At 43.9% G+C, this 72,089-nt stretch overlaps 1 protein-coding gene across 1 annotated transcript; it reads right to left on the minus strand.

Moving 5' to 3' along the window:
• Positions 1-540: 540 nt before the first annotated feature.
• CMTM6 (CKLF like MARVEL transmembrane domain containing 6) lies at positions 541-46,905 on the minus strand. The gene is made up of 4 exons (XM_088462768.1): positions 46,468-46,905; positions 11,432-11,608; positions 7,297-7,395; positions 541-2,828 (listed from the first exon to the last, which is right to left on the minus strand). Exons 1-4 carry the CDS (start codon positions 46,585-46,587, stop codon positions 2,664-2,666), a joined length of 561 nt encoding a protein of 186 aa, XP_088318894.1. The 5' UTR covers positions 46,588-46,905; the 3' UTR covers positions 541-2,663.
• Between the last annotated feature and the right edge of the window lie 25,184 nt (positions 46,906-72,089).

The following is a 72,089-nucleotide window of genomic DNA, read 5'->3' on the forward strand; positions in this document are numbered from 1 at the left end:
CAAAAATCGACCCAACATCGAAAATCGACCAAAAAAAAAAACAACCTAAATAGACTTTCAGTAAACCTACCCCTAAATCATACATTTACAGATTATTTTTGACATTGTTTAAAAAAATTTAAAAAATCATCTGTTAGTAAATATATGATTTAGAACCTGAAGTACAAAATCAACCTGGGCTTCAAAAGAGAGCAGAGGCCGTAAACCACATCGTACCTATAAGCACCTATGCAGCATAGAACCTAGGTCACTTGCTGCACAGACATAGGCACACCCAATTACATGGCATCCACTTTGCTACATTTACAGGGATATTACATGGAACACACACACACAGGGCAGAACCATGACACAGACCAAGTCTTTTTGTGTTGATTAACCATTTCAAACCAATATGTCTTGTCATGCTACTACCCAAATTACAGACGTTTAAAATTGCCCCATGATTTAACTAGTATTTGGTATGAACATGGTCAGAGATGAACAAAGCTTTCATACAAAATATATAGCACGGCTTCTCATAATGAATGAGACAAGATATTACACTCCTAACCTTTATTCGGTTATTCATGATTACATGTCAATATATTTTGCTTACAGTGTATAATTACAGTGATTAAAAACTTAAAAAAAAATATTCAATGGTAAAAATAAAATTATTGATAGTAAGACATTGCATAGTAAAGGGGAGAGAAGGTAGAGAACTATATAAACAGTGTCCTTGTATTTAGATTAATCACATCTTAAAGAGGGGCACAGTTAAACATTTCATACGACATTAAACACGATGGAATATTCTAAAAAGTACAAACAAGAACTGAAGAAGTCATTCAATTCCTGGAATTTCCATTACTAAAAAGTAGATGAAATATTTACTTAAACTAATTTTGTTTTTATTTACACCATTACAAAACAGTGACCTGCAAAAGAGAGGACAGACTTTTATATGTTTGTATAATTATAAACAAATATTTAACGATTAGTTCCCTTTACTGTATTTACTTTAGGGTAATAGGGTTAAGATTGTATTTTCCAACTGTTCTCATGTGACACACCTGCTGATCTATTGGCATTTTTTCTTGGCAAACCTTTGCTAAAATATTTGAATGATGCAAGAATAACAAAATACTAAAGACAAATCTCAGGTATTTTCTTTAATGCCTAATAAAACATATGTTCTTATGAACCCCAGTCTATGGGGGAGATTTATCGAATCTTGGAGAGAGAGAGTGGAGAAGATGCTCATAGCAACCCAGCTTCTGTTTTTCTAGCACAGCCTCTAAAATTACAATTAGAAGCCGATTGGTTGGCATGGGCAACTTCACAAGATTTGATAAATCTCCCCCGATAACTTTAACTACGATTTTAAAGCCATAAACAAACATTCCCTCTGGCATGTGATACATACAGCCTAGCAGATGATTGCTTTATGAAGTTATTTATTGGGTAGAGTAAGCCTTCCAGAGAAAAACACCATATTTACAGTTCTGTTTATTAATAAAGCTGTGATGGTCTGCATACTTATTAACCCTCCATCACCACCTAATCCCTAAAGTGTGCTCACCAGATCCCTTTCCTCCCCTGAGCCCTGGGTTTTGCACCATTCCCATTTTAATCCAGCATCATAGTGATATTTAGCAAGTGCTCACATTAATATGAAGGGTTACTGACACCATAGGAATACACCTCTGCATAAGAACACAACCTAACAGCGCTAATACTTCCAATAGTTCAAAAGCATTCACAGCCCTCTCTCATTTACATGCAAGAGAGGGAGATCAGTTATGCTGCGTACACACGGTACGACAGCAACGGTCAGAGAACGAGCAGACGATCCTTGTCTGATCGTTCTGCATGTGCTGGATCGAGCATCCAGCATATACCCCACTACTATAATGACCCGATCGCAGGTCCCTATAGTAAACAGGCTAACCTGGTCGATATCAACCAGGTCTGCCTGCTTGCACAGATAGTAGTTTGTCGTGGACACACCTCGTACATCGTATGGTCGTTAGCAGGGCCCGGAAACTGTCAGATTTGAACGATAACGATAGGCTCATTATCGTACTGTGTGTACAGACCATTACACGGATTTCTAAACTAATGTACAGTAGGTGGTAAAAAATTGGATACAAATGGTGATCTAAAATACATTGCTGAAAAGGTAAATTACTCTCACTGTAGTCTAAATGTATGACAGACTAATAAAAACAGAATTAAATTTTTTTCCAACAGCTTTTTATAATGACAATAATTGTAGATTAAATTGTGAATAAATAATTAAAAGGTTTTACCTACGCATGGAAAATGGTGAAGCATGATATTAATATGTCTGGCAATATGAAAAGAAGAATTTCGCAGGTAGGTCCATTAGTGGAATACATAATCCAGTTTAGCATATGCTTAATTCATGTGTGATGCAAACTTCTCTTGACGAACTCATTCAACATTAAAAAGGTATTATACCCTCCAAACAACTGGATAGTATTTACATAAAAAATATAACATTAGTTAAGATAATGATTCGTGCAACAGATCTTCCTGTGCCATCAGCCATAGCATCAATTAGGCCCAATTCCCACTATTAATAATGAATTATGAACTGAAAGTTGTGGTTTTCTGGCTGTATTAAAATGCACATTGGTTATATAAGTAGAGGAAGGTTATGCAGTTTCTTGTCCAGCAGCTTGAACTGGAGCATTTAAAGGTTGCACCTCAGGGCCGGCAGCTACTCCATTTGCTTGGACTTCAGTTTTCGCTATGTAGCCATGTTTCCACATGAAAAAAACTTCTATTAAAAACGCAATAGCTGCAATAAACCCAAAAATCTGACAAAAAAAAAAAAAAAAGAGAAACTATTATGTCAAACATGAAAATATAAACAGGCTTATTTAATAATATGGTGTAAATAGTCCAAAAATACATCAGCATATAGCAACTAATATTTTTGATCCTAAATACACAGATTGACCCCTATAACACCATACAGTTACCATATTTTTACAGGTTCAAGTATTGTGATGAAAGACAGTCCACCCACTCCACAAAAAATCTTTTGGAGAATGTCAATCACAAGTGCTCCTGTTGCGGCTTGGATGCCATAAACTTAAGGTATGTTGTATGTTGTATGTTGTGTGCTAGAATCACAAACATCATCCTAGAGTCTGTTTTGGGGTCTCTTGTCAGATCAGCAATATGGCCATCACCAAAAGTTTTGAGAATGACAAGTATTGGTTTTCACAAAGTCTGCTGCTCCGTTTTTTATTATGGAAATTTGCATATACTCCAGAATGTCATAAAGAGTGATCAAATGAATTGCAATTAATTGCAAAGTCCCTCTTTGCCATGAAAATGAACCTTAATCCCAAAAACATTTCCACTGCATTTCAGCCCTAAAGGACCAGCTGACATCATGTCAGTGATTCTCTCATTAACGCAGGTGAAAGTGTTGACGAGGACAAGGCTGGAGATCATTCTGTCATGCTGATTGACTTAGAACAACAGACTGGAAGCTTTAAAATGAGGGTGGAGCTTGAAATCATTGTTCTTCCTCTGTTAACCAAGGTTACCTGCAAGGAAACACGTGCAGTCATCATTGCTTTGCACAAAAAGGGCTTCACAGGCAAGGCTATTGCTGCTAGTCAGATTGCACCTAATTCAAACCATTTATTGGATCATCAAGAACTTCAAGGAGAGATGTTCAATAGTTGTGAAGAAGGCTTCAGGGCGCCCAAGAACGTCCAGTAAGTGCCAGGACAGTCTCCTAAAGTTGATTTAGCTGCAGGATCGGGGCACCACAAGTACAGAGCTTGCTCAGGAATAGCAGCAGGCAGGTGTGAGTGCATCTTCACGCACAGTGAGGCGAAGAACGGCAGCAAAGAGCCAGTTCTCTCCAGGAAAAACATCAGGGACAGTCTGATATTCTGCAAAAGGTACAGGGATTGGACTGCTGAGAACTGGGATAAAGTTATTTTCTCTGATGAATGCCCTTTCAGATTGTTTGGGGTATCTATAAAAACGCTTGTCCGGAGAAGGAAAGGTGAGCGCTACCATCAGTCCTGTGTCATGCCAACAGTAAAGCATACTGAGACCATTTATGTGTGGGGTTGCTTCTCAGCCAAGGGAGTGGGATCACTCACAATTTTGCCTAAGAACACAGCCATGAATAAAGAATGGTACCAAAACATCCTCCAAGATCAACTTCTCCCAACCATCCAAGAACAGTTTGGTGATGAACAATGCCTTTTCTAGCATGATGGAGCACCTTGCCATAAGGCAAAAGTGATAACTAAGTGGCTCGGGGACCAAAACATGGAAATGTTGAGTCCATGGCCAGCAAACTCCCCAGACCTTAATCCCATTGAGAACTTGTGGTCAATCCTCAAGAGGTGGGTGGACAAAAAAACCCTACAAATTCTGACAAACTCCAAGCATTGATTAGGCAAGTATGGGCGGCCAGCAGTCAGTATGTGGCCTAGAAATTGATTGACAGCATGCCAGGGAAAATTGCAGAGGTCTTGAAAAAGAAGGGTCAACACTGCAAATACTGACTCTTTGCATAAACTTAATGTAATTGTCAATAAAAGCCTTCAACACTTATGAAATGCTTGTAATTTTACTTCAGTATACCATAGTAACATCCGACAAAAAAGGCCTAAAACCACTGAAGCAACAAACTTTGTGAAAACCAACACTTTTGTCTTTCTCAAAACTTTTGGTCATGGCTGTACATTCTATTGGGAATTACTTTATTTGGGACTCCACCACAAAATCAAAAATGGTATGATAACCCATGAGGAACCAGAACAATACTATATTGATTAGCTTGGGTCCCAGTTAAAAGAAAATTAAGCATCTCTACTATATGCAATGAATTTCTATGGACAGGATATCTCACTCTTAATGAGGGATGACCCATGTATCAATACTTGCATTAGCATGCTGCAAAGAATAGGAATTCCCAGTAGGGAATCCAATGTATCTAGAACCTGTGTCCAAAAGGAGTAAAAGTGGTAGCAAGTCCAGCGGTGGTGAAGGTTGCATTCTGTTGGCACTTATATCTGTAATAAGTGCTTAGTTCATGAGAATGCTTGCAATTGGGGTGGGGGTCACATTACCTATATCAAGGTTGTCCAAACTCAGCCCTCAAAGCACCTTAACTTGACAGGTTAGAAAGATATCCATGCTTATGCACAGGTGGTATATTTAAACTGACTGAGATGCTAATTAAGGGCCTGATTCAGAGATGTACGCTAACGCAATCACAACTGAAATTTCGCACGGAAATGCAGCTGCAAAAATATGCTAATGTTTCCAAAGCCTCCCCGAGCATAGGGACGCCCACTGCTGCCTTCTCATATCTGTCCGACGTCACGCACCAACGTAAACATCTGTAACACTGACACAGAATAGGCAGCCATGCAGCAACTTTGACCTGTCCCAAACACAGCGTCTCTGAGATCGCAGTGGCTAATTTATGCACGCCCATGAAACGGCGTTTAAATAGTCAGACACCCTTGCATTTGCCTAGCCACCCCCGTTACCTCCCTCTCACTTTGCGTTTGAATCCTCTTGTGCAGGGTGCATTGCGGCTTACACACATGCGCAATGGCAAACAATTGCTCAATCAGCATAAATATCGGCATTGCGTACATCTCTGAATGAGGCCCCAAGTCACCTGTGCTTAAATATGAATATCCTTAAAACCTGGGCTGGGTGAATTGAGAACTGAGTTTGGGGACCACTGCCCTGAATAATAGTAACTACTGAAAGAAAGTATTCCAGACACTGACAAATACCATGGAGGAATCAGCCAGTGATTTATATTCTCAAAAAGGAGCCTAATTAAATACCCTTGGGCGAAAAAGCCTTAGGCTACCTCCCATTTTCACCCGTGAAAGCTTATGAGGTGTAACTGAATTCCCCCCTTAGGGCCATATTCAATTAGCGGTGAAAACGTCCGTTTTTCGACGAAAAAAACGGCGAAAATTTATCCAAAAAACAGGTGACAATGGAGAAAAGAAAAACTGGAGAAAAGTTCTCTCCATCCTAGACCAGGAGAAAAAAAAATCCAAAATCCCTATTTTTGGCTAAAAATGTGGGGATTTCTTTCAGAACCCTTTGGGCCTTCTTTCAGAGCCCCAAAATGATAAATTACTGAAAAAGAAAATTTGTAAATTGCGTACTTTGGCAAAAAAACGACAGCGCAAATTTTGGGTGAAAAAAACAAAAGTTGAACATGGTGTTCACTTACAGTATTGGGTCTGATTTTTTGGGGGGTGGTACGGCAGGTGGTTTTTAAAATTGCATTTTTACGATAACGAAAATCTACCTACACCAATTTTAACGTACCCCCACCACAAAATTTGCGCGTTTGTTTTTTGCCAAAGTGCGCAACTTACAATTTTTTTCCCCCCGGTAATTTATCATTACGGGTTGTGTCCAAAGGGTTCTGAAAGAAATCCCCACATTCTTAGCCAAAAATAGAGATTTTGCATTTTTTTTCTCCTGGTCTGGGATGGAGAAAACTTTTCTCAAGTTTTTTTTCCCCATTTTCGCTTGTTTGATGTTTTTGTTTAAAAAACAGGCTGTTTTTGCCAATGGCGGAAAAAAACTTCCATTTTCGCCGCTAATTGAATACTTCCCTTATTGTGAGAGAGTAGAAATGCGGAGTGAATACCATGGCAGCTTGTGTAACATATCTGGCTTTATTTCACTCATGCTTGGAAAGTGAATACATAGAGATGCGAGACTGCAGACCTTCACACATTTGACACTTCCAACTGTAGAGAGGGGAGCAGGGATTCTTCAATATGCAGAGCTCGGGGACCTCGGCCAGGCCTTGCAATATGGCTGACCCAGAGCCAAATTACTTGGATGGCACATGCACCTGGCACCCATCGACCATTATTTTCAGACGCAGTCAAGTAGTGGAGGATGAGTGGGAGGGTCCTGTAAGCTATGAGCGAGGACAATATATTGTGCGCTTCATTCTGCATTTCTCTTTATGTATGCCTATGAGCGTGACCCTCTGCATGTGCAAGAGTCTGCAAGTGAGACGGAGCCTGCAACTGCATGTGTGCCTTTCCATGTGTGTATATGGTGGTCAGAAATACATTTAAGGTGCTGGAATTGAACAAATGGAGTTGGCGGGAGTGCGTAAATTGGGGAGGCATGAATTAAATTAGGGTATAAAGTGATTGGGGATAGACATGACTGATGATTTGAGGGTCATGGACTGATTGTGCCCTCAGTAATACATGAGTGAATAAATGAGTGCAGAAGAGAACAACTTACCCCAGATACTATTACAAGTCCATCTGAGTCCATTGTAGCCACAAATGTAATGGAAGCAATGAAAAAAAATGCTCCAACAACTGCTGTGATCCAGAAATCCTGTAAGAGAAAGGTTTACAAATCATATAAAAAACTTTCCTCTATGTGGCGCTCCATGATCTGTAAGAATGCAGTTTAGTACTGTACATAAAACAGTAAACCTAGAGTAGCACTCTATCAAGAAGGCACCGTGATACAGCTTATAATAATAATAACAAACTCAGGGGTAGATGTCTGAAGCTGCGTTATTTTTCTTGACGAGCTAAAAGCGTGTCCAGCTACCGGCCGCATGTATTAATGTTGCTGCTTTCTAAATGGTAGAGCGTTTAATCACCTGTCTGATGTTTACCATTTGACTGCGCATGCGCTGCTTGTTTGATTCCCAGCAGCCTCTGAGCTTGTGTGTGGGCGTGCACACGCAGTTAACTGGGAGACACCAGGACATGAGACATGTGTGTGGTTGTGTGGCTGCTTCTCTCCTCCCATGAGTGCTGTCCCTGCTGTGGTGGTAGGGCCATGACAGCCACACCTGTCAAAATCGAAAGCTGCAGCTGTCGGGAAACGATCAGTGCCACTGACCGTTCATACATAGCGTGCTGATATGCTAGGCAATCTTGTAGATAGCAGCAGCAATAATGACTGGGGAGCATAGCGCCCCTGTCATTTACCACACATCATTAATGAATAAAATAAATGGGGGAGAAGTGGTGTCAGCAGCATATAATGTGCGCCGATACCACTAATCCCCCTAATGCACTTTTATACATCTCCTCCCAAGTTCATATTCACTCATATCGTTTCCTTACCCATTACAACTAAGGGCCATATACAATTAGGAGCGAAAAGTCCTTGCCGAACTACATGAACAATAACAGCTACTATATAAATAAATAAAAACTATTCACTCCTTTTGAAATTTTTCACATTTTATTGCATCATGGAATCTTTATCACTTTATTTAAATAAAATATCCTCTGATGTCAAATTAAAAAAACCTGCATGACTTTGATAATTTACTAAGCACGTAAGAAAAGGATTTTAATTGTCTTTTTTTCCCCCCCTTTGTAAATAAGGATTCAAAATCTTGTTGTAATACTTGGTAGAAGAACCTTCAGCAGCAATTACAGCTGTAAATCTATTCCACTTGTTAATATTTAGTTATCTCGCGCTCTCTGCTGAGTGGGCTGTATTGGGAATATCTCTAGGCAATATTAGATTGCTGGGAGGGAGTAAAATGTTGCTGTTACCAGTGTTGGCAGTGGTACGCAAGTGTATACTACATATGTGGGTACAAAAGGATCCTCCATCTTTGTCTCCAGTCAAGACCAAGTTATTCTATGCCTTCTGAATGGACTGGTTGGAGACTACTGTACATAAGGAGTCTCGGATGGTGTCGCTTTTTTCAGTTATGGGATGGTAATATTGATTATTTGCAACAAGACTTCAAATTTTTTGTCGTTGTTTTGGTACAACTTTTTGGTATGAAACTAGACAGTTACTGGGGGATCCACTGGTTGTGTTGCAACCTGACACTTGACACTTTATTCAACCGTACCTTTTGGTTTTTCATGTGCGTTTATAGTACCTTCTTTTATCTTTTTATTCTGCCTACTATAATATTATGTTCTGTTTAAGACTGATGTATGCTGGCCAGTATGTTTGATTGTTTGTTCTTTTTTGCTCCAAGGGAATAATAAAAAAATATATCTATGCTAATTCTTTCCAGCTTAGAATTTCCATTATCAAAACCTTCTTTAGGAATTTGAAGTTAAGACAAAATCTAGAAGATACAAAAACATCTCTAGTAGAACTGCTCATGAACTGGTCATATCACTGAAAAGGCACCGCAAAAAGGTTTAGCGACACTGTAATAATAATCCATAGATCCTAAACAGCATTGCATATACAACAATAATCTGCATGGAAGAGTTGACAGATTAGCCAGAAGGTTCCTTCTAATGCTGGGCATACACGGCAAGATAAAATGTCTGTCAGACCGACAGACATTTTATCTGGCCGGCTGCCAGCCGCAGATGTCCGCGGCATACACTGTGAGAGAAATCTCACAGTGTATAGCCCGACATCTGCGCTCCGCCCCCGGGGGAGGAGACATTTCCCTGTTCCTTCCGTAGGAAGGAACACAGGAAATGTCTGTGTCGGCCGCGCTGGGCATACACTGCCCGATGCGGCCGACAGTTAACGGGTAAATATCGCATCGGACGGGCATGCTGGACAATCCAGCATGCCCGACCGAGCAATATTTAACCCTCGGTCACCCTCCCCCACGCTACAATTATCGCGGCGATCCGCCGATATCGGGCGGATCGTCCCGATAATTGCAGCGTGTATGGCCAGCATAAGTGCTGAGGACTGATGAAACAATTTATACTTGTTATATAAATATATTGACACCAGTTGAAAAATAAATGCAATCTACCCATGTGACATTTCAAAGATTCAGTTATATTACTAAAGCAGGAACTTTGCAAAAGTTACCAAATCCCTGGAATGGCAAATGGGTGGCTCTCACTACCTCCCCTTGGAGAGTACATGTACACCATACTTTTTGGTCCTACTCTCAACGGTGAACCCATGAACTGGCAGAAGGAATAACACTGTCCTCTCCGGGTCTGCATGGCATCCTGGCTCCCCATACATTTCCAAAACAACGAAAGCCAACACATCACCCCAGCACCACGCTATGCACGTCCCATTCAGCTTTTAGTGTTGCCTGTATGCTTAACAATTACACCAACATTTTACTTTATAGTCACAGCCACAAAGAATTCAGACCTTACACAGAATGTAACACCTTACCAAATGTTCAGCATGAGAGTGGACCTGAGAGTTGTGCAGTAACTTATCACATGAAACATTCAGTGGAAGGAGGAATGAATTTAAATGTCAACAAATCCTAGCAGTGGATATTCTACAGTCAGTGAAGATATTTAAATTGAAGAGAGAGGATGGATATTTCAGCGAGACAATGATTCAACACATACCTCTGAATCAACCATGAAGTACATACAGGAACAAAAGTTACCATTTTAGAATGGTCTCACATTCCCCAATCTTTAATCTCACACATTTAGGGCCTGATTCAGAGATTGAAGCTGCTGCTCTTGCGTCTGTTGCCGAAGTCGCAGCTGCGAGTATATGCACAAATGCTAATATTAGCCCTGCCCCTGGTATCAGCTTCAGTCTCTGGCACCAGCAACACTTGCACCAGCCCTTTGGCAGGTGCAGTTTCACTGTCTGACTCTGGTCTCCTATGGCTGTGTGCCGTTCTCACTGACACACCTGCAACACTCCCATAACACGCCCAGGAGAAGACGACTTTTTTGCGCTCGCTTTTAGCCACCTCCCCATTTCTGATACAGTCTTTCCTGATCGCAACAGCACCTTTGTGTGTACACTCTGCCACGCATGTGCCATAGGGGTTCACAGTAATGTTTGCTGATGCTTAAAATCACTCAACTACATGAACATCAGCATTGCATGCGACTCAGAATCAGGCCCTTAGTAAATAGAACACCTTAGAATATTCCTGAGGTAAAAGTAGTTCTACGAGGAGTGGGAAAATATTCCTAAAGCTAGACTACAAGGAATGACTGAAAGCTGTGATTCTATGAATGCCAAGTACTGACTGACAGGATAATTAGATAACTCCTAATTCTTTACTTATATTAATTTGTCAAATGAGCAGCAGCTTCCCCTTATATACATAATGACAGCACAGATTGCTCCTTTATTGTACTGACTGACAGGGCATCCAAGCTTTTATATAGTATATATTCAGTTTTATTTTTTTCATACTTAAATTCAGCCAACAGTAATTCTGCATACAAATGTGCAGCAATGGTCATGTTGCCGTTTGGGCACTGCAGAAGTTGTGTACCTTTTTTTCACTTGGGAGATTCAATGAAATAGGCAAGAAATACAACTACACAATGCCACCATTTGGTTGACACAAAGATCTGGATATGGACAATCTTAATTCTTCCTTGAACTCCATCAAACACTACATTTTTATTTTTGAGTGTCATTTATTAAATTATTGTTGACTTTGCTAACCTCAATAAACAGGTATACTTACAATTTTCTTGAAGCTTGGAATATTGATTTTATCCTTTAAAGGTGTGCAATATATGACTAGCATGAGGATGGAGAGCAAAACAGCACTGCAACTGACAAACTCAAAGAAGTACAGCCCTCCACAGGTGTTACATGTACTAATCACCTCCTCACATGTGAACGCCACCAAGGAGAACACCTAGGAAAGAAAAGTATACATTGCGTTATACTGTGCATAAATGAATTGTTTTAATGTTATTTTGTTAATTCTTTTTATTAAGTTTCAAGAAAGGAAGAAAAAAATAATAATCAAGAATTCAGTTACTGTGCATAACATTGCCAGTAATATAAAATGCAAGTCTTACACAGAGCTGCTATCAATCTATCAAAAATGGAATACTATCAGGGGTGACAATCATACCAAGACAGAGCCTCATATAAAAGTTCAACGAAGCCTAAGAAAAATAATAGAAACCAAAAAAACTAATCTGTTTACCTGGTGAACGCCAGGACCATCCCATATAGCATTCGTAAAACCATGAAGAGAATGCGGATATAAGGAGAAAGAGCATGATGAATTGGTGGTGAGGTATGGCTATATAAAATTAATAAGCTAATAAGCTTTGGCTTTAAAAAATTACGTAATGTTTGACCAAGTAATAAAGACTGTACTGCCTCCAAAGTTTTGCCCTTTACTATTTCATTGTTTATTTTTTTCCTTACTTTTCACAACAATGGGGTGGCCCTAATGCCTCAGATCCTCAAACACCCCTCATTGCCAGCACTAGTATGTCTAATATTGTTAAGCTTTGCAATAGGAAAATGGACAATACTCTGCAGAATAAAACTGTGGCTAAAATACACAAATACTTACAGGGGTATTCAATATGAAACGTTAACTTCACTGTCGAAGTTAACGTTTCATATCAGAGTTTTTACCCGCGTTAAAGTATCGGGCGCGCTCCCGCTTATCCCCGTATTCAATATAAAGTTAACGAAAACGGGAACCTCCGAAGTTGGATTTGCGTAAAGTTACGAATTTTTCCATAAAAAATTTGTAAGACCCCCCTAAAGTTGTAAAGACATGGGGGATCACTATGGGTACCTCCGTTTTAGCCTTTAAATGAAAGTCGGGGATTTAAATAGCTGCAGCAGGTGTTTTTTTCCCGACATTGAAGAAGTGTTGCAGAAGAGCACTTAGGTTATTTTTTTCATTTTTTTAAGTGGTCCCATCAAATTTCGGGTACATGCAAATGGGTACTAGCATATTTTTAAGTCCCCAAAGTAAGTTTTTAAAAATTCTGCATTTGTGCACCTGCCGCTATAATTCTATTCTTCAAAACACCTGCCGCATACTTGCAGAATAGCCCTGAACCTATTTCCCTATTGTTAAGCAATTTTTTCCCCCTTTTTTTTTTTTTCACCCCAATTTTTAAATTAATTTTTTGGGGTGTCCCTATTTTTTTTTTAAACCCAAATTTATTTTTTGAAGGGTGTCCCGATTTTTTGTAGGAAATTTTTTTTTTTAACATTTCCTTTTAAGGGGACATTCCCAAAACTACAGGCTATTTTTTATAAGCCTACACCCCCAAACCCCTATTCTGCATTTTTTTTCCACTTGCTATAGTGCTTAGAAAAATTATCCCTGTTTTTAAAAAAATTACCCTTGAGCCCATTTAAGGAAAAAAACGGGAATTTTCGGGAAATATGCCTGGGACCCCCCTAAAGATGTCCAGACATGGGGGATCACTATAGGTTACCCCGTTTTTGCCTGCAAAAGAAAGTCGGGTTTTTAAATAGCTTTGCAAGGTGTTTTTTCCTGCCGCGGCTATTAGAAACCCCGACTTCCTTCAGGAGTTAAAAATGGGGGTACCCATGGTGATCCCCCATGTCTAGACATCTTTAGGGGGTCCCTAGAATATTTCCCGAAAATTCCCATTTTAGTTAACCTGAAAAAAAATTTGTAAAAAAAAAAAAAAAAAATGACTTAAGGTCCCCCCCCCAAAAGCCAAACCAGCCCCAGGCTTGCCAGCCAGTGTTAGTTTCTAAAAATACGGGGAACAAAATGTGTTGGGTTCCACCGTATTTTAGAAACCAACACCAGGCTGCAGGGACTAAGTGCTGGTTTTAAATATAGGGGGCAAAAACGACGTGGGGTACCCCCTATATTTAAGACCAGCACCAGACCCAACCGACCGGGGTGTAATGCCACAGCCCGGAAACCCAATCACCGGGGCTCCAGGTCCAAAGCATTACACCCCAAGTCGGTCAGCGCAAGCCGGTGATCTCTGGGGAATCGGGGACCCCCCAAAAAAGGGTCCCCCCTCTCCCGAGCACCACAGGCTTACGCTGAAGCCTGGGGCTCTTCCCCATACCCCTTGCTTGGTGGGTATGGGGGTAATAGGGGGGCCAAATAATGTAACACTATTGTACTTTACAGTGGAACTACAAGTGCCAGCATGCCTGCCATTTTGCACTTGTGGAACTACAAGTGCCAGCAGACATGCGGCACCTGTAATTTCACTGTAAAATAAATAGTTAAAAAAAAGACAAAAACACACACACCGTGCCCAGTATAAGTTTATTACATACACCTACCCATTCACACATACTTACCTATACCAGAAGTTTCTGTCCCCTTGTCCAGTAGAGATCCATGGTACCTGGCCCTGTAAGGAAGATTTCATACTCACCTACATCCAGCGCTGGTCTCCGCAGTAATCCATGGGATTAAAAAAAAAAAAAAAACACGAGTTACCCGATCCACACTACAAGCTATCTGTATGTGTGTTGTCACACATACAGATAGCTCCCGAATGGCCGCTGCCAGGACTTCACGGGGCATTGCAGTCCCATCAGCCAATCAACGGCAGCGCTCACTGTAGAGCGCCCGCTGATTGGCTCCGGCAACTGACAGTTCCCACGTGGGCCGATTCACCCACGTGGGAACTGTCAGTTGCCGGAGCCAATCAGCGGGCGCTCTACAGTGAGCGCTGCCGCTGATGGGACTGCAATGCCCCGTGAAGTCCCAGCAGCGGCCATTCGGGAGCTATCTGTATGTGTGACAACACACATACAGATAGCTTGTAGCGTGGATCGGGTAACTCGTTTTTTTTGTTTTTTAATCCCATGGATTACTGCGGAGACCAGCGCTGGATGTAGGGAGTATGAAATCGTTCTTGCAGGGCCAGGTACCATGGATCTCTACTGGACAAGGGGACAGAAACTTCTGGTATAGGTAAGTATGTGTGAATGGGTAGGTGTATGTAATAAACTTATACTGGGCACGGTGTCTGTGTTTTGTCTTTTTTTAACTATTTATTTTACAGTGAAATTACAGGTGCCGCATGTCTGCTGGCACTTGTAATTCCACAAGTGCAAAATGGCAGGCATGCTGGCACTTGTAGTTCCACTGTAAAGTACAATAGTGTTACATTATTTGGCCCCCTTATTACCCCCATACCCACCAAGCAAGGGGTATGGGGAAGAGCCCCAGGCTTCAGCGTAAGCCTGTGGTGCTCGGGAGAGGGGGGACCCTTTTTTGGGGGGTCCCCGACTCCCCCGAGATCACTGGCTTGGGGTGTAATGCTTTGGACCTGGAGCCCCGGTGATTTGGTCTCCGGGCTGTGGCATTACACCCCAGTCGGTTGGGTCTGGTGCTGGTCTTAAATATAGGGGGTACCCCACGTAATTTTTGCCCCCTATATTTAAAACCAGCACTAGTCCTTGCAGCCTGGTGTTGGTTTCTAAAATACGGTGGAACCCTACACATTTTGTGCCCCGTATTTTTAGAAACCAACACTGGCTGGCAAGCGTGGGGCTGGTTTGGCTTTTGGGGGGGGACCTTATGTCATTTTTTTTCAAAATTTTTACAGGTTAACAAAAACGGGAATTTTCGGGAAATATTCTAGGGACCCCCCTAATGATGTCTAGACATGGGGGATCACTATGGGTACCCCCATTTTTAACTCCTGAAGGAAGTCGGCATTTCTAATAGCCGCGGCAAGTGCATAAATGCGACTTTGAAGAAAGTGGTGTAGAAGAGCATTTAGAATTTTTTTGGGGGAAAAATAACTATGCCCAGCAAATTTGGGGTACTTGAAAATGGGGGTCAGCATATTTGCTAAACAGACTTGAAAAAATTGTGAAAAACCCACTTGCGCAAGGAGCTGCAATGAAAAAACACCTGGGGCATACTTGGGGACCCCCCCAGAGTCAAGTTCGCTATTTTTTTACTTTGTTCCCCAACATTTTTTTTACGGCCCCCAAATTCAAAGTGCTTTTTTTGGGGTGTCCCGATTTTTTTTTTTTGACACATCGTTTCAAGGGGTAATTCTGAAGGGTGCAGGCTATTTTTTTTAAGCCTGCACCCCTAAACTCCAATTCTGCACTTTTTTTCGACACCTATTCAATGGTGAAAACTTATCCCCGTATTTTATCTTCGACTTTTCAAAACTGCGATAAGTCTTTGATATTGAATAAGGTGTAAAAGTAAAACCTCCGATAATGACGTCATAGCTCCGATATTAACGCAAAAATGGACTTATCGCTCCCATATTGAATACCCCTGTAAATCACACTCACAAAATTTTAATGCAATCTAATCTAAAGTCCCAATGTTGATTATGGGCCTGATTCAGACCCACTCGCGAGCGGCTGTCCGCTCGCAAGTGGGTCGATGTTCTGGACTGAGCATGCGCACGACGGAGAGAGCTCCGTCATGCGCATGCGCCAGACGCGACGAGCGAAGGAAAGTCCTTCGCTCGTAGTGTCTGATCAAAGGGGGCGTGCTGTCGATGTTGATTGACAGCACGCCCCCTTTGGTAGGTGTGCCGGGGGCGTGCCTCCCTGATGGGGGCGTTCCCACGGGAACGCCTCCCGTCAGAAGCCGGCCCACTGACATCACTAGTGATGTCAGTGGGAGTGATTTTGGCTCTGATAGAGCCAAAATCACTCCGGAGCTTGCGGTTGAAAACCTCAACCGCAGGCTCCGGCTCGCAGTTTCGATGGTCGCGATGGTCAAGACCATCGCGGCCATCAAAATGCACGCTCGTATAGCCTGTGGGTGGTGACCCACAGCTATACGAGCGTCCAGGAGGACGCTCCATTTTCATGGAGGCCGGCCCTCAGTCAGAGCGTGCGCTCTGCTCAGAGCGTACGGCTCTGAATGAGGGCCTATGTTCTGTAGATCTCTCGACACATTCGCTGCTGAAGGTTCTCAGTCCTGTGCGGAGCCCATTTTTCAATGTTTGTGCTCATCACATTTCAACATCAATATTTTTGTACCACAAAAATGTATCTTGTTTTTTTTCCAATAGACATTGCATTTTCAGAAAATAGCATTAGCCTTTTTGTTGTGTCCAACATATCAAATAAAATTTTACTAAAATGGGCAAAAAGTTATTTTTATTGGAAGTTCAAGAAATCAAATTTTTCGCCAGAAGCGTGTTACAGTTTGTAGGAATAATAGCCCAACAAGGCCTACCACATTTTAAACTAGAAAGCCTACTGCATTAAATAAAGGGACCCCTTGTTTATTAACCACAAGATGGGGGAAATCTGGGATAGATAGATAGATAGATAGATAGATAGATAGATAGATAGATAGATAGATAGATAGATAGATAGATAGATAGATATCTCTATCCCCATGTGTTGAAAATTTTTACATTTTGGTGTACTCTTTAAGTCATTGTCTAGTGATCACCAGACAATAGCACATCTCGCTCTCCACTATCCCGCATGTCTCCTGCCTGGGTTTCATCTTTGTGGTCACCCTTTTATTCATTGTCCACATCCACTCCCTTACCCAAGACTATTGCTTTAGCCTCCGAACATCACAAGGTTTAAAGGGTGACGCTACTAAAACGCTTATCCACTCTAGTATTTTCTAATGTCTTGACTTCTGCAACCTATTTCAATCGGGCCTCTTTCACCAATGACTCCTCATTTTAATCTATCCTCATGCTTTCTAGCTTGCTGATCTGTTCAATGGCTCCCCTTTAATTACAAAATCCAAATTATACTCCTCAATTCGATCTGCCATTGACTGGTGCCTCAACTCTTCACTGATATCCACATCACACACCCAACTCCAAGCCTTTTCCCGTGCTGACCCACAACTACTGAATACACTCCCTTGTCCAATCACACTCTCCACAAGTTTTCTTTAAATGCCACCTGTCGATCAAAGCTACCAGTCTTCCACCTAAATCAACCCTTGCTGGACCAACCTCTCTGTTCCTACATTCTCACTCTTTCAGCCTTTCTTTTGTCAGCTTCTCCTTCTCATTAGATTGTAGTCTCGAATGAGCAGGAACCTTAAGCTTGTCTTCTCGATTGCTCCCATCTGCACCCTTGAAATCTTCCTTCCTGCACTTCTTGTATACCTTGCTTATGTAGTCTCCTAATTTCTTAGTATACAGATCTTTGGCTTTTTGGCCTCTATGACTTTGTAAGATGCTAAGCACCCCAGTGTACAGTGCTTCATATTTTTCTGGTGCCCTATAAATTATAAATAACTTGTATCACAAAGATCCCTGAAAAGTATTTTAAAGTGATCTGTTAAAGGTAACTTTTGGACCTATAGGTTGGCTGTAGGAGAACAACGGTATTATTGCTAGATGGGGAGCTGTATTCAGGTATGCTCGATATGATGGTCTGTAGTCTGCAGGTAGGGTCACTTTAATAAAAAAAAAACACATGAATTACACAGGTTCTGTGGCTAGCTGACTTCAAGTATATTTACTTAAATGTGGATTTCTAGAAATGGATATGTTGCCCATAGTAACCAGATTGTAGCTATTGTCTTCTAGAAGGGAATCGCTATGTAATGCCACCGGCTCTAATGTCGGCGGACTAAATACCGACAGTGGAAGGCCGAACAATGAAGATCCTGTCTAGGGCTCGTTAGTAACCCAACCCTCCCCTCTCGCCCCCCTAACCCTAACCTTCCCCCAGTGGTGCCTAACCCTAAACTCCCCTTTTCCCCTAGCCTAAACCTAACCCTCCCCCCATTCCACCCTGTGGCTAGCAGCTACAAAACCCCGGCTTACCTTCGTTCGGGATGCCGTGTGTCAGGATTTCGGCATCAGGCTAAAGACAGGCATCAGGATTTAGAAACCTATCTTTAGTCCCACGTCGAGCTTCCAGTGTCGGGATTCCAACGGGCGGCATTCCGGACGGCGGTATGTTAACCGCATCCCTTCCTAGATAAATGTTAAGTAGAATCTGATTCTAAAAACCCGCACTTTAGTAAATATACCCCCAAGTCTCTAAAATATAAAACACTTTCATGTAACAAAAACTTCCCGATCTAGAAGTAATATGCACAAACATGATTGCCCAGAGTATTTTTGAACTTGTATCATTTAGTTCCTCGTACATTTCAAGTACTTGTGAATTCTCAGCTTCTCCCCTAGTACACACAATGATCTCTTACAAGTAACAATACAATTTACAAGATTAACTATGAAATCCTTTATCTTAGTGAACTGAGCATCCAATATCAGATACAGTTAAAACAAGAGATATGGTAAGAACTTACCTTTGTTATCTCTGTTTCTACGAAGTCCATAGGGTCCACAGGGTTGACCTTGGGGTATAGGTTGGGAACCAAATCCGGGCACCACGCAATTAAAGCTTTTAGCTCCCAGGATGCACTGGGTCCACTCTCCCTATAACCCCACCCCCAAGCCAGAGGCACCTCAGTTTGTAAGTAGCCAAAGGCCGGAGGAGGAGAGAAAAAGAGAGAGAAAACTGGAACACTCAATAACCATACTCACAGAAATGGGAGACGGAAAACCGGTGACCAGCCACACAGCCCATATGAAGCCAGGTGCGTCAGGACGGGCGCCCTGTGGACCCTATGGACTTCGTAGAAACAGAGATAACAAAGGTAAGTTCTTACCATATCTCTTGTTTTCTACTTCAGGGTCCATAGGGGGTCCACAGGGTTGACCTTGGGGATGTCCCAAAGCAGTTCAACCAAGGGTGGGGACGCTCCTGTGCTGAGAGGAGAATCCGTCGCCAAAAAGGAAGCATCCTGAGAGGCAAAGGAAACCAATGCCTAGAACCTTAAAAAAGTGTGGACAGAAGACCACGTGGCCACCTAGTAAGGCAAAACAGCCGAGGCGCCACAGCGAGCCGCCCACGAGGGTTACATGGCCCGAGAAAAAACAAGCATCAACAACAGAAAGGCCTACCCATGGGTAGGCCCCTGAGGAAGACCTACGAGGCCATCCACCAACATTTGGTTATAGGCCGGTCATCCTTTCCTGTGATAACCAGAAATCTCAGACCACCAATAAGGAGTCCGATTTCCGTAAGGAACCTGAATGGATCACATAAATCCAAAGGGGCCGGACCACAGTCAATGAGGCCACACCAGCCGAGAGGACTGGGGACAGAATGGCCGTACCATAAGTTCCAGAATAAAATGGAACCTGAAAACCACTAAGAAGAAACACAGGGCGAGAGCAACTCACACCCTGACATGATGCCCTCCAGAAGAGGGAGCCACCTGAGAACGCTCCCAATTCAGACATTTTCCTGGTTGATATAAACACCCTGAGAGAAAGAGAGAGCCTAAGCAATAGACCATGTAATGGTTATCACAACCAGCGGTTCCATTGACTGTCCCCGGAGGGAACGAAGAACCACTACTAACTCCCAAGGAGTCCCTAGGGAGGACAAATGGAAGCATAATCCAGAAAACACTCCAAAGGATGAACTGAATACCAGAGTGGAGCAATTCCATATCTTAACCATACTGACAGTGTAGAGATCCGCACTGTCAGGAAGACCAGGCCAAGTGTGAAACCCAAGCCAGCCAGAAGGAATGCCAGAATATCTGGAAATCCTGGACACCGGAGGATTGTATCGACAGGTACAATACCATAAGATTTATGGTTGCCACAGTTTGTGGTAGGTCCCAGCAAAAGCTGATGCATGTGCTCTAATCATTCCAACGATGACAAAGCCAGGGAAGCCGCAAGACCACTGTAGGGACACAGTCAAAGACAAACGACCCAGGTCCAAGGCAAAACCAAGGACCCTGAGACAACAGGTCCGGGCAGCGAAGCATCAGGAATGGAGTATCGATGGAGAGACTTCGAAAATCCAAGTACCCCTGACATCTGGGGCAATCAGGAGCCACCAGCAGGAAAGCATCTCCGTCTCAACTGAAACACTTCCAAAGACCTCGAGGAAGAAGGGAGACCGGAGAACAGAGGTACACAAAGTGAAAGGACCACTTCATCGACAAAGAGTCGCTGAAGGTTGCTTCAGAATCCCCAGAGCTGGACTGTAACACCATAGTGTGATAAAGTCAGAAGGCCCTGAGGGTCACCTCAGGGGGGCCCCCCCTGCTCACCAGGAGATGAAACCTCTCTTGGGGAAGAGACTAGTCCCCGGGATGCACGTCGTGACGGCTGAGGACTCCCGCTTCCCAATGGAGAGCTCCTGAAATGAACGCTGCCGAGATGGTCGGGAGGAGACCCTCGGACTATGTCCGAATATGTGACATACCTGTCATTGCCACCCAACGAACAGTGTTGCTAAAAAGGAATCCACTGTCCTGACCCTGTCGGACTGAACCTTTTCAGGTTCACCGGGAAACAAGAGTTATGCCAGAGTAAGTTAATTGACAGGGTGGAATCGACAGACGTCCAACTGCACTGAAAAGGATGCGAACCAGACACTGTCCATAGCAAAGAATACCCTGGACGAGATGGCCATAGCCACCCGGACAGGGACCGACTTGCCTCCGGAGAGAGCATCATCGTTTGAACAGTGATCCGACAGAAAAAACTCGTTCCATCTGGAGATGAGCCAATTATGGAAAGGTCTGGAATGGAACTGAGCCCATTCCACCATGCATCCCAGAGTGTAAAGACATATGTCGACTGCGCAGACAACCACGTACTCCTAATGGAAGAGTGGAGATTCCATCTTACGCCAGAAGAATTCTCAGATTCTGAGAATCCAGCAGGGATCCTAGATGAAGAATACCCAGAGAGGGATGCAGGGAGGACTTTTTCCCCATTGATTAAACGTCTGCACCCTGAAGCCACAGTCATCCTGACCTGGCTGTAAAGTACCCCGGTGATCCCGCTAAGAGTAGGAGGCCGTCCAGGTACAGGAGCATTGGGATATACTGAACAGGAGAACTGTCAGAAAATCCAAAACACTGGTAAACCCCTGTGGGGCTGAGGACAGTCCCAACAGGCAGAGCTCGAAAAATTGTAAGTGTTGCTGTGATACAGCAAACCTCAGCCCATGCTGAGGAAAGGTCTCTGTAAGTACCCGTAGGCACGCGTCCTGTATATGATACCATAAAGTCCCCAGGTTCCAAACATCGTATGATGGAGCATAGGGATTTCCTCCTGAGCCCAGGTAGCTTTAGGAACTGGTTCAGGGAATTGAGACAGAGAATAGGCCAAAGAGGACCATTCAGCCACCGCACCAGAAAGAAAGCAGAACAACCAGTCCCTCACTGAGATAGTGGGGATGGCCTAATTAGCTCCGCTTACCGCAACAACTGCATAGCTTTCTGGATCTGTAAGGCCCTTGTAAAGAGGCCGCCTGAGCAAAGAGAGGGCGTACCCTCCTACCCACGTAGCCACGGCAACTTGACACTAGTACCGGGCGAACTGAGAAAATCGGTATCTCCCAGTTGTAGGCCTGTCCCGTCAGGCTGAAGAGATATCCGTAGGTTCAGAAGCAGGATCGGCTGGCAGTCCAGGCCTGCTCGGTACTGGATATGTCGGCCCTTGTAGATGCCGACAGTCTACGAAGAAACAGACCTTTAGGCTGACCCAGAGGACAAAAAGACTTTACAGACTTAGTCTGAGGCCTTGTAGAGGGCATAGCTGAAAGCGGTAAACTTGTCGTTAGTAATACTGCCAATGTTACTACAATCTTGTCAAGGTCAGGACCAACCAAGATCAACCCTAAAGATGGTATCTGCACCTCTGCATTCCCAGAGCGCAGCCATAGGGTATTACGGAGGATACAGTCGCAGCCGGAACTCTGAAAGTTAGGAGACTGGTATCCAATATAGGCATTTCCACCTATGACAACTGCATATATTACGAGAGCGACCAAATACATTTGAACCCCCGACGTGTTGGAGGGGAAAAAATTTTACAAATGCATCAGCCCAATATGCAATAGTATTAACCAACCATGCTATAGCCATGGTAGGATGGGTAACAACCCCTGAAAGCAAGTATACCGATTTCAGGCAGAGTTACCACCTACGGACCACGCAGGAATGGGAGGCGTAGTAACGTCTGTAATCAGACGAGTAACACGCCCATCCACCCCAGGAGGGGCTCGTGATGACCCTCAGGGAATTTGGGACAGGAGGCCAAACACTGTTGTAACACCTCCTATCTGGCCACAGCCAGAGTCCCGCTATGCGATCCACCCGCTAGTCAGCAACAGGGAACCCGAAGGCATGTAAGACTGAGGGTGTATGATACAGGTGCAGGTCAACATTCACTCTAACCAGAATGGACCTGCTACCAGCCCTAAAGCAGGGATAATAATACCTGAAATAGGCTTCCACCCGTAAGAGGGAAAGAGCCCAAAACAGTATCCAGTACATGCAGAGCCAACTGGGAAGTAACCACAGGGCGTCAACCACGCCAATTTGCGTTTCGTAGAAAACGACACCACCCAGGGTGGCTGTTGTGGTAATCCCTGCAAGGGGCATGACAGACTATTGTGGCACCAGGGGGAATTCATATACTGCGAAAACCCCCTGCAGGGAGCGATAGTCTGTGTCACAGGGGAAGAGTGCAAGAAACTGCGAGATACCCTGAGATGAAAAGGGCAGTATGGTGGAGTAACCCCAAGTGAGGTACAACAATGGGGCCCACCCGGCAATCCGCAATTGAGAGGATCCCGAGAGAACAAACCGCCCAAGGGGGTCGTGAAAGGGGCCGGCACCAGATGACGCCACATACAGAACCCTTTATGAGTCAAATCCTCCGCACTAACACCTGCAGCACATGGCTTGCAGGATAGGAAAAATGGGTGTAGTATAATGCTCTATCTCCTGGTCAGACATATCTGACCAACCCTCTTGGCGGAAATATTAAGCAGCGCTATACTGGTCCTGACTGATGCCAAAAATTAGCTGCAGGGACCCATTTTCAGCGTATGCAACACACAGTTCCATCTAAAATATGGCAACGTGCAGCACGCAACAGTATGTGACAAACCTCACAAATATTAACAAGTATATAAATGTGAGGTCACAGAACCACCCCAAGTACAGCTGTATTAGGGCAGATAAAGAAAAGGGATAGATATACACTGACAGGTGAGAGAATTAAATACAGACAGTCAGCACTAGCATAAGTCACATACCATGCAGATATATACATATATACATAAACATGTCATATAATATACTGCACTATTACACTGCATTCAACTTACCCAGATTCAGTGTCTGGGAAGGCTACAGCGCTGTGTACACTGACCTGATGGTGAGGTACGCAGGGGGACTGGACTCACTGCCATCTCCGGAGCTCTGCTGCTGCACCACAAGAAAATGGCCGCTGGAGACCTCAGAAGAAGCGTGGCCCGCGGAGGAAGCAGCTCAGCGACGCCAGACTATAATACTGAAAGGCGCGCTGAGCTGAGGGGAGGAGCCGCTGTAACAGGGAAAGCTTCCTCCCCTGGCCGGCTATTAACCTCCCGGGACGCCGGCTCCCAGCGCCGATCAGTAAGTCCCTAGTGGTCTAGTGGACACACGGGGTATGGGGGGCCCGCCGCCACTGCCGGCGCCTCCGGTCTGTCCCCAGAGACCGGAGGCACAGGACTGCATATTAAATGCGCGGATCACCGCAAGCGGTGATCCGCGACCTTACCTGCTCCCCGTGGATCCGGCAGCGGTCCTGGGCGCCCGCAGAGTCCGGCTAGTACAGACTCTGGGGTCCCGCTGAGATCCCCAGATCTGTACTGGCGTCTCAGCGCCGGCGGGGTGACGGAGCGGCAGCTTAGACGTCCTATGGACAGTCCGACGCTGCCGCTCTGAAAGTCCAAAGTAAAAATAAAAAAACTCTGTACTTAGAAAAAATAAAGCTTAGGGGCTGCTAATCAGCTCCCCACTGCACTAAACGGTGACCCGACTCCGGCCGGGCACAACTTAAACTGAGGTGCCTCTGGCTTGGGGGTGGGGTTATAGGGAGAGTGGACCCAGTGCATCCTGGGAGCTAAAAGCTTTAACTGCGTGGTGCCCGGATTTGGTTCCCAACCTATACCCCAAGGTCAACCCTGTGGACCCCCTATGGACCCTGAAGTAGAAAAAATGTTCTCAGAAGCAGACTTATTGTGGAGTACAGGGGTTGCTTAAATTATGAATTTTCAATATAACAAAATGTCAGCGATCCACGGGAATGTGAATTGGCACCACGCTATGTGCTTTAATAATACGCAGCATCTAAAACAATAAATCTCACTTTACAAATATATTCCTATAAATGTTTTTTTGCTAGAATTACATTTTAAAAAATACAAAGAGCAGATTGTTAGAAATGGCAGTGACTGGGAATGGAACAGGAGGAACATTTGAGCAATGACGACTGGAAGAGGATGTGCACACGGAAAGGGAAGTGTGACATCAACCCTTCAGTTCAAGGCTGTGATAGCTAGAATGGACATGTTTAAGTGATAAATTAATCAGTCATATTACATTTAGCAGATCACAGCACAAATGCGGTTTTAGATATAAGTCACTTGTTTTCAATGTAGCTACAAATAAGTTTCAGAAAAAGAGCTGGGATTTGAAGAAATCTTAAACAGCAACAGATATGGGAGTGGCTCGTCCTCCCCAGACAATCCATGCAGTAAAGCTCTCAATCACTCAGCCAGCTGGTTAGACAAGAACTGTAAAGGAGTGCGTATCCTTGCCAAAACATCCCCCAGATGTTGGGAGTCTCCTATAAGTCTATGGCTGAAGTTCCCTTCCTACGACTTACTTTACTATTGTAGAGAGGAAACTGGAATAGGACACAGAATATCAACATGTCTGTGTAATTTATACATAAACCTCATCAAAACATCAACCCTTGAACATGTTTTATTTATAATCTTCTAATTTGTTTTTACATCCTAGTAAGTGCAAGCTTTTAATTCATCAATTTGCCAGCTGTTCATATAAATATACAATATACTTGCAATAAATCTTGTCAATCATTTATAGCTAAAATACTAGCAACCCGCCCCAGCTACGCACAGGAGCAATTTCATCTCGCCACAGCCCCTTGCATCTCATAACATTCTACGCCATGTCACCACAGTCCCCTGCACCTCACCACAACCCCCTGCATCTCCTAACAACCTACGCCATGTCACCCCAGTCCCCTGCATCTCACTCCTGTCCCCTAGATCTCACAACAACCTACGCCATGTCACCACAGTCCCCTGCACCTCACCACAGCCCCTTGCATCTCCTAACAACCTACGCCATGTCACCTCCGTCCCCTGCATCTCACTCCTGTCCCCTAGATCTCATAACATCCTACCCCATGTCATCCCAGGCCCCTGCACCTCACCACAACCCCCTGCATCTCCTAACATCCTATGCCATGTCACCTCAGTCCCCTGCATCTCACTCCTGTCCCCTAGATCTCATAACATCCTACGCCATGTCACCTCAGTCCCTTGCATCTCACTCCTGTCCCCTAGATCTCATAACATCCTACGCCATGTCATCCCAGGCCCCTGCACCTCACCACAACCCCCTGCATCTCCTAACAACCTACGCCATGTCACCCCAGTCCCCTGTACCTCACCACAACCCCCTGCATCTCCTAACAACCTACGCCATGTCACCCCAGTCCCCTGCATCTCACTCCTGTCCCCTAGATCTCATAACATCCTACCCCATGTCATCCCAGGCCCCTGCACCTCACCACAACCCCCTGCATCTCCTAACAACCTATGCCATGTCACCCCAGTCCCCTGCATCTCACTCCTGTCCCCTGCATCTCTCAAATGTCACCACAAGCCCCACTACTGCTGCCTTGCAGCTGGCTGGGGCCCAGCCACTGGTATGTGCTGGGAAGGGCAGTAGGATCATGGATCCTGCTTAATTGATAATGAAATAACGAGGGAATAGCCCACACCTGTCCATGAAATAGCTTTAGAGTTGATAGTCCCATTACTTTTGGCCCCTTAAAAAGTGGGAGGCACATATAGAAACCGTTGTAATTCCTACACCGTTCACCTGATTTGGATGTAATTACCCTCAATTTAAATCTGAAAGTCTGCAGTTAAAGCACATCTTGTTTGTTTCATTTCAAAGCCATTGTGGTGTTGAATAGAGGCCAAAATATGAAAATTCTGTCAATGTCCCAATATTTATGCACCTGACAGTAGATACACAGCACGAATCTCCTGATATTAAAATCTGTCAGATTTTAATATCAGGAGATAGTGGTGAATCTTTGTCCATTAAACATCAACTCAATTGTAATTCCTGCTATGTAATTTACCAAATAATTTGCCCTCGCGGGCTTACTTATATTGGTAAAACAGAAAGTAAATTCAAGGAATGCATGGCGGCACATTATTTGGCTATACGTAATGCCTTAAGCTCTGGTGTTAGTGAACAATCGGTCGCTCTGCATTTTATGGAAAAAAAGCATCCTTTATTGAGTATCCGGTACAGGATGATTGATCGCATCCCTCCTCTGCCACGGGGTGGGGATTGTGCTTTGAAATTATTACAGTGCGAAGCACGATGGATTGCTCGCTTAGATGTACTGTACCCAAGAGGCTTAAATGAAAACTTATCTTATGGTAGTTTTATAGGATTCTAATGCTCTATATTTTACAGCATCATAATGACCTCGTTTGATTACATGTCCCTAGACCGGATTGCTAAACTATAGGAATTGATATATGTACACTCATTTGCTATTGTGACTAGTTTGTGAATTTTGGGATAACAGTCTGCCTCAGTGCTGTCTATCTATATGCTTTATATTATTGTTTATACATTGTAGCACGATAGGATGCGCCTAACACACGCCAAATGCGCTGCTGGGCGGGAGAGCGTTCCCGGCTCCGGAGATACGGCTTCACTTGTGGTGCAGTCTTGTATATAAAAAAGGTATGTAATTTTGGGGTCTCTTATTCTTGACAAAAGTTTTCTATAAACTGAAACGCTAATCTGCTTAAAGCCGTGATCTAAAGCCGCATATCCGCTACACGATTAATGAACGATTGAAAGATGACATTGTTATCGTTCATTATATTGTGCAGTGGACATTGAGCCCACACTGAACGATATTATCTTTCAGTGTGGCCACCCTCCCTCATCCCCGAACCTGCACAACCTGATATCGTCAGGTTGGACAGCAGGTTCGGGCAATGAGCGACGGCGTCAACAACCAGCGGGAGCTCGCACCGCTGGTGATTGACGGCATATCCACTGCACGATATTGCAGACGATGAACGATAACGATATAGTTCAAATTGTCAAATTTATCGTGTAGTGGATATTTGGAGCAAAGGCAATTCAGAAAGTATTATTAATGCAGGAACGTGTAGGCTCCAATATATGTGTTTGTAAAACAAGCGATTCCGGACTTATATATGGATATCCTAATTGCCAGGATGTTTTCAGCTGATATGGTCTATGGTGTCCCAAAGGTGCAGCTTACACAGGTGGCCACCTTGTACTATACGGAGATCTAGCTGTGTGCTAAGCTCCATCAGCTGACAGATAGCTACCTGCAGCAGCCAGCAACGGAGAAATAGCACAGGTAAACGGCACTGACGCGATTTACCTCCTCAAATGAGGCGCTATCAAAGAGTGCAGTTATTGATGGCTGAAATATTTGTATAGGTTGTGTGGTATAGGTCATTCCTGTAATTAATTACCTCACACTTGTAGAATGAGGGTGTACTAATGTTTAAGCTAATGAACCGAGGTATGCCACTAGTGAAAACCACAGAATATAAAATAAACCTGTACATATAGCACGTCTTAGTTAAAAAAATAAAAATAAAAAAATCATACAAATACAGTTGATTTATGAAAAATAAAAATATTCTAATTCCGGATTCAAACCTCCAACCATTAATTTAATGTTGCCATTTTGACCGCTAGCCCATAGCAAAAATATCCTGACATAATACTGTAGGATGTTTTTATTATTTCAAGAGATGTAGAACAGATGAACTTTAGCAAATAGACATGATAGAGATTGTGGCAATATAAATTTAGATCCAAGAACATAAGCTATACATTAGACAATGAAAATCTAGAGGCTGGAAATTGGAACAAAACCGATACAGAGATAGGGAATGTAGTTTTAAATCACAGCCGTTGGTATCCCGGCATTCAGAATGCCAGAGCCGGAATGCCGACACCAGTCAGAATCCCAGCGCCAGCATGCTGACTGTAAGTAGTGGGGTTAGGGTTAGGCTGCGGGGAGGGAGGGTAAAGGCTAGGGAAAGGAGAGTATACTTACCTCCCTCTGTCGGGAATGTTACCCTATGGGAATGACAGCATCGGTATTGATTGCCAGGATTCCGAGCACCAGCATCCCGTGCCCAACCCACAGATAGTATGGACATTACTCAATTTAAACATTTTAAATGGTCTGATTATATAAAGTATATACGGGAAATCTATATTAAGGCCCATATTCAATTAGGTGCGAAAAGTCCCAGACTTTTCGCCATCATCGCTGGCTTTGCATGCGAAAAAGTATCTTGCGCGTCACCGCTTATCCCCGTATTCAATTAAAAATCGGAGAAAACGGGACCCAGCGAAAAGTGGTGTTGCGAGTGCGTCCACTGCCACATAGGCCTACCTGATGGTCAGACGGATCCAGAGTCCAGTAGTCTGCTTTGAAGCCGGGGGCTTGTAGGGGGCGATACCCGCCATTCACATCAGATCACATAAGCCTTCCAGATACGGTGGTAGTGTCTGGAAGGAACTTTCTTCCGGAGCATAGTAGGGATCACAGTAGATGGGATACCCTTTCATCTTAAGATTGCCCTTTCAACAGCCACGCTGTCAAACGTAGCCGCCTTAAATCTGGTTAGAGAAAAGGACCCTGCTGCAGGAGATCCTCTCGCAGCGGTAGAGGCCACGGATCATTTATCAGAAGTAGACGCAGGTTGGAATACCAAGCTCTCTGGAGCCACTAACAGAACCCTGGCCCTTTCCCTCTTGATGTGTTGCAGAAGCCGAGGCAGAAGAGGAATTGGCGGAAACAGATAAGACAAAACTGAACCGCCAGGGTGTTGCGAGTGCGTCCACTGCCAAGGTCTCCGGGTCTTTTATCTGACAGCAGTACAGAGGCAGTTGATGATTGTGTCTGGACGCCATGAGGTCGACTTGTGGAAGGCCACACCTCTGAACGAGTCGTTAAAACGCCTGGGGATGGAGTGCCCACTCCCAGAGATGTACGTCCTGACGACTGAGGTTGTCAGCCTCCCAATTGTCCATGGGAAATGGGCCTCAGACTGCACACCTTGAACATACAGTCAGATGCATAAATATTTCAAAACCACCACAATGGTTTTGAAATGAAATAAACAAGATGTGCTTTATCTACAGACTTTCAGATTTAATTTGAGGGTAATTACATCCAAATCAGGTGAACGGTATAGGAATTACAACGGTTTCTATATGTGCCTCCCACTTTTTAAGGGGCCAAAAGTAATGGGACTATCAACTCAAAAGCTATTTCATGGACAGTTGTGGGCTATTCCCTCGTTATTTCATTATCAATTAAGCAGGTAAAAGGTCTGGAGTTGATTCTAGGTGTGACATTTGCATTTGGAATCAGTTGCTGTCGACTCTCAATATGAGATCCAAAGAGCTGTTACTATCAGTGAAGCAAGCCATCATTAGGCTGAAAAATCTAAACAAACTCATCAAAGAGATAGCAAAAACATTAGGTGTGGCCAAATCAACTGTTTGGAACATTCTTAAAAAGAAAGAACGCACCGGAGAGCTCAGCAACACCAAAAGACCCGGAAGACCACGGAAAAATACTGTGGTGGATGACAGAGGAATTATTTCCCTGGTGAAGAAAAACCCCTTCACAACAGTTGGCCAAATCAAGAACACTCTCCAGGAGGTAGGTGTATATGTGTCAAAGTCAATAATCAAGAGAAGGCTTCACAAGAGTGAATATAGAGGGTTCACCACAAGATGTAAACCATTGGTGAGCCACAAAAACAGGAAGACCAGATTAGAGTTTGCCAAACAACATCTAAAAAAGCCATTACAGTTCTGGAACAACATCCTATGGACAGATGAGACAAAGATCAACTTGTACCAGAGTGATGGGAAGAGAAGAGTATGGAGAAGGAAAGGAACTGCTCATGATCCAAAACATACCACCTCATCAGTGAAGCATGGTGGTGGTAGTGTCATGGCGTGGGCATGTATGGCTGCCAATGGAACTGGTTCCCTTGTATTTATTGATGATGTCACTGCTGACGAAAGCAACAGAATGAATTCTGAAGTGTTTTGGGCAATATTATATGCTCATATTCAGTCAAATGCTTCAGAACTCATTGGACGGCGCTTCCTAGTGCAGATGGACAATGACCCGAAGCATACTGCAAAAACAACCAAAGAGTTTTTTAAGGCTAAAACGTGGAATGTTATGCAATGGACAAGTCAATCTCCTGACCTGAATCCGATTGAGCATGCATTTCACTTGATGAAGACAAAACTGAAGGGAAAGTGCCCCAAGAACAAGCAGGAACTGTAGACATTTGCAGTAGAGGCCTGGCAGAACATCACCAGGGATGAAACCCAGCGTCTGGTGATGTCTATGCGTTCCAGACTTCAGGCTGTAATTGCCTGCAAAGGATTTGCAACAAAGTAATAAAAAGTGAAAGTTAGATTTAGGATTGTTCAGTTTGTACCATTACTTTTGGCCCCTTAAAAAGTGGGAGGCACATATAGAAACTGTTGTAATTCCTACACCGTTCACCTGATTTGGATGTAAGTACTCTCAAATGAAATCTGAAAGTCTGCAGTTAAAGCACATCTTGTTTGTTTCATTTCAAAGCCATTGTGCTGGTGAACAGAGGCCAAAATATGAAAATTCTGTCAATGTCCCAATATTTATGCACCTGACTGTATATATACACAAAATTGGAGGTGCTACCTGTGGAGACAATTGATATATGCACAAAAAGAAGAAATACAGGTGCTCAACTCCAAATTAACTGATTGTATATAAATAAATACATTTTTGCAGTGAATAACATTTTTTTATCATAATCTTGGCCAAGGTTATGGGCCTACCCACCACATTCAGGTAACCTCTGTCGGGTAGGTCCCTAACATACTAGGTTTCAAAATCCAGAGCGCAGGACATTGTCTCCATTGTCTCCACAGGTAGCACCTCCAATTATGTACATATATGTTCAAGGTGTGCAGTCTGAGGCCCATTTCCCATATAAACTCAATCAGTGCATTGCTTTGTACACCTGGAAAGCCTGAGACACTTTCCACTCAGACTAGCACCCTTACTACATTGGTTCAGAGCATGGAGTCTGGCATAGTAATATGCACACCAGTCAGAGGCACAATATAGGTAAGTCCTGCAAATATTTAGACTGTGTAGTGCAGCTATGGTTCATTTTTGGGATGTGGGTCCCCCTGGATTGCTTTGGTTGATCTGTTCCAGGGCACCGCATTATAACACATTTTTCCTTTATAACACATTTTAACCCTTCACTGTTTGTTTATTATACATGTACCTCACTTTTTTATTTTCATTCCTTATATGCAGCAGTAGCTGCTCTTAACTATCTCTTTTACACTGGTTTACCAATAAGGTGTATTCGGGTGCTATTTAGGGATGTTGTTCTAAAAAGCAGCTGCTGTTAAATGGGAGGAGTCAACTCCACATACAGATAGATATCAAAAAAGAAAGCAAGCAGCGCTAATAATGGCAAAATGCACAACAATATAGCTCACAATTAAATAATATTTATTACAAATAAATGTATAAAAGTTTTTAAAAATCAATAAAATACATGATACAAGAACCAATGATAAATACACTTGTTCCTAAGTGGTTGGTAGGACTAAAATAATACTACTCACTAGGACAAAATGGCATGCAGGAGCATATTCCATATACTAGGTCTCCCAATTCCACACCGCTGGAGGAACAGTCCTGTATTCAATAGTGGTTGTTATCCCAATATTAATGGGGGGTTGTAAATTCCTCACCAGTAAGCGTTGTCTTGTTGGTAGAGTCCTTTATGATTGGCAGATGAAAAAGTGTCCCAAATTATGGAGTAGTGATGGTGAATTTGAAGTCCAGTCCTGGTTCAAGCGTGATAGTAGGTTCTTGATAGGTCGTTGATAGGTTTAAAATCCACAACTAACGCGTTTCGCTGCTATTCCAATGCAGCTTTATCAAAGGTGACTTTCACTCTGGCTTGACTGGGTTTAAACACCCTCCTAAGTGAACCATTCTATGTGCATCTGATGTTAGCCATCTAATTGTATACATCATATCTATAAACATCTAAAAACAACAATATTTTGACTCAAAGGCAGACTTATCTATAATCCATTTATTTCAACAAGCACTAAGTGCAAAAAAGAATTGTTTTGATAACATATATTCAATATATACACGATCATGTGATCGCTTAATAACGCCCCTCATATATTTAAAGTAACTCACCTGTGGTCGCGACTGACGTCACTCCACTGGGCGGCTAAATTTAAAACACACATCTCCATAATCCCTGTATATGGGCTTGGATTCGAGAGGGGATCACACTCCGAACCTCTTGCCCTCCAACAAGTGAGATTAATTCAGCCACCAGAGAAGAGATATCAGAGTTCTGGGGGCCAGCTCCACTCGTTGGTGAAGGAATAGATGGGATCCCGAACACTGGGAGAAGAGTCCCAGTTGAAAAGGCCTGGAGTGGATGCGACTGTATGGAATGGCTTTGAAGGTCGCAACCATCTTCCCGAGGAGGTGCATCGATACTCGTTGATGTTGTAAGATCAGCCACACCATCTCCTGAATGGAAGTTGCCTTTTCCTGAGGAAGGAAGACCTTCTGACTTACCGTGTCCAGAATCATCCCCAGAAATTGAAACCTCTGTGTTGGCTGCAGATAGGACTTGGGAAAGTTCAGGATCCACCAGTGTCACATGAGGAGCCTGTGAGTCACCAGTATGCTTTGTAATAATTGGTTCCTGGAAGGAGCTTTCAGGAGGAGATCGTCCAGGTAAGGGGCAATCGTGACTCCTTGAGTCCGAAAGAGAGCCATCATCACCGCCATTACCTTGGTGAATACCCTGGAAACCGAAGATAGGCCGAAGGGTAAGGCCTGGAATTGAAAATGTGAGTCCCGAATTGCGAAATGTAGGAACGTTTGGTGAAGCGGCCAGATGGGAAATTGTAGGTAGGCATCTTTTATGTCCCAAGACACCAGAAACTTGTTTTCCTCAAGCCCCGCAATGACAGATTGAATCAGGCCCTCAATCCCTATCTGAGAGTTTTCAGAGCCGCTCACACGATGTGTATGCAAATTGCGTAGACAGTGCTATCTCACAGCAATGCATTAGCACGCCCGGTATTTCTTAGAGAGCGATCACATAGTGTATGCAGACACCCACCAGCCTGATTTAAGACGTCCGCTTGTGCACGTCATGTCAAGGAAGTGTATGCAACCATCGGTACATCAGGTAACATCGAATGCTATTGCGGCACTTGAGGTTGACCATACCCTACCGCAAGCACTGCCAGCATTTCAGTGTAAAAACAAGCCAGGTGACGTGTACTATGATGCTGTCTTTTAATTATGCACACCTCTAAAACTCCGTTGAGATGCTCAGGCACGCCTGCGTTTGCACCTCCACTGCCCCTGTTTTTAATGGCCAGCCCGTTACCACCTACAAATGGCTTCCCCTGTCACTCACTCTGCTGGGCTGTCTATGCGTAGCGAGCAAATGCATTGTGAACTTTCGCTAAGGTATGCACATGCGCACTGCGATGCATGCACACAATGCATACACACTGCATACCATCGGCAGCAGCGAGAGCATGCATCTTAGCGAGCGGGTCTGAATGAGCTCCTGAGATCTTTCAGGTTCAGAATAGATCTGATCAATCCATCCGGCTTCGGAACCACGAACAAGCTGGAGTAGAACCCTTGTTTTAATTGATGTGTGGGGACCTGTACCAACACTCGAGCATTCAGAAGTTTGTCTACAGCTTCTTGTATCACAACCAGTCTGTCGTTGGAAACTGACAAACCTGTGGTGAAAAACAGAGGAGGTGATTGGATATGGAAATAGAGTTTGTACCCCTGAGTAGTGAGGTCCCGAACCCAGGCGTCTGGACAAGATTGTTCCCACACTGCCCTGAAATCTCGAAGACGAGCTCCCACCCTGGAGTCCCCCAGGTGAGATGGAGACCCGTAATGCACTGGTTTCGGTGGAGGGCTTATTGTCCTGGTGTGTAGAGGTTGCTGCAGCTCTACCCCTACCTCTGGAGCCACGAGAAGTGGTAGGTCTTCCTCTGGAACGGCCTCTGAATCTTCCTGGGGCACAAAAGGACGGTCCTGAATAAGGCTTATGGGAAACCGAAGCAGCTGAGGGGAGATGAGTAGATATACCCCCCGTAGCCTGGGATATCCACTTGTCAAGTTCGGGTCTGAACAGGACGTCACCAGTGAATGGAAGTGCTTCCACCTCCCTCTTGATTCTGCATCAGCCTGCCACTGTAGCAGCCAAAGAGCTCTGCGGGACGATATTGCTAGAGTGGATGACCTAGAAGTGAGATTGCATACCTCTTTTTAAGCCTCGCCAAGATAAGCAGCCAACTCCCCAATCTGTTCTGCTAAAGAAATAAGATCCTCAGCTGGGAGTCTCCTGTCCGTAATCCGATGGATAGTTTTAGCCCAGGCTTCAATCACCTAATTGACCCAGCAGGCCACTTGAAGAAAGCAGACATAAAATGGGATTTCTTTGGACTTTGCAAAAGTATTAGACGATTTGATTATTTTGCAGTTTTAGGTAACAAATTATTTATTATTTACCAGTTATGTATATAGGGCACACATATTCCGCAGCGTTTTACAGAGAATATTTGGCTGAACAGAATGGTGTAGTCAGTGGATAATGAAGCATGCTTACCCAACATGCTGGGTTTTGTCAGATGATATTTTTTGGCCAAATGCTGAATGTTATGTCTTTGATTTTGTTTGAAAGAGCATGAAATACAGCAGTGTTCTTACTGAGCAGTTCATTTTACTTTCATGCGTCATGATTAAATCAAATTGAATCGAGCCTCAAAGAAATGGTTTGAGGAACATGATAAAGCGTTCAAGGTGTTGACTTGGCCCCCAAATTCCCCAGATCTCAATCCGATTGAGCATCTGTGGGATGTGCTGGAAAAACAAGTCAGATTCATGGAGGCCAACCTCGCACCTTACAGGATTTAATGAAAATGCTGCTAAAGTCTTGGTGCCAAATACCACAGGGCACCTTCAGGGGACTTATAGAGTCCATGCCTCAATGGGTCAGAGCTGTTTTGGCGGCACAAGAGAAACCTACACAATATTAGGCAGGTAGTTGTAATGTTATGGCTGTATTGTATATTACATTCAGAAAATGGAAGATATTGGAGAGACAGTAATTCAGGTAACCAGGCTGTTCAAAAGCAGAACTGAAGTTACATCACACAGGGATGCTTATCACTGATATAGCACATATGTGATGTGGGTAATAGAACTGAAGCAACAGGATATAAAGACAATGCTGGTACTGAGGATGCACTGGTAATAGGACTGAAGCAGCAAGAAACAGGACTAGCAAGGCACTGGTATAGTGAATCTGTACAGGACTGAACAAGCTAAATTACTCACTAATAACATATATGTCAGCGGGTCAGAGCAGAATAAATACCAGTTAATGGAAAGGAGTCAGATCATGGATAGAAGCCAGTTGAAGCCAGTGGATCAAGGAGATAGCAAAGTAAATAAACAAATGGAGGTCAGGAGTTTCAGAAGTCAGCAAGGTCAGCGCCAGTCCAAAGGTCAGTTTTCCAGGAAAAGTCAGGTAATTCAGCAACAGGCACAGAAAGTTCAGTTATACCCCTTTCTCATGGCAAACCCGGCTCTATCCAGGGATTTTAAACATGGGTCCAACCCAGCTGTGACCCAGGTCAGACCCCTTTCACACTGCACCTTCGACCTGGGTTATTCCCGTTCACACTGAACCAGGGTCAGCCCTGTAAAACCCTATGAATATCATTAAAAATTGACTTTTTCAGGCTCACAAAGAAAAGATCACAGAAGGGAACAAAAGGGAGGAATGGGAATGCTCCCAGCATTGCAGGAATCATGGCTGATGGGTTACCACTGTGCAGCCCTGAGTTCATGAGTGTTTGTGCTTTACTGCTGTTAGATTTAACCAGTGAGAGCATGATGCAGCTTCTCACAGCATAGTGTACAGTTCACTTCATCACTCCAATTAGTCATCACTGTAATGACAGTAGTGGTATTAACCCCTTTCAGACTGCCAGAATGCTGCCTCTGCTGTTGTCTGCAGGGTGCTGCATGTGTGTCTGGCTGCTGACATCATCAAGTGAGACCAATCAGCTATGCTTGCTGAGTCCCGGGTTGGACTGCACACTGCACTACGGCCTGGGTTGGTTAAGTGTTCAACCCTGGTTGATTGCAGGGTTGAAATGCCGGGTTCGACCCAGGAATTTTTCTGGTGGCGCATTCACACTGCACCTCAACCCGGCAATATCCGGTTACTTTTGCAATGTGAAAGGGGTATTATAAATGTCCCTTTTTTAGGGTACATATTGCAGGGGAAGAAAATGTGAGCCTTTTCCTGTTCCTACTTATTGTCAGCTGATTCTATATTTGCCATCGGTATGATTAATATATTCTACAAAGGGGTTGAATCTCATACTTCTATAAGCCAGCAGTATGCCTCACATATATAATCAGTAGAATGCATACAAAATTCACCAGTTATTGTCCCTGTAACCAGTGGTTAATTCAATATAGGTATTTACAACTTTTCCCCAATACTCCCTTATCCAGAGAAGAAATATTTTATTTTAATTTTTAAAATGTGTTAATATGGAGTGACCGAGTATTGAGGAGACAATTGTAGAGTGAAGAGACAAGTTTATGGAAAGGGTCTGCCTGGAGCACACCAAGTACATATTGAACTTTGATCAGGGAACACAATTCAGTTTTTCCCTGAAAACCACTAATTGAGTTAAACAATATTTCTCAAAGTAGCTCCCAGAGGGGCCCATTTAAAATTGTATTATTTGCAGCTTAATCCCCAGAAAACCCATTTTTGAGGGTTAACTGCAAATATATTACGTTTTCCCCATATGTATCCAAGAAGGAACGCAACAGCTATCTCCGAGACCTGCTGCGATCCCTCCATTCCCACCGTCAGCCGCATCCCCCATAGGTTTCCATGAGGGATGCTATGCTGCCATATTTACAGATTGAACACCCCTCCCCCCACAGCCAACGCCATCTGAAGATCGCGGTAGCCCATTGTAGCCTATGGGCTACACATTGCGGATTCAGCTAGCAAAAGGTTCCCCCGGAACCCTCCTCAGAAATGGGCGCTGTCAGTGGAACCGCGCGTGTGCAGCAGCCCCGGCAGCACTCGAGCACATCGCAGGGACAAGCTCTTTTTGGAGCCCCTGTCCCTGCAGGTGCTCTATAATACATCCAGATGATGTAAATCACATTCTGTAATGCGATCATGGCGCTAATATCGCACCCAGATTGCATTGCAAATGCGTTTAATAATAAATGGACCCTAGAGTCATTTGACGCCAAGTCAGTTAGTGAAGTAATATCTGGCAGTCATTCAACTACAAGGAGATTTATTAAATATAACTCAACAATATAATATTCCTATCCTGAAAATTAGTTATTTGACAAGTTACTTTACAATAAGTATATGTCTATTTTATAATAATGCCACAAAACTAGGATAAATCTAGAGTCTGCTATACAGTACTTGAAAACATAGCAAAAAAAACTAAACAAAATCACAACAGTAAGGTCACACAACTGTCACGCTGATTCTCTTAACTGCCACACCCAACTGCAACATAGCCAAGAGCCTCCTGAGAAGAGTACACACCCTTCCCATTACCAACATGCTCTTTTTATAACTAAATAAATGTTAAAAAAAAACTAGCAGCCCCCTTAACACAGCTCTCTCCATTTTCCTACTTGCATCTGTTTACACTCATTCTCCAGATTCTGTGACTATGAAAGAAATATGTATAAATTGGTGATCAGGCACAGAAAAAGGGTTCAGTTAGAACCTAATGGTCCTGACCTTGTCTCATCAACCAACTGAATAGCTTGAGCATCACTCTAGGCCCATTTTAGAATCTGTTTATTACTTCCTGGCATTAATGTGCAAAAATGTCTAATGGTGCATACACACAGTAATGGGGCCCATCCATCAGCGATGGATTGCCGCAATCCCGCGATGCGGCAACCCGGCATCGCGAAAATCCAACATATAGGATTTTCGCGATTTGACGATCGCAATCAAAAAATGATCGCGATCATCAAATCACCGACATTTAAAATGGACGGATAGCAGAACATCGATGGTGGGAGGTCGGCGTTTCCACCCGGAAATGCCGGCACTTCCCATCGCATCGCCGGATCGCAAAATCCGGGGTCTGATGTATGGCCACCTTAAGATTTGTCAGTTCATCGATAACGAAGAACAATTTTTACAACGATTTGAACGATTTCATCAACGATTGAACGATTTCTGACAGTATTAAAATTAATGAAATCGTCCACATCTGTCTGCAAAATACAGTCGATGTCAGATATCGTTATGTGACATGCGGGCACACGCATCGTTGGCCGATGCATGCCCTACATGTCAAAGATATGAACGATTTAGCGATTTTTACAATTGTTTTCGTTCATATCTGATAAGAAATCTGACCGTGTGTATGCACCATAAAGCTGCATATAGACTACACCACAGGTTCTCAAACTCGGTCCTCAGTACCCCAAGCAGTGCATGTTTTCCAGGTCTCCTCACAGAATCACAAGTGAAATAATTAGCTCCAGCTGTGGATCTTTTAAAATGAATCAGTGAGTAATGACTACACCTGCGCACCTGTTGGGTGTCCTGGAAAATGTGAACTGTGTGGGGTCTTGAGGACAGAGTTTGAGAATCACTGTACTAGACCAGTGGATCTCAAACCCGGATCACGCCATTTACACTGCAGGGTTTCATGGGTTATTCCCGTGTTAAACCCTGCAAGTTACCTGGGTTGGATTGTCAGTTCACGGGAATCCAACTGTCCTCTTTTACACCAAGGAGCTACCCGGGTTAACCCTGCAATAACCGTTTTAGCTCTGGTGTAAAAGGGGTAGTGAAACCACAATATAACCACACATGCAAACATTTGCATCCAGCTTACAGAACTATGAGTGGTACTAAATGGAGCAGAGATCTAACTGTTAGTACACATGGTTTGTACACAGGGGCTTTTTTGAAAACAGACCATTCACCAAAGTGCTGTTCATATCAATGAGTCAGACATCTTGCACTAAACACTCAGAAAATAATCAGGTTAAGCATCTCTACTTTGTATTATATACTTGGATTGACGCATTTAATAGTAGAATATTCATTTAAAGCAACTATTCCATAGTAAGAAAACATTCAACTGCTGCAATATGAGAGAAAAAGACATGCAGCCAATTGGCTCCAACTGAGTTCTGTACAGCTAGTATCTTACAAGTTTCCAAACTGATATTACTGAATGTGTCATACTTTAACTATTTAACTATGCCATACCTACATTACTCCATATTTTTCCTTATGAATTTGATATATGCATCCAAGTGTGGAGGTGCCTTGAGGAGGTTTTTACAATCGTGTTATACCAGTGACAATGCATGTCTAACGCAATCACACTTAGGGGTTTATGCCCGATATTTAAAAGGGCAATGGGCCTGATTCAGACCCGGTCGCAAGTGCTGAGCACTCGCAACCGGGTTGATGGTGGCCCACAGCGCATGCACACGACGGAGCCGGCTCCGTCGTGCGCATGCGCGAGACCCGGCTAGCGACTTGCGATCCGTCGCTCCGGGTCTCGCACCAAAGGGGCCGAGCTGTCGATGTTGAGTGACAGCTCGCCTCCTTTGGTGGGTGGGCCGTGGGGGTGGCTGCCCAAACGGAGGCGTTCCCATGAGAACGCCTGCCTTTTGGGGAGAGTGGAGAGATTCCGGCTCTGTTAGAGCCGAAATCTCTCTGGGGCTTGCGGCCACGAGACCCTACCACAAGGGTCTCGTCGCAAGCCCGATGGTCGTGATGGTCTTGACCATCGCGACCATCAACCTGGCCACTCCATAAAAAAAAAAAAAAAAAAGGACGCCCTGATTCAGAGCGTCCGGCTCTGAATCAGGGCCAATGTTTTCACTAGCCAGACATGGCTAGTAAAAACATTGCCCTTTTCAATATCAGGCATTAACACGATCAGAAGCGCCAGATTTTACAACCTGATGCTTCATAAATAAACTCCTTAAGGTGGGTACACACTTTACAGATATATCTGCAGATGATGGTTGTTCATACATACTGAACGACCATCATCTGCATGCTGCAGCCTAATTGCGGGACTCTTTGAAAAAATAAAAACAGAAAAAAAAAACAATCGGGTCGAGGCGTTGCATGCTGGGGAGGAGTGCGCTGTGTGCCCCTCAGCCCGGCGCACAGCCAATGGGGGCGTGATCAGTGTGATCGCTCCTCCCCTTTGGCATAGGAGACTCTCCGGCTGCTGCTTAACAGCCTCGGACAGTCTCCCATTGCAGCCCTGCACACAGCAGCGTGTGCTGAGCTGCTGTGACCTAAGAGGGATGGGGAGCGGTGCCGGACCCGGGTAATTAGTACCCGCTCGCGGCTCTCCCCACCCTCTCAGCGCCCCGGTGTACATGAGATCGGCTGATCGCCCGTACACACTTGCCGATGGACAGATATGTCTGCAGACATATCTGTTCATCGGCTGTGCAGTACAGCCAATGCGATATGTCTGTGAACGACGTCGTTCACAGACATATCGTTTATACACACTGGTCGACGTGGGTACGATATATTGGCCGATCAATTGATCGGCCAATGTGTACCCAGCATTAGAGTAATGCTGCCCATCCACTTGTAGATACGGGGCTGACGGCACGATTATGACATCATAATCGTGCCATCGTCCCCCTAGGGGTGAAGTGCATACACTGAACGTTCAGACGTTCAGTGTATGCAGATCAATCATCCTCAAACATGGCAACCTGACGGCGGTCGTCAGGTTGACCGTCCTGTTCGGGCGATGATAGATGTTGAAAACAACCAGCGGACCATCGCTGGTCGTTTGTAACATTTTACTGCCCGATTTGAGGGCGAATACTGAGCAATTTAGCGATAACGGCGGTCGTTATCGCTAAAATGCTAGGTTTAATCGCCTAGTGGATGGGCAGCATTAGACTGTAACTACTAATGCCTCTCACAGCTCCTAAGCTATGTCAAATTATCCAAGATTGACAACTGTTGTTTCTCCAAGCGTGTGTGTTTTCATAGTTAAAATCAAATGACTTTAAAGAAAAAATTTTTTTTTATTAATTTAAAAGCAGGCAGCTGCAATCCAAAGACTTCTACTAAAGTTCTATGCATTCCAGAGGGTGAATCAAAGTAGAACAAATTGCATTTTACAGCCTTATTAAAGAATACTCACATTTAAGAAAAAAAACTATTTCACTTTTCTGCATGTAGCATAAATAATAAAAATAAGTACAAATTTCAAACCTATTCTGTGGAATATTGGCCATGTAAGTTAGCACATTTCACCAAGGAAATCTGCCACTGTTTCCAGTCATCCCCCATCCACACCACATTGCAGAATGAATTGACTGTTGTTGTCTCTGTTCCGTTCATAGACTATAAACTCCGCATTTATAAATACAGTGCGACATGACATTTTACAGAATTGTGTAGTAAAAGCGGAAATCTAAGCAAATCGCCAGAACGTCATTAAATGTTTCCATGATTTTGCACATCTCTTCTATGTATACAAAGGGACTAATGAAAACGAATTCATGACTATGTTGTAACTAGCTGAAAATATGTTGAAGCTGAAAGAGATAATACAATATCTTCAAGTATCTGATATGAAAGTCTGCAATGGGGATGGCCCAGACAGTAAACAATGTATAGATAAAAGAATAACCAGGGACAGCACAATGAGCTGTTGCCATGAGGAGTGAAATCACATGACCAGCTGTTGCTGTGAGGAGAGATCACATGACCAACTGCTTTTGAAAGGAACACATGACATCACCGTGCTTGTAATTAAACCTTAGGGCTTGAAAAGAGAATACAATCGGATAAGTGATGCCTACTATACTTACAAGAATTCAGATTTCATGCACTTTATACTCATAACAAGGTATTACTTAAAATAAGACATATTTAACCTTTTCCAGGAAAAATGTGAATAGCATTGATGTGTATAAGGCAATAGGCAATGTCGGTTAATGTGCTGCGATTAAAAAAAATATGCATGTCTCAACATGCTATGTTTTACTTTACAATGGTCATTGGGGGTATTCCATTAGCCGCAAGGCTAATTGCTGTGACAAAGAAATTAAATTAGCAGGGATTACCCTGCGCACGAGCTTTCGCAGTCGGACTAAACCTCGCTGCTCATGGAGGTGTGAGATAAAGGCCACGGAAAATCACCAAATCGTGTTCGCGCCAAAGAAACAAAAAAAACATTCATTCCGCAGTTTACGTGGAATCAGTGGGTTTCCACACCTGAATCCCGATTTCATGGCGCGGCAAAAAGGCTATTTAATTGAATAGCCTTTCCCAGCGCCGCGGGCCTTTTTGCTGGTAATTAGTTGCGGATGGGAACCCCATGGCTAAGTGAATACCCCCCATTATGTCATATTTAAAAATAAATATAGACTAATTTAGTAATAGTTTCCATTTACCCATGTATGAAACTCTCCTAAACAGTACTAAGTTTACAGTATTTGGAAATCCCTTGTCTTTTCTATACAAAAATGTATCTATGCATAGGAGTCAGCAATGTGAGTGCTCAAAGAATTTTTGCTGCTGTTGAAGCTATCCATGTCCAATATAGGCACCAGGAATCAATTAAAAAAAGTTGGCTCCTATGGATGTATGTATGTCCGATGACGGAACCCCAAACGCTGAAGATCCCAACAGGAGAGGTAAGTACCCAACCCTCGCCTAACCCTCCTTTAGTGGTGCCTAACCCTAACCTCCCCCCCCCCCCCCATGGCCGTACCCTTAACCTAACTCTACTGGGAGGGAGGGGTGCCTAACCCTAACCTCCCCCCCCCAGTGGTGCCTAACCCCCCCATTCCCTATGGCCTAACCCTCCCCGAGGGGTGCCTAATCTTAATCTCCCCCACGGGTGCCTAAACCTAACCCTCCCCCATCCCAAGCTTCCACACGTTTGGGATTCCAACGTTCGGTATGCAGACGCCAGTATCTTATTTGGGATAGCTGCGTCTGCATTTTGCCGGCGTTCCGGCTTTGGAATATCGGCGGCGGGCATCCTGTCCGCCGGCATTTTAACTACATCCCGTATGTAGTGTTCCCTCTAGCTCTGGCGGGAGGCAGGGTGCCGGAGCTAGAGAGGGCATGCCCGTGCGCGACCGAGAAGGGGGCGTGGTCATCGGAAAAGGGGGCGTCTATAAGACGCGTCCCCTTTTCGGCACTCTTGGGGGCGTGCCCGGCACTTGCGGACACGCCGGGCAGCCCCCAAGCCCTGCAGACAGGGAGAATAGATGCAGGGCGCATGCGCCCGGCGTCTATTCTCCGGCGGTGACCGGGTCACCGCATGTTTCTCCACCCGCGGGACACTGCGTCCCGCGGGTGAGAACGGCTCCCGCAGGCTGTTAGGGCAGGGCCTTTTTGCCCTCCTCCTGGAGGACAGGGTGCTTTTTGCCCTCCAGAAGGAGGGCAGGGCGCCGCGCCCCGCTAAAACAGCCTAGCGGGAACGCTACGTATGTATGCATGTCTCTACTGGGTCGCTCCCATCCATATCAGAGTAGCTTCCCTCTGGTCTAGCTGGTCAGCATTGTTTTCTGCAGTTCTTACAGTTGTTCTGCAAGTTGTGCATGGTTCAATAATCCACAATGCACGTCCTCACACATCAAACTGCCCAAATGTAATTTCCCACAGCAATTCTACTTTTAATGTTGACAAAAGCATATAATTCTAGTAAATAGACTGGGCCATGTCGGGTCACTTCAGACTGCCCCTACCCCACACCATTCCCGTTATGCTTACCCCCTGTTACAGACGCAATGGTCCTCCTCTATTGGTGATCTGTACCATTGCTGCAGTGGGAGTGCGCAGCGACCATGGTTGATTTTAAATATGTATATGTTGGAGGAAGGGGAAATAAGACTAGTCAATATTTACATACATCACTAATATTTGCTGATCATTAACACCCAGAATGCCAGGCCACATAGTTAGAAACTGTCAACCAATAGTACTTGTCAAATCACCTGCCGCTCTCTATTGGCCATGAGAAAAGCTATTTAATTAGCCCAGTTCTGTTTTTTGTAAGTGTGTGGTGTCTTCTGGACCTGGATAATTAAAAGTACAGGTAACAGTGACAGTAAAAGTCTCAAGTTCAGGAATTTAATTTGTGTTCCTTTGGGAGAAAGAAAAACAGGCTGCAAAAATAAAATATTGCTTGTTTTTTCGATCAGCATACTTTTTTAATTAAACTTTTAAAAGTGGGTTTTTATTAACTTAAGGGCTGATTTCAACTGTTTCCAGCCCCCTTCGTGTCTGACGGTGCTATTCAATTGTTGCTCCTGTCGGGCGCGATCAGCTGCCAGCGCTCCATTTCAGCTCGCAGCCCCAGGGGGTGTGAGCTGAAATGGGCGATAAGTGACCTGTTTGGGCGCCCAAACGGCACTTTTCGCAATCGCGCACAGCACTTTGGTCGGGGGAATCCGATTTACATGGCTAAACCTGACCACTTTGGACGTGATCAGCGTGAAAAATAGTAACAATTGAATAGCGCCCCACGATCTCCCTTCACTTTAGATGGGAGATCCAGACCACGAAAACAATTGAATACCGCCCAAATAGTCTAAAGAGGAAATAAATTAGCCGTGGTAATTTACTGCATGCTAATTGTTCCCACTGTGCAATTCAATCAAACCCAAAGACAGCAGTCAGGCTGCAATTAACAGATTTTTTTTCAGTCCAAAAGGAAATCCCGATAAATAGGGTGAAAAGACCTTTTTAACGCATAAGTATGTGAACTTTTCACGGATTCTATGGGCAGTATTCAATTGTTTTCGCGGACCGGATCTCCCGTCTAAAGTGACGGGAGATTGCGGCGCGCTATTCAATTGTTACTGCTTTTCGCGCTGATCGCTACCAAAGTGGTTCGGGTTCAGCCGCGTAAATCGACTTCCCCCGACCTAAGGGCTGGGCGCGATCGTGAAAAGTGTCTTTTGGGCGCCCAAACAGGTCACATTTCGCCCATTTCAGCTCGCACCCCCCTGGGGCTGCGAGCTGAAATGGAGCGCTGGCAGCTGATCGCTTCCGACAGGAGCAACAATTGAATAGCACCGTCGGGCGATGGAAACAATTGAATTCCGCCTGTGTGAGTGTTACCATTTGTCAACACTAGAACCTTACTTCCATGAATGTGGCATCAGAGTGCCTGGACAGCAATAGCTTGCTGTAGCATGGCATATTTTATGTTACTTTGCAATGTTGTATATTAATAATATTATAAAGGTTGCATGGTCATATATGGACAGGTATATAATTATATTTTAACTATTGCCACCATTAAACCCTACGTGTTATCCGGAGCGTGGGAAGAATGTGCCCGGCTACCCACCCTGCCCTACTCGGGCAGCAGTGTACAGCCAGGTAACGCTGAGGCCTATGAGAGGATAAATGGCATCACACCCTCGGCGCACACACACTCACCAGCTGTAAAATCTTCAGTACCAGATGTGTCTTGAGTAGCTTTATTCTGCTGCACCAGGACGTTTTGTCAGGGTTGGGCTCCGTGGTAGAGACATAAGCGGCTCCGGTCCCGTCAGCCATGGCCCTATCTCTTGCAGTAATCCCGGAGGCACAGACGCCTAGTACTGCTTCCGCTGCTGGGTATATACCACCCTGGCACTGCTGCTGGGGACACACGCCGCGGCCTGGCACTGGTGCTGCTGCTGGGGACACACAGGGGGGTTTCCTTGTCGGTGCGACACTTCCTCCTCCGCCGATTCCTGTAAAATGGGCGCCGCAGCTGGAAAAGGAAAGTGAAAGCAGCAGTTTCTCATCGCTTGTGACTGGGGCGGTCTGAGTAACTTCTTGAGTAAATGAGTTATGGAGGTTTTACGCCCCTTTTCTGTTTCCGTGTTTTGTGCTCGTTACTGCTCTCATTGTAACAAACATCGCTGTGAAGCGATGTTTCCCTGCTGATTGCAGACCCACCAACATGACCCCTTCCATCAGGCACAACCTGTCCTGGACAGCTGGACTTCTCTTTCAATTAATGATGGCAGCAGTCACCTGTATTCAGTGGCGTCACTAGGGGGGTGCGAATCACACCAGGGCCCCCATTTTTAATGATCGCACTTGCAATGCGATTTGGGCATGTCAGTACCACCAGTCATCCTAGGTGCCCGGAGGTAAGATAAATGTTGGTGCCTCCCCCAAATTAAAATGTACCACCCCCCCAGCACCTATGCCAGCCCCAGCTGCTGCCCCCCAATGCAGTGCCCTCTGTAGAGGTCCCCCTATGCAGTGCCCCCCAGTAATGGTCCCCCTATGTAGTACCTCCAGTAGTGGTCCCCCTTTGCAGTGCCCCAGTAATAAGGGCCCCTGTAGTGCCCCCAGTAGTAAGCCCCAGTAATGCTCCCTGTAGAAAGCCCCCAGTAATGCTCCCTGTAGTGAGCTCCCGTAATGCCCCCAGTAATAAGCCCCCGTAATGCCCCCTGTAGTAAGCCCTCGTAATGCCCCCTGTAGTAAGCCCCCGTAATGTCCCCTGTAGTAAGCCCCTAGTAATGCCCCCTGTAGTGAGCCCCCAGTAATGCCCCCTGTAGTGACCCCCCCCCCCCCCGCGAGCGCAAACACACATACAAAAAGAAAAAAAAATAATACTTACTTGAAACCCCACTCCAGTGCTGCTGCCTTCTGTCCCTGGCGCCCGCTCCTCGGAACTATGGGAGTGACGTCATGACATGCATCTGGCTAGCAGGGTGCCTGGAACGCCGCCCTGCAGCCAGTTATCGCTACTGCAGTGCTGCCCGGATCTTCCTTTGCTAGTCTTCTTGGCGCAACATCACGTGTTCACGGGGAGTGCACTGCCAACCTGTTATGACACTGTCCGCCCTAACTGCGTGGAATTTGTATATTTTTCCTTGTGCTTGCTTTGGTTTCCTCCAGGCGCTCTGGTTTCGGTGGCCGGCACTGGGACAGTGAGTCTGCTCCCAGCACTGGTCAAAAAGCAGCAGCACTAGGTAAAACTTGGCTCTGGGGCGCAAGCCGATTGCATCTTGCCACCCGGCCGTCTTGATGCGGCACTAGCTTGAATTAGGCACTGGCCACGAGCCAAGTGCTGCTAGCGTACTGGTGGCAAATAGGAAGCGGAGGCACTTGAAATTGGCACCAATTGAGGTTGTGGACCAGCAGTCAACCAGGGGCGGCCGCGGCGAGCCAATCACTTCTCGTTGTGGAGCAGTCAGTATGGATGTTGTTCCAAAAGCTACGACTGCCGCGGTAGAGGCCAGAAGACTCTGCAGTCAAGAAAGAAGATGCCCAGCATCGGCTGCAGTCAGAGAAGATGAGGCGGTGCCAGGACGGCCAGTGGAAGAAGAAAGAAGCTAAGGACCGAAGAGTGCCCTCTGTGATGCCTGTTTATAATTAACCACTCTCTAGACAACCAGGGTAGTCGGGCAGTGGGACCGTGGAGTTAGTCAAGCTTCAGGCCTGTTGCACTGATAGGCAGACATTAGGCCCATGCCACTGCAAGTGACCCTCGGCATTAGGCCCAGGGCACTATACATCTAATTAGGCAGGCTCAAGAGCCTGAACCCCATTATCATAAAGTGACTCTGGGATTGAGGCGTGCACTTTGCCAGGTGCAAAAATATGCTTTGGGCCCGCTCCACCCAAATTTCACAATATGCCACATGGCAAGGAAATGCAGTGGGTGATGGGAAGAGAGAAAGGGTGACAAGCAGAGGGTGACAGGATAAGCAGGGTTGCAGCTAGGTCCCCTTCAGATACAGGACCCTGACGGCATCAGTTACTGTCCACATGGACATAAAGTGGGAATAATAACCTGTGGTGTGCGAAGCGAACCTGCGAGAATACAAATTTCTACTATTGGTGGCCAGATACTAAAGTTGAGACAAAATAATACCCCTTTCAGACATACGACCCGGGAAATTTCCTGCTCAGACCCGGGTATTTCTCCTGTGGAAATTCCCGGGTATTTGGTCAAGACCCCCCTTTCACACTACAACGTCTACCCGGGAATTTCCCGGGTAGACCCCTTTCAGACAAGAGCAGGGTTTTTCAGAGTTTTACACAGAAAATCACAGTTTTATCATTTTAAGTGGACCATATGCTGGCACACATTAATGAGGTCATGCAAAGGTGGGGGTTTGGTATAAGGGGACTGGGAGGGACACCTATAAGGCATTGCTGTATTTCCAAGCATCTGTGTAGCATGACCTATTGTCTAGTGAATTTGGTGTGCTACACAGCAACTGAGGCATGGCTGAAGCTGCTCACACTGTTCATAATCGTACAGTGTGAGATCCTGAGAAGAAGGGAGCATTTTGTGGTGGAGAGGGCATCCAAGCGCCGACATTACCTACGCCGGAGGAGAGCCTTGGTAATGTCCAGCATCTCATCCATATTGAGAGTGACTGGAGGGTCATCTCGCACAATATGGTCTCGAGATCGACAACATGGAGAGGCTTTCTGGGCTACGGTTCAGGGGTTTACAGAGAACCAATGGATTGCAAATTTTAGGATGTCGCAAGGCACCTTTAATTACATCCTGGAATTCCTGACCCCATCACTTACCAGGCACACTACTCGATGGAGACAGCCCATTACCCCGAGCATGAGACTTGCGATCGTCTTGTGGTGGTATGCTACCCCTGGCGAGTACCGTACAATATCCTGCTTGTTTGGTGTAGGCATCTCCACGGTTTGTGTTTTGGTGCGTGAAGTGACCCAGGCCATCCTGGATACCTTGTACCACCGGTTTATTGCCCTACCCCATGGGCAGCGATTGGATGAGACAGTGTCCGGTTTTCTGCACCGCGGTTACCCACAGTGTGCTGGTGCAATTGATGGCACCCACATCCCCATAATTGCTCCCACAGACAGCCCAGCAGACTACTATAACAGAAAGGGATGGCATTCCATCATTCTGCAAGTCGTCGTTGACCATCGTTATTGGTAAGCCACATTTATTACTTTTATTTAGATATATATTGTGACCTGCATGCAAAGTAAAGTATCTAAAATGTTGTGTGTTTAAAAAGTTTATATGTAAAGTTGTAACCGGATCTTATATACGCTTTCTATCAGAAATAAATAGATGTATATATTGTAGTGTATTTAAAAGTTAGGGGTATATTTAATAAAGTGAGGGTTATTTGAAGTGGAGATGTTGGGCCTAGCAACCAATCAGATTCTACTTCACATGGTCTATGGCCCTCATTCAGAGCCACTCGCAAGCGGGCGCACGTACGTTAGGCGTACGTACAAAAATATTTAAATTCAAGGGCTCGCTCGTATTTTCGATCGCATCTAAAAATCCTCCCCAAACTCAGACGACCCCTCCTCTAACTAACGAGCGTGCGAAATAGCGAGCGTACATCCCCGAAATGGCTTGAAGGGAACGCACGCACAAGTATAAACCGGAAGAGGCCATGTCAGATGTCGATTACCTGCTCCTTTATTCTGCCTACCTCCATCAATCGTATCATGCCAATCAATGTATCAATTAGCTTAATGTTTTTTTTTTTTCAACACAATGCAAGAAACTTTACTCTTGTCCGTGTTTGTGTTTACCCGCAGAATACGTACGGCTTAAACATTCGCTTTTATTGCTCAAAAAACATGTTAGCCACAATGAGACAATTGTTCTATTGCTGTGGATCCCCGCATATTTTCCGGGGTTCATTTCTTTATTTAAATTTGCTTACGCATGTCACTGCATCAAGCCTATCATAACTCTCCAGAGATTTCTGGCCCTGTCGAACACATGACTCATACACTAACCAATCAAATTGCTCCTGTTAATTTCCAAGCTACATTAGCCAATCAGAAATTTTTGCCACACTTTATCAAAAATGAATTTTAAGAAAAACACCATTGCCATCATGAGAGCCTCCGCATTCACCAGGCGCGAGCTGCTGGTGCTAAAGGAGGTGCTGGATCGGCGTATCACCAGCCAGCCTCCACCCATCACCAACCGGCAGAAGCGTTCCGCGTATGCGGAGGCACGGGCCCGCCTGCGCTCCTTCGGCTCACGCCGCAACATCGGCCAGCTGGAGCGCAGGTGGTCTGACCTGCAACGGCGAACGCCCCGCTTGCTGGCATGCTTTCGCATGCAGATATTGGAAAGTAAGTGTTATGTATTGTGGTTTTCATGTTTGTCTTTGTGGGGCAAACTGCGTGTGCATGTTTTCATGTCTGTCCTATTTTTTCATTCTCATCATATCTGCGTGTCCATGTTTTTATGTCTGTCCTATTTATTCATTCTCATATCTGCATGACCATGTTTTCCCTCTATTTCTGATATATTCATTCTACTCATATTTGCATGTTTTTTGTTGGTGGTGGGTGATTTTAAAATGTTATTTGGGCAGGATTTGGCCAGAAACTAACCACAATTTGTTTGACATCTTTTAGGGGGACAGGCAAGACTACGCCGTCACCGTCCGGCCAGACGGCGGTCCCGCCCACTCTCACCCACCCCCAGCCAACACTCCACCCCAAATAATTCCCCTATTCCCCCCTCCTCCCAAGCCTTCCAAGAGCCTCTCCCGGAACTGTCGGGCCTCCTTCCCCTCCGTCCCCCTTCCCCCTCTCCTCCAACCACCCCTCTTCCAATTACCCCCTCCCCGGAGTCCGTGATAACCCCGCCCCGTTCTTTGGGGAATGAAGGCTCCTCCGAGGATGAAGATGGAGGGACTTCGGGATCTGCCGTTTTGGCTACCGGTATGTTTTTATTTTGCGTATTTTTTAACCACAAACTGTTTGTATGTAATCATGTGTCGTTCCTTTATTCGTGATTTTTGGGTTCTTTTTTGGTGATTTAGCAGTTTGCCTTTACCTCTTCCTGCTGATTTCAACATACACATATCACACCTGTGGGTATTTCTACATAGGCCTTGTAATTTTTGCAGCACCCCTTTTTTTAAAAATTTTGGTTTTGGAGTGATTTCGTTGTGTTTTTGTTTTTTTAATTTGGATTCCCTATTGTTTGATTAATCCACACACTTTTCTCACCCACAGAGGAACAGAGGCGTCGGCAAGAGGTCGAACATTGTGTGGCACACATGCACCAAAATGTAATTGGGGTGCTTGTGGCCCTTGACCGGCTGTCTGGCATCCTTCGCCAGTAGTTTTTTTTTGTTTTTATATTTTTCAAAATAAATTGTTTATTTCTAATATACGTTCTGCCTCATTCGTTTTTTCAAAACCAAAGATAGTTAACCCTGACATAAGTAGACTGTTCCTGCAAGGTTTTGCATTTTTTAAAAATTAGAGTGGGTTTTGTATTTGTATGTAAAACACCCTCAAGAAACACATAACAGTAACAATGTAATTTCCCTTTTTGTGTGTAGTGGCAATTAGATATTTCTACATTTTACAGGTTCCTAGTTGGTGGGCAAGCTGCTTAGGCGAATCTTACAAAGCCAAATGATTGGACAGGCTTCCTTTTGGTGTGGGTTGGGAACCTGAAAACATATTTCATTTTTGCTCAACTGGCGTCAGTACTGGATTACCCCTTAGTCAAATGTAAGGTGTGTTAACCTGGTTAAACTTGCTGGTAACGTCCAAAAAAAGGAAGAACATTTAACTCTCCAAACATTTATTCACAACATAACTGAGAAATCAAAGTGGTCACTCACAAAAAAAACACACAGTGAGAATCTCAAATACAACACATACCCAATAAAAAAAAAACCAAAAAAAAAAAATCAAGAACTGGTTGAGGAAGGACCATGCCAAAATGATTCCACAAACATGGCGTTGCGATATGGGTTCCAGAATATATTCCCAAAATGAGCAGATCCAGGTTTGGTAAGGGTAGCATGAAGTAGTGAGCGTTGTAGGGCCAAAGATTATGTGAACAAACCGAAGATGTTGAAAAAAAGAAAACAAAATTAGATGTTCGCAAACAAACACAAACACATTAGGTTAAAACACTGTTTTGTTCAAACTTACCTAAAAAATCTGGCCACCACATCATCGCGTATGGCCCCCCCACATACTGACCTCCGACCAACCTCGGGGGGGCCATCCTCAGGTAAGGCATCCTCTGGCTGCATTGGGACACCACTCCTTATGGCGATGTTGTGAAATATCCCACACAGGACCACAATTTTCGACACCATATCCGGCAAATACATGAGCTCGCCACCAGAGCGGTGGAGGCATCTGAATCGGCCTTTTAAAAGGCCGATACAGCGCTCCACCACTTGCCTGGTGGCTGTAAGTGTGGAATTATACTCACTTTGTGGCCCTGGTGTGGGAGCCAAATAAGGAGTGAGCAGCCAGGACATGCAAGGATATCCACTGTCTCCTATGGAAAAGAATTGACAACATCAGGAACACTGTGTATCAAGCTTAACATTGTTATGTACTAAAGGTCTCCACTTACCCAGAAGCCACGCATCACCAGCTTGTAGGTTGGTTAATTTGTGCCATATCCCTGATTGCCGGATGACGAAGGAGTCATGTGCACTTCCGGGTAATTTAGCATTCAGGGACAGGATCTGGAGGGAGGCATCACATACCACCATTACATTCAGGGAGTGATAGTGTTTCCTGTTTCTAAATATGGCCTCCAGCCGGGCTGGAGGCTGAAGTGATATGTGAGTACCATCCACAACCCCTATGATGTGTGGGAAGGCAGCTATTTGGTAAAAATTGGCCTTGGCCACACTAAGGGCACCCATATCCAAAGGCATTTGAATAAAATGATGGAGGTGCTTGAAAAGTGCCTCCATCACTGCCCTCAGGATCCGGGAAAAGGAGGATTGGGAGATGCCCGCCACTATTCCCACCGTTGTTTGAAACGATCCTGAGGCACAGAAATGTAACACCGCCATAAATTGCGTAAGTGGTGGTATTGCTGTTGGACTGTCAATTTGCCGCTCAAGATCACTTTCTATTAATGAGAGAGTGTCTATGATGATTTTGGGAGGTAGACGGTAGCGTCTTAAAACCTCATCGGGCATTCCAAAAAGGGTGACACGTGTTCGAAATATCTGGGGCCTTGCATGCCTACGATGCCTACGCCTGGGACGAGATTGAGGTTGGTCGGCTTCCGGGAGCATGGCCAGAACAATCCGCCCCAGATCAACCTGAAATTCAAAGATTTTAAAGTAAGGCTTTTGACCCACCCCAAAACTATATTAAAACAACTTAGCTTGATGATACCATCCATTGCTGCTTACATGCCGGGGTATTGTCATGATACGTCCAAACTGAAAATAAACACCAAAATTACTTGACACATTTCACTCTGTGCTTTTTTGTTTACAAATTTTGTGCTAGACCAAAGTTAAAATATGCCAAACACCCATTTAGCAAAACAGCAAAGCGACATTTAACACAGTACATCAAAATGGGTCGAAATGTTGGCCCAAAAAGCGAAAGAGAAACCACCAAAAAGTTAGAATGATTATTAAGCTGTTAAAAATGCGCTAATTAGTTCGCTAATACAAGTCACAAGAGTAACTACTAAAAATGCACTAATTAGTTCGCTAATACAAGTCACAAGAGTAACTACTAAAAATGCGCTAATTAGTTTGCTAATACAAGTCACAAGAGTAACTACTAAAAATGCGCTAATTAGTTCGCTAATACAAGTCACAAGAGTAACTACTAAAAATGCGCTAATTAGTTCGCAAATACAAGATAAAAAATGGACTTACCAAGAGCAAATATCTAAGATGCAAAATCAAAAGGTCTTTTGGGTCGAAAATAAACAAAATCTAAAATAGAAGAAATTATGGATCCAAAATTTAAAAAAAATAAGAAACACAATGAAACAACAATTGAACAAAAGTTAGACTTCACAAAACTTACCAAATCAAGAAACGAGGTCCCAAAAATATAAACCAACAAAGATAACGGAAAAAAAAAACGCAAATCAAACCAACAAACGAATCTACAACCGCCAACTCCTTTCTACGCAATCAATAAACTCCAGCCAAGATAACCTCCAACAATCCAAAAACGCCACCTCGACTTGAGACACACCAAGCCATAAATAGTGCTTCGTTTCCCGCACAAATTAAGGAGGGATCATAGGGCCGCACAATCAATGATGCGGCCGCAAAATAAGGACGCATGTATAAATACGTCACGAAAACACATTCAAATTCTGTTGTATTTCTTGTTTGGACCTCAGACATGGCGACAGACCAGGGAAAAAATGCCCAAGAGTCAGGCGGTAAGTCTTTCATGCATTTTCTATCAACGATTAATTTGAAACATAAGATTGGGCAAGTTGTGATTTTGTGAATTCTGTAAATTTACACAAATAGGTGAGGAGGATGACATGGAAGAGGCTGCTGGGCCCAGTATTCCGGCCAAAGCTGCCAAAAAAAAAAGGCAGCCATATTTCACAAGAAAGGAGATGGAGGTTTTAATCCAGAAGTGTGTGGACATCCTGCCACAGGCAGACAGGAATATGAGTGTAAGCCAGAAGTGGAGAATGTGGGAAGAGGTAGCCGTTGCTGTCAATAGGGTGGGTGATTATGTCCGTCTAGCCCGGGATGTCAAACGGCGGTAAGTAAACCCTTGCCCCCCCTAAAAACAAACCCCATTTTAAACCAAAGGATAATGGCTTCCATTTTTTCCCACAGATGGGGCGACTTCAAATATCGCTTAAAACAAAAACTCGCGGACAGGGCTAGGCATGCAAGGGGGACAGGTGGGGGTCCCACCCCTGTGTCATTGGAGTTGACCGATTTAGAAGAGCTGGCACAGGGGTGTGTGCAGCCTGTGGAGGTGTTTGGCGTGTCCAACATGGATACGGACATGCCAGACTTTGCGGCTCCTCATGTTGTCCCAGGTAAATCTTTGGATGTCATCAACTCTGAAATGTTATTGTGCCAATATGTAGATTGTAATGTGAGGCTTTTCTCTTTTTTCCTAACAGAGACACAGGCGGATGAGTCTGCTCCAGAGGGGAGCCTTGGCCGCCGAATTTCTGCTGGCTCTGCAGGGGAGGAACCAGTACATCCGGCTGAGGACCCTGCAGAAGCCAGTCCAGGACAATCCCCCTCGCAGGCAGTGGCCCTCCTCACAGAACTCAATTTCAAATCGGATTCCCATACGGAGATTCTGCAGAGGATGGACGCCAGTCTGCTACGGGTGGCTGAGGCCCTGGAGCAAAATGCTGCGGCCAACGAGACCATTGGTCAGGCCCTGGCGGAAAATACCAGGGCCAACATCCGCATCGCCAATGCCCTGGAGCAGCTCGTTCGCCAGCACATGGTGGAGCCGACCTCCCTTCCTGCCGGAACATCAGGATCCTCCACCTCTGGCACAACATCAGCCAATCCTCCAAATGTGCCTAGCCCTGTGCCTAGTCCAGAGGCCACAACATCTGCCTCTGGACAGGCCAGCCCGATGACATCCCGGACCCGGTCTGGCGCCCTCCCTCCCCCATCCAAACGGGTGAAAAAACGGTGACAGCAATGGTGACTTTTCCCACAATCCTTCTGTGCTTGGCTCATATTCCTTTCGGGTCAAAACTTCCCTCTCCTTTCTTGTGAAATGTTTTTATTTTTTTGATGTATGTTTATGTCAACAGTTATGTTGGGCCAATTTGTTTGATTTGGGAACATATCTTTGGGCAAAAAAGATGTCCCCAAAATTTTTAAAATAAGTTTTTTTGGATTGTGAAATTATTGTACAAATGGGTTACATTTAATCCTGGGCCAAAAGGCAAAAACTCGGCCAAAAAAAAAAAAAAAAGGGCTCTTTAAGGAACGTTTAAAAATTCATATAATTCGGCAAATTCAAGAGGCACAAATAAAATGGTGCGAAACTGAAAACATGATGAAATTATTGTTACAATAGGCCCTAACCACCAAATTGCTGCCCAAATAAACCCCCCCAAATGTACGCAAATTGACTGTGTCATCCTGACATTAGCAGCTCTGAGTTCCACCTGCGTACGTTTTGTGCTATCCCAAAAAACTGATTTCAAAACACATACCAAGCCGGTTCTCAATCCAACACTAATTGCTTTTCTGCCCGCCCGCGATTAATCGCAACAACATCGTGGAGTCCAGGGACGGAGGAGAAGGCCATCGCCAATGTGGTCGAGTAATCCAGACCCTAAGCTGTGCGAGCATTTGGAAGGGAAAGAGGATCATCCAGTGACGTAGGAGTCGGTCCGTACACATTTTACGCTCGCATCTGCTAATGTATGTATGCCCCAAAAACGCCTCGCCACGCCTGCGTTTTTCCATCTCCACCCTCGTCAACACCCTAAAACGCCCTGTTCTGTCAATCACATTTGACATGTCACTTCCTGTACGCTATTTTAGGAACGAGTCCCAAAAAACTCGCAATCTGCAGTACGCACATGCGCAGTGTTACTCCGACGCATGCGCGGTTATTCAACATCGGAACGCAACGAGCGTACTGCTGTTAACGAGTGGCTCTGAATGAGGGCCTATATGTCTAGTTTTAACTGGATATTATCTTGCTCTCACAGCTTCACTGATGTCTTCATTGGTTGGCCTGGTCGTGCTCATGATGCTCGTGTTCTGGCCAATTCTGATCTCTACAAGATTGCGGAGGAGAGGCAGAATGGTTGACTGTTTCCTCGTGAGGTAACTATACACACATTTATGTCATGCTTTATATTGCAAAACCGATATGTATTATCTTCCATACCGAACCACAACATGATTTTTGGGATGTCACCTGCAATTTTCTCTGATATACCGTATCTGCATACAACACTGTTACCTGTAAAGCCTTTAATAATAACTGTAATATTTGTTTCTATTTGCAGAAGTCCAAGCTTGTGGATGGAGTGGAGATACCAGTCCACATCATTGGGGATGCTGCGTATCCACTACGGAGGTGGTTGATGAAAGGGTACAGCCAACAGGTTGTGCTTTCGAACGAGCAAATCGCCTACACCCATACCCTCAGTTCAGCTAGAATGGTTGTTGAAAATGCATTCGGGAGACTGAAGGGACGTTGGCGCTGCTTGTTAAAAAGAAACGATGTGGACATTCGGCTGATTACTGATGTTGTAGCGGCATGCTGTAGCTTGCATAACATCTGTGAGATACAGCAAGAAGAATACCTGCCAGAGTGGGACATCGTGGAGGAGCCTGTTGGGAGTGATCCTTCTAGCCTTTCATCAACCTCACTTGCTTATCGAACCAATGACATAGAATTGATTAGAACCACCATTTCAAAAAACATTAATTCTATGTTATTGTAATAAATACAAAAACTTAATTTTTGAAATGTTCAAAAAATCTTTTATTTTAATAAAGGCCTTTTGTTTAAGTTGCATACGAAGTTTGAAAGCATTTCCATATTTCTTACATAGGAAATAATGTTGCACAAAATACAACACAATTCAAAACCAAACAATAGTATAAAAATAAATAAAAGTGCACATTTACTTCAGAACCCAGAGTACTCCATCTGTATGTATGGATTGATATTGTCGAAGCGTAGACAATGAGAACAATGTTAAGTGCGCATATAGCTGTGAGGCATTAAAACAAGCAGTAACCATAAAATTTTCAACATCATGATACGGCTATTTCTAGTTAACATCACTAGATACTGTATATTTGATTACCACAGTTAAATATTTTGGTAAACTGTAATCTCTGGGTTTTTGACAGGAGTAAGTTCCTGTGACAGAGTATTAGCTGGCAAAGTATCTTTAAATTGACCTTCGAGTACATTAATGTATTATCTGTAAATGTTGAGGATGACTGAGGTGTTTGCGGATGCTTGGATATATGGGATGTAGTTGGCCCAAATGCTGTGGGGGACTTTACTTGTTGCGCATACTGGGATTTTTTGCCAAATGCTGGGGGGGACTTGTTGCGCATACTGGGATGTGTGCCCAAATGCTGGAGGGGGCTTTGCTTGTTGCGCATACTGGGATGTGTGCCCAAATGCTGGAGGGGGCTTTGCTTGTTGAGCATACTTGTATGTAGTTTGCCCAAATGCTGTGGGGAAATTAGCGTGCTGGTCATACTGCGATGTATGCTCAAATGAGGTGGGAGACTGAGGTTGTTCCACATACTGGGATGGTTCCCCAAATGAGTTTGGATAATTAGCTTGGTGCCCAAAATGGGTGGGTGGTGGAACATGTGTTGTTTTGTAGTGGATTGTGCTCAAGATTTGAGTAAAAAATTTGCGGTTATCGCGACTAAGCCTTTCCTGCATAGCCTTCATTTCCTTTAGCAAATGACTCTGCATTTCTCTCTCATTGGCCATGAACTGCTGCAGTCTGGCATCTTCTTGTGTCTGCCATTCCGAATCTAGGTCGCGTAGTTGTTCACAGAGAATATTTGGCATGGCTTTGGTAGCAACATCAATTTTGCTCTTCTTTTTACGTGTTGGCACTGTGAAAACTGAAAGTAAAAGAGAGAAAACATTGAGCAACACATGTAAAAAATATTTGAAATACAAAACAATAAATGGTCCCAATTCAAAAAGCAGCACGTCTCTTTGCATGCGGTGCCCATCCTCCACTACAAGATAAACGCACAAACAATACGGTTTCTACTATATACTAGAAATTGAACTACAACATTACATAGATTAATGCAGCAGAACATAAGTTATTTGAATTAAACTTACTGTTACCGCGTAGGGTAGGCTTGTCTCCCTGGGTCTGTGGCTCGGACTCAGAATCTTGCCTTTGCGTTGGAGAAATGACATCTGTGCCAGTGCTTGGTTCAATGATGATGGTATTAGATGAGTCCTCATCTGCGTCATCAAATAGGACCTGCGATAATGCAGGGCTCGGCTGGCTGCTCTCAGGAGTTGTTGAAGGCGTGCATGTCGTTGTTGCAGACAGTGTGCCAGCATCACTTGAAGAAGATAGAGCAATGGGGTTGCATAGTGCTGTATGCCCAAAAGCGGAAGTGCATAAATCATATAAGGGCCACTCATCCTTCCCACACCACTGCGATTACGATTGTGGTCATGGACCTTTGTGTATTGTTTCTTTAGGCTCTTTATCTTATTAAGGACTTGCTGCTGTGTCTTCACAATACCACGGTTGGCCAGGATTTTGGCAATGTTGCAATAGATCATGGCATCCTTAACAGTGCCTGTGATTTGAGCTTTTATTTCCTCCTCTCCCCTCACATGTAAGAGCTCACGGACCACCTCGTCCTTCCAATGTGCCATGATCAGCAACCACCTGTACACAGAAAAAAGAAAGATTACCGCGCTAAAGAAATGCCAGAAAATTTAGATAATAAATAAATAAGCAAATGATTAAAAAATAAATCTCTTGTATGGTGTATTAATAATGTATTTCAGTATTTTAAAATGTATGCCATATATAATAATAGAAACAAGCTCTTTTAATAAGGTAATAAAACAGTAATTTTACACACCTGGCACCACTCTCCAACCACCTGGTACTGCACTCTCTCCTCTGTCACCTCGTAGTCTTGAGCTGTTGTGGGACCTAAATCCGCCTTGTTGCACTGCACTGCCTTTTTAGTGCTATTTGCGCGTCTGTGGCGTCTGCCCTCCACTGTCCGGCTGCTGCTGATGATCTCATCAACAGGCAGCCGCGTCCAGGCCAATCAGGAGCTTTTTGGTAAAGCCCGGGAGTAAATTCCCAGGTAGCACCATTCACACAAGTGCAGGGTAATTTCCCGGGACTTAAGTCCCGGTAAAAACCCTGGTCGATTGCAGGGGCGGCTACCCGGGAATGTGTTCCCGGGTAGGTACCTTTCAGACAGACGCGGCTACCCGGGAATTTGGCTGAGGCAGGCCAAATTCCCGGGATTCTCGACAAGTCTGAAAGGGGTATAACAGTGCTGTCAGGGCATGGAACTGCACTTTCACCCTCACTCCACGTCACTTCTGGGTTCTGTAGCTGAAGGGGAACTAGGATCAACCGGAGAAGCAGTGGGTGACAGGCAGAGAGTGAAGGGTATAGGCAGAGGATATCTGAGGTCTCTGTAGGAGAGTAGTTTTGTGCATGCTCAGTGAGGAAATCACCTGGAAAATGGTGGCCGAGCCATTTCCCTGGCGACCTGCGCATGCGCAGTACACTCTGGGCGTAGACTAGTGCCCAGAGTCTACTCATGATGCGGTCAGCCTTCAGTCTGCTGGCGGTCACAGGGCAGAGAGGAGGGGTCCCCGGACAGGGGGAATGCACACGGGCCCCCTCCTCTCTTAATACGCCCCTAGTGTACTCACAGTTCAAAAGAATTACCAGTAATTTGCAAACCTTTACATTATATAACAACTGGCGTTGTTACAGTGTGTCAGTGTGTTACAGTGTGTCTGAAGATGGTGTTAGCTACGTGGAAGCAGCCCACAGAGAAACCTATGGGGGCTACTTTTGTGGTAGAAAAAGGTGTATTGCAGCATATATCTCCAATATATGCTGCTGTCCCACCTAGATACATCCCTAGGATGCTTAATATTTGCAGGCTCACTCGTGACAAGTACAGGAAATTTGAGGTCTCCGTTCCTCACTTTTAATGACCGTGTCTCCTGTGATTTACCACCCACCGTAGGCAAAGTCTGATACATGTCAGGAGAGCAGCACAGGATTTTTATTTTTTTTATATCAATATTTTTTTATTGAGACAAAGGAGAGTTTACAATCATGAGGAATTCTAAGAAACAAAGCATTGCATAATGTATGGAAATGGATTAAGCATAGTATTACAGTTACAAAGGATATAACCACAAAGAAAGCAAAGTATCAGTATACAATAATAAGAATGAATTTGAATGACTCTTGTTGTTATTTTTTTTTTTACTTTGTCATAACATCGAACAAAAGGAAAGTCCATGGTATAGTGCTAGTTCTTCTTAAATGCGTCTAACATGAAAGATCATTAACCTATGTCTTCAATTTTGTAATTTACTTAACAAACATAACATATACACAGAGATTTTGCAATAAAGAGAGGATTAAACATAAAGAGTTATCTTCTTGTGTCTTTTTTTTGTTAAGATAAGGAAATGTTGTAAGAGAAAAGGAAAAGAAGGGAGGAAAGGAAAGAGATTAAGGGAGGTGGGGTATTGGAGAAAGTAGTCAGGTATGTGGGGGGGAGGGGGGAGTGGAGCAAGGGGATGCGGTGAGCCAAGGACAAGGGAGCACCCACGACATAAGACAAGGGAGCACCCACGACATAAGATAATATGAAACAAGGAGTCATTTATGTTAAATATTATGATTGGAGTGGATGGTTACCAGATGCTAATTGGGATTTTAGCCATTGTGTGGGTCGGAAGCATGTGAGTATGAGGTTTTTTATGTCATTAGGTTGGGAGTGGATATATTGTTCCCAGATGTCAAAGAACCTCTTCACACGAAGTTCCTTTTGGAGGGTGGCTTCCACCCAGTCCATTTTGAGTACAAAGAAAAGTTTTTCTTTAAATAGGCTAAGAGATGGTGGGTGAGGAGAGCGCCATTGTTGCAGGATACTCTTTCAGGCTACATTAGAGATTATAGAAAGGATCTTCCGACTGCCCAGGCTTAAGCGAGTATAGGGATCAAGAAGCCCCAATACAGCCCATACTGGGGTCAATGTAAATAGTTGTAAACTGTTTGATGATATAAAGCGTTCAAGTTGCACCCAGAATTTTTTAATCCGATCACAGCTCCAAAGACAGTGAAACAATGTAGCAGGAGAGGTGTTGCATTTAAGACAGGAAGAACAGTTAGACATACCAAGTGTATGTGCGCGGGATGGGGATAAGTAACCTCTATACAATATTTTATATATCATTTCTCTATATGTGGTCGCTGATAGAGTATTTAGTGAGTATGAGAGAGAGTGATTAATATGTCAGATATTTGGAGATGTGGAAATTGTTCCTGCCATACCATAATACCCGTGCGGTGAACGTACAATGGAATAAAAAAAGGAGATCGATTTGGGGGGTTGTTTAGGGCAGAGAAAGGCCAACTATTGTGTTGTTCCAGTCAGTTGGTGAAAGATTATGGAGGACTTTATCAACATAATGTTTAGATTGAAAAAATGCGAAGGTTTGATCTTTTAGGAATATACATTTTTCGACGGCTTGTGTAAAGGTTAACGATTTGTGCAAAGAAGTATCTACTATGCAGGGGCGTTTCTAGAGAGGAGGGGGCCCGTGTGCACTCTCCGACACGGGCCCCCTCCTCTCCGTCCAGCGGCCGGCAGCGCACTGAGCTGTGCGCGGCCAGCGCCGGAGTTATAGACTCTGGGCACTAGAGTGTGCCCAGAGTCTATAATGTATGCACAGGTCACCGGGAAAATGGCCATGGTGGCCATTTTCCTTGTACTGCGCATGCCATTTTCTAGTCGTTTTACAACGCCAGACACCGCACCGACGCGTGACTCCGGAGAGGTAAGTAATATTATGGGTGCAGGGTGTGCGGTGCGAGGCCCCCCTGGACCAGGGGGCCCGTGTTCCCCACACAACCTGCACCCATTATTGATACGCCCCTGCTACTATGCCTCTAATTGAGGAGAGACCAGCCCTTACCCAGGAGCGGAAGGGGTAATTGGCCTGTCCATTTTGAAAAGCTGGGTTTCCCCATAATGGAAGAAAGAGAGACAAATATGGATTAAGATTCCAGGATTTTCTCATTTTGAACCATATTGATCTTGTGGAGGTTAGTATGGGATTATCTAAAGCTGCAGGAGGGATGTCTTTTTTTGCCAAATGTAAAAATGTCACTAGATGTATATCAGGTATGAGCTGTTGTTCTAGCTCTGAGTTAGCATAATGACTGGTAGAGCCTAGCCAGTCTTTAATGTAACGGCATATGGCTGCTTGATTATAGAAGGCAATGTGAGGGAAGTTTATACCCCCTTCTTTTTTGTTTATTACCATTGCATATAAATCAACGAAAACTGCATTTAAAATTAGTTAATCTTTACTAGTTATTACTAAGGGTAAGACTTGCAGGGGTTAGAGAAGTTTTGGGAAATATATCATTTTTATGAGCTGTACTCGCCCCAGAAAAGAGAGTTGTAGATTTTGCCAGCTTTTTAATTCTAGCGTGATTTTGGATATCATCTTAGTTATGTTGAGTGAGTATAGAAGAGATACATTTTTTGGTAGTTGGATTCCTAGGTAAGGGATACTAGTGGGGGCCCAGGTAAGATTAAGATGTTGAGGCCAACGGGGACATAGTTCTTGGGACAGGGTCATAGCTAATGATCTTTGAACATTGATTGTAAAACCCGAAATTAACCCGAACTGGTAAATTTTTGGATACTACCTCCTGCATGCTTCCTTGAGGGTTGGAAAAGAAAAGCAATAAATAGTCAGCAGAAGTCCGGATTTTAAGGGATTTAGGAGCTCATTCAGAGCCGGTCGCTAGCAAGCGGCTGCTGGTTGCAGACGATGTTCACTAAGGTGCGCATGCGTGTAGTTTGCAGTGCACGTGCGCAAACTAGTACGAGCAATTGCAAATTTCTTGCTCACCCTGCAAAGACAGCCCAGTGGAATGAGTGACAGGAGAGGCCGTTTGTGGGTGGTAACAGGGGCAGGCCAGTAGTAACGGGGGAGTGGAGTTGCGAACGCACGTGTGCCAGAGTGTTTTCATGCCGTTTCTGGCGTGTGCATAATTAACAGGCAGCATCATAGTTCACGTCACCTGGTTGATTTTTACACTGAACTGCTCGCAGTGCTTGTGGTAGGGTATAGACAACCGCAAGCGCTGCGGTCAGATTCGATGGATTCCGATGTACCGATGGTTGTATATACTTCCTGGAGATGATGTGCGCAAGTAGGTGGCTAAAGACAGGCTGGTGGGCATCTAGAAACAAAAGGCGATCGCTCGCCCAGACAGTGGGTGTGCTTATGCCTTGCTGTGCGATCACCTGCCTTGATGTCAGTTAGCTGAATTTCCATACGCTGGGAGCGAGCAGCCGCAACTTAGTGCCTATAGAAATAACCCTGAAACTATTTAAAGATTTTAGTATGCGTAATAAAGGGTCTAGGGCTAAGTTGAACAGGGGGGGGGGATAGTGGACAACCCTGTCGTGTACCCTTAGCCAATTCAACAGGTGTGCCTAACGAGTCATTAATAACTAGTTTGGTTTTGGGGTCGGTATAAAAGAAGCAAATGAGATTAATGAAATAGGAACCAAACATTCTTTCTTCAAGTATACGATAAAGATGTGGTCATGCTATTTTATCAAAAACCTTCTCCACGTCAAGGCGCGATAGTACGTTTTGTGTGGATTTAGAGTTTTTAGAGGCAATGATAGCAGAGATATACGACCTTATGCCTGATACTGAGTAACATGTGCTAGTGAAACCTAGCTGGTGGTGTGTCAGGAGAGTAGGCATTAATGTTTGTAAGCGAGAGGCAATGATTTTTGCTAAGAGTTTGAGGTCCTGGTCTAAGAGTGTGATGGGGCGATATGATTCTACTAGTTCTTCATCCTTCTTAGGTTTGGGTAATAGTAAGGTGTGAGCTTCATTAAAATTTGGGTATCGCGCATGGCCTTTTAGAATAAGCTGGAAAAGGGAGGTGAGGGTTGGGACCAAATCCTCACGTAGGGCCCCGATGGCTTGGTGGATTTCTTCTGCTGTTATATCAGCTTCCATGAGGTCTCTGTGAAGTTTCTAGTTTAGGAAGATTTGCTTCGGAAAGTAAGGAGTGCGATAGGTGAGTCTGGAGTGGCTGTATAAAGTGTAGAGAAATAAGAATGGAATTGAGAGGCTATATCTGACTGAGAGGTGATATAAGTTCCTGAGTTCTTTAGTCTTTTGATAAACCGTCTTTTGGCTTGTTGGCGGACCATGTATGACAATAGTTTACCCGCCTTACCACCCCATCTGAAGGATCTATTTTTAGTATAAGATAATTTCATTTGGGCCTCATTAGAGACAAAGGTCTCCAATAGGTATTTATGTTGGATATATAGGGTTTTATTTGTTTCATTCGAGTCATGTAAATAAGTGTGATAGGCGTCACTTAGATTATGGTTAAGTATTTGCATTTTTTCCTCTCCGTTCTCTATTTTTTTGAGATATGTATGCAATTATATGGCCTCGCATGACGGCTTTTGAGGCGGACCAAAGCAATACAGGATCGTATTGATGTATATTATTGGTAACTGCATAGTCCTCCCATTTATGTTTTAGATAATTTTTAAAATCATCTTTAGAGTATAAGTAAGACGGGAAACGCCAAGTTGCATTCTTATTGTGAGGAGTGCAAAGCGCAAAATCTAAGTATATGGGCGCATGGTCAGAGATGAGGATATTGCAGATATATGCTTTTTGCAGCCTAGGGAGTAGTGAATCTGCAGCGAGACTGATCTATCCAAGTAAAGGTATTGTTTACGTGTGAGAAAAAGATGAACTCTTTGCTGTTATGGTTTAATAATCTCCAAGGGTCTATTAGATTATGGTGCGAGAGCAGCAAACGTAGGCCGTCTCGTTGTCTAAACGTGCGTGTCGTGAGTGCAGGTGCTCTGTCAAGAGATGCATCAATGGTTAAGTTAAAATCTCCACCGATAATAAGGTTTGGAGTATCCATTTTCATCAATAAGTTCGAGATTTTAGTATAGAAGTCAAAGTTAGGGACGTTTGGAGCATAGACGTTTAGTATGGTGAAGAGTTTGCTGAATATTTTGATCTTTAGTACAATAAAACGACCCTCTGGGTCAATAGTTGATTGCAAAATGTTGTACTGAAGACGTTTATTAAAAAGGATGGCTACTCCTCTTTGTTTTCGGTCATAGGGAGCTGATCTGCATTCACCTATCCAGGGAGTTGATAACTTGGCATAAGGTCCCTCTACCCAGTGAGTCTCCTGCAGCAATACTATATCAGGATTAAAGGATTTGAGGTGTGTAATTACTTTCTTTCTTTTTATGGCCGAGTTTTTGCATAAAATAGTAATGATGGGGAGTGGCAATCAGCCAATTCCACTTTTGTTAAGCCCTTCAATAAATAATGAGCTGGAGCAACCGTCCTGTCCCAGAAAGCTGGACGATTAAGCTCTTGAAGATATGTGAGACACACGAGTAACATGAGATATTGTGGATAGAATTAGGAACCCCCACATCCCAGGCCCACCGCATGTGAAGAGGAAGGGGAAAAAGAAAAAGGGCAGAAAGGAAGACATTGACAGAAGCATTTTCTTTTTTTTTCACCAAAGATATACGAACATAAAAGAACAAAATGTTTTTTAACACGCTAAGCGTATTACAGCGGGAGTCTTAGACTCAATGTAGTGTACAAACATATTGCTTATTACCTGAAAGGGTGATAATGTATTCAATCGTTAGGAGGGGACTGATTTGTCCCAGTAGGAGAATGTGGGATTATATCAAAATGAGATTTGTCAGCCTGTGGGGAATCAAAGATGATTGGTTTGCCATCTAGTACAACCCTTAATTTTGCTGGGTACAGCAAGGCAAACTTACGTTTCTTTTCAAAAAGGAATTTACAAATAGGGCTGAATTCCCTTCTATTGTGAGTGACCGTGGCCAAAAAATCTTGGAAGATTAATACAGTAAAGTCGCTGAGTTGAAGGGAGTTAGTCTTATGGTATGCCCTCAAAATATTTTCCTTTTCACGAAAATCCAAAAATCTGACTTTCACTTGTATTGGGGCATTGTTTTTTGAGTTATGTTGTGGGCCAATGCGGTGGAAACACTCAATAGCTACAGTACCTGTGCTAGTGGGAACCTGAAGCACACGAACAAGATAATTGAGGTCAGAGCCTTTAATGGACTCAGGAATTCCTAAGAATCTTAAATTGTTGCGTCTATTACGGTTTTCCTGATCCTCTAGTTTATCGGTTAATTCCTCAATTGCCTTAGATTTTAAATCTACAATATTTTGCAGGGTATGTAAGGCATCTTCATTATCGCTGGTGCATTGTTCAAGATCAGTTATCCTTTTAGTGTTCGATTCTATTCTGGAGAGAATTGTATTGATAGATAGTTGGATGGTGTCAAGTTTTTTATCCATGGACTGGATATTATCCAGTTTTTTATCCATCTGATGGAAGATTGGTGAGTCTTCTTGAGATATGCCTGAATTGGGGGAAGAGGGTTTAACCTGTGACAAGGAAGACTGGGGGTCGTTTAATGATTCCATGGTTGGAACCGGGTGGGGGGGGCTTATATTGGAGAGATTTATTTCCACCCTTGATGTGTTTGACCATCGGTGTGGCCTGTTTTAGAAATGTTTCCATACCATGCAGGAGAAAATGAACAGGAAAAGATTTGTACCTAGGAGAGTGATTAATCAACATCCCCTCCTTTGTAAAATGTTTACATCAAGACATATGAGTTAAATATTTACATAGATGTCACATTGTGTATTTGTAAAGATAGTTTTATCTGTGTCTTAATCAGAAATCCAAGATGTAAAATGGATTATATTGACATTCAAATCTGATATGGTGTGGGATAGTGATGTAGTCTATCTTCCCCCTTTCCCCTCCCTTTTTATCTCTACCCCTTCAATCTACGAGTAGAGGCGATATAATGGGCCACCACCAGGTGACAATAGCAAGGATATGAATCAAATGTTTACATTGTTAACCTACTTTGCATACATATTGGTAAAGAAAAATCAGGAACACATTCTATGATACAGTACCAAAATGAAGTGTTTTACTTATAGAGTGAGATAATAATGTAGGGCATTTGAGGGTATATTCACTTGTGAACGATTCATGTGATTTCTCAGTTTTTTTCTTTTGTTTTCCCCTTTTGATTTGTGGAGTTTAACTTTACAATGTGTAAGTGATAAGATTGCCACTAAGTTTCTACATTAGTGATGGTTGGTTATAGCTGTTAAGTTGTCCAAAATCAAACACTTAGGTATTGAATAGTGCTTAATAAAGGTATAATAGGTAATATTATGAATAAGAGGTGAACCATATATCAGAATTACCCTTGTAGTAGTGCCTGGGTTAATATAACTCAGCAGGTGGCATTAGAAGTGTATGTAGTACAAGACATTGTAAAAGTAGTTGTAGTACACTAGTAGAACCACAAGATGGTAATAGTATACTGAAAGTGTTCAGTAAGCCCCCGATGTAGATTGTTATGATACAAAATAAGTATGCATGGATCTGCTTAGAGTGAGTGAAAATTAAGTAGGTATAAGGAGAAGGGATACAAAAGGGAAGGACATACAGAGAAAAGACTGGGGGTACATGGATAAACACACCTGGTAGGGGAGAAAGGATTGGTGTGGGGTAACAGATATCGAGTTATAGGGGGAGGATAACTGTGGTCACCGAAAAACACTACTTCATTTGCAAAGGATCTGTCCGCAGTCCTGAGCTTAATAGACCGAGTAGTAAGGTTAGTCCACCTCATATATGAAATGGCTGTTCCTGGATGCTGCTTGCCTCTTCTCCAAAGTTTCAGCTGGCTCGTCTACTGTGCTGTGGAACTAGGGATCGGCTTAGAGTGTCTGGGCCAGATGTACTAAGTTCTGAAAAGTAACCTAGAGAGTGATAAACCACCAGCCAATCAGCTCCCAACTGTCATTTTTCAAACACAGCCTGTAACATGACAGTTGGGGGGGCTGAGTGGCTGGTCATTTATCACTCTCCAGTTTATCACTTTTCAGAGCTTAGTACATAGCATTGCAGGATTAAAGTGTATAGCCGGCAACTGATGAGAGTCTCATGAAGGAGAAGGAATAAAGTACCTGTCAGCACAACAGCGGGGAAAGGGTATGTGTGCCGCAAACTGATGTCCGTGGTGTTAGGAGTTCCTGTGCGCACAGAGACTCCCGTGAAGAACGTGGCCCGATGCGCGTTTCGCCTGACGGCTTTTTTAAGGAGGCTCACGTGTAAGTATGAGAGCCGGATGTAAATACTCCTGGCTGCCCTGGTATTGGACATAATATTCTGATTGACAGAGTTGTCCTCCAATGTAGTCTACGGTAAATAATGCACCTACACCGGAGACTACATTGGAGGACAACTCTATCAATCAGAGAATTATGTCCAATCCCAGGGCAGCCAGGGCTGACTCTCATCAGTTGCCGGATATACACTGTAATCCTGCAATGCTACGGTAACAGGGTGAGTGTACTGCCCGCACTGACAGCAGAGAAAGTACTCTATTGTTCGTTCACTGTGCCCTGGGACAGAGACTCTCATTTCCAGTCCAATGGTAATTACAAGACTGGTAAAAAGCAGATCTCTGTTCCTCTAAGTGCACAGGTACAACGGTCTGTTTCTCAGCACACTTTAATCAGGGGCATACAATTAACAGGTATATGCAGAGGGACGCCTCATGCTATTATAGTTTATTAATTTAGAACAATAATGTCCGTGGTGTTATGGCAATTATCTGCCATTATATTATGCAACTATTGAATGGTGACAATTGTTTAATATTACTGCATATTCACCTTGGCATAGTCATATTTACTAACAGCATTTGATGTTATCTTATGTGTTTTCACTTCAAAATTGTGACTTAGATACAGAGGCAGAAGGTATGCACATTCCTGACTCAAATTTTGTATGCTTAATTCTTTCATATGGTTGCATACGGTTTTCAGGTATACTGTACATGCAATGGATTGCAATGCACTAGCACTTTATAGACAAATTGCTGCTATTTATGTGTTTTTTGTTTGCTTTTTTCTTTTTTGAATATCACTATATTTATAAATCTTTCATGATTGTTTCACGTTATAATGTCTGTTTGCAAATAGCAACTATATTATGTTGCACTAGCACTTTTGATCTGTTCATAATATATTTTTTCATATTTTTGTTTATATTGATTTAATTTTTTTGCTGTCTGCATGTACATAGTGAATACTTTGAGAAGCTTTTTCCACTATTACTTATTTATCTTCATATGTACAATTATTAGATGTGTGAGCATACTCACATTATATGATGGTATATTTTTCTGTCTATTGCAAGGATTTTTAAATAGTTTGTTTAGTTTTCAGAGTTCCAACCAATTAATTTTTTATTTATATAATAATAAAAGTAAAATTTTAACATTAATGTATGACTCAGTGTGCCCCAAACTAGGGAGTTGTTCTTTTCTTTTCAGTATAAACCAGTTACTCCCAGGGAGCACCTCAGTCACTCATATCAAAACCGTAGAAATTATTTTTACATATATCCCATGTTTATTTCTCAAATTGTGTACATATTCCTCATTTACCTGTGCTGCGTTCTTTTCTCCCATGCCCACTCCCTTGATATATTTAATCTATATACCCCATCACATGTACACGCACATACATACATACATTCTAGGGTTCATTTTGTTGGGAGACAATTAACCTACCAGTATATTTTTGGATTGTGGGAGGAGACCCACGAAAGCACAGGGAGAATATACAAACACCACGCAGGTAAGGCCGTAGTGGGAATTGAACCCACGCCCTCAGTGCTGTGAAGCAGTAATGCTATAAATACTAACAGAAGTTTTACAACCCGACACTTCGTAAATAAACCCATATATATCCAAGGGTAGTAGTGGTTGGACTTCATCTAGGAGAATCTATACTCTGTGGCCTGATGCAGAGTTACTGTAGGTGTACATTAAAAGGAACAAAAAAATTTGCAATTTGCAAATGGTGTAATTACATTTATTTTTGGAATGAGGGAAAATATTGACTGATTAACCATGTAGCAAACAAATACAGTACTAGGCAGCTCTGTTTTGCACTGGAAGTTAGACTTAAAATAAACACACCCCTTATCAACTTTAAATCTCTTTGTACATTTTAAATGTACCTCACCTGCAGTTCTTAATTTTGTGCCATTATAATCAGCCTAAACAAATTTGGGAGGCATTCTCATAGATACAGTAGAATATATTTACTAAAGGTCGGTTTTGGGTTTTTGGTTTCAGCATGGGCTGGAATTGGAAAATAGGGGGAAAAACTTTGTGTGTTTTCCTCTATTCTCCAATAACCTGTACTGGACTGACCAGTCGGGGGAATAATGCCATAGCAGAGAGACACAGAGTGAGGGGTCCACCACCAACATAAAGTAAATCAGCTCCAAACTGGTCAGTCCAGGTCTAGAATTCCTCAGGAAGTGGAAAACACAAAAATAAAATGGGGGGTCCCTCCCAAATAACTACCAGTTCCTGGGCTCAAATACCAGGACTATTCCC

Source organism: Taudactylus pleione, unplaced genomic scaffold (assembly GCF_031769625.1).
Source record: "Taudactylus pleione unplaced genomic scaffold, aTauple2 ptg000053l, whole genome shotgun sequence".
Classification (NCBI taxonomy): Eukaryota; Metazoa; Chordata; class Amphibia; order Anura; family Myobatrachidae; genus Taudactylus; species Taudactylus pleione.

Bases quoted from the DNA above. Each gene is read 5' to 3' on its own strand.
- CMTM6 (XM_088462768.1), bottom strand. From the start codon at position 46,587: ATGGCTGACGGGACCGGAGCCGCTTATGTCTCTACCACGGAGCCCAAC. The intron at 11,609-46,467 runs GTGAGTGTGTGT...TTTCTTTCCTAG, and splicing joins TACTGAAGATTTTACAGCTG to GTGTTCTCCTTGGTGGCGTT. The intron at 7,396-11,431 runs GTAAGTATACCT...TTTCTCTTACAG, and splicing joins TTCCAAGCTTCAAGAAAATT to GATTTCTGGATCACAGCAGT.